The 72,089-nt window shown below is 45.3% G+C and overlaps 2 protein-coding genes and 1 long non-coding RNA gene across 3 annotated transcripts; all 3 read left to right on the top strand.

Annotated features, from left to right (window-relative positions):
• The first annotated feature begins 46,545 nt into the window (after window positions 1–46,545).
• Window positions 46,546–48,751, top strand: LOC123429790 (probable serine/threonine-protein kinase WNK5). The gene is made up of 2 exons (XM_045113782.1): window positions 46,546–47,181; window positions 48,077–48,751. The coding sequence occupies exons 1-2, from the start codon at window positions 46,576–46,578 to the stop codon at window positions 48,461–48,463; spliced, it is 993 nt and encodes a 330-aa protein (XP_044969717.1). The 5' UTR covers window positions 46,546–46,575; the 3' UTR covers window positions 48,464–48,751.
• A 3,142-nt stretch (window positions 48,752–51,893) lies between these two features.
• LOC123429789 lies at window positions 51,894–52,728 on the top strand. Its single transcript, XR_006622747.1, has 2 exons — window positions 51,894–51,953; window positions 52,206–52,728. It is a non-coding gene; the product is annotated as an uncharacterized LOC123429789 (long non-coding RNA).
• Window positions 52,729–62,231: 9,503 nt separating this feature from the next.
• Window positions 62,232–64,702, top strand: LOC123425876 (chloroplast stem-loop binding protein of 41 kDa b, chloroplastic-like). The gene is made up of 8 exons (XM_045109624.1): window positions 62,232–62,333; window positions 62,425–62,515; window positions 63,284–63,338; window positions 63,425–63,485; window positions 63,574–63,795; window positions 63,892–64,008; window positions 64,123–64,212; window positions 64,302–64,702. Exons 1-8 carry the CDS (start codon window positions 62,232–62,234, stop codon window positions 64,476–64,478), a joined length of 915 nt encoding a protein of 304 aa, XP_044965559.1. The 3' UTR covers window positions 64,479–64,702.
• Window positions 64,703–72,089: the final 7,387 nt, after the last annotated feature.

Here is a 72,089-nt window from a genome sequence, read left to right as displayed (position 1 = left end):
ACCCTCGTGACGTCCGTGATCTCATCCGGGACTCCGAACAACATTCGGTAACCAACCATATAACTCAAATACGCATAAAACAACGTCGAACCTTAAGTGTGCAGACCCTGCGGGTTCGAGAACTATGTAGACATGACCCGAGAGACTCCTCGGTCAATATCCAATAGCGGGACCTGGATGCCCATATTGGATCCTACATAATCTACGAAGATCTTATCGTTTGAACCTCAGTGCCAAGGATTCATATAATCCCGTATGTCATTCCCTTTGTCCTTCGGTATGTTACTTGCCCGAGATTCGATCGTCAGTATCCGCATACCTATTTCAATCTCGTTTACAGACAAGTCTCTTTACTCGTTCCGTAATACAAGATCCCGCAACTTACACTAAGTCACATTGCTTGCAAGGCTTGTGTGTCATGTTGTATTACCGAGTGGGCCCGGAGATACCTCTCCGTCACACGGAGTGACAAATCCCAGTCTTGATCCATACTAACTCAACGAACACCTTCAGAGATACCTGTAGAGCATCTTTATAGTCACCCAGTTACGTTGCGACGTTTGATACACACAAAGTATTCCTCCGGTGTTAGTGAGTTATATGATCTCATGGTCACAGGAACAAATACTTGACACGCAGAAAACAGTAGCAACAAAATGACACAATCAACATGCTACGTCTATTAGTTTGGGTCTAGTCCATCACGTGATTCTCCTAATGACGTGATCCAGTTATCAAGCAACAACACCTTGTTCATAATCAGAAGACACTGACTATCTTTGATCAACTGGCTAGCCAACTAGAGGCTTGCTAGGGACAGTGTTTTGTCTATGTATCCACACATGTAAATGAGTCTTCATTCAATACAATTATAGCATGGATAATAAACGATTATCTTGATACAGGAATTATAATAATAATTATATTTATTATTACCTCTAGGGCATAATTCCAACACTATCCAAGTAAGTGTCACAAACTCATCTATTGCATTTACCTTTTTTGCGAGTTGCCTCTCGTTTTCCTCCCCCCCCCAGTTCACCTTTGCCGTTTTCATTTGCCTTTTGCCGTTTTCATTTGCCGTTTTCATTTTCCTTTCTCCTTTGCCGTTTTCTTTTGCCTTTTGCCGTTCTCTTTTGCCCGTTTCACTCGCTTACTTCCTGCTCGTTTGTGTGTGGGATAGTCCATCAATGGCCAGACCCACCACTCCAAACGATACCCCTGAGAACGAAGTTCTCAATTTCAAGCAGAATGAGGAATAAAATTTAAAGGACGCTTGGTACAGGATTTGCAATGCTCAAAGTAGATCTACTCGTAAGAAATCCACTACCGTTCTTCTTCGCAGTTTTTATGTTGGAATCTCTCCTTGGAATAGGTATATTCTTGATACCATTGTAGGCGGGAATTTTTTGGGGAGCCATACTGTTGACTCCTATGGAGCTATCATGAATTTGGTAGGCTCACCCCCGCTCATGGTTAATGGAACTACCTTGACCTTGGAACACGTGATGTAAAGGCTTGACGGCATTGAAAACAAAATTGCCACAACTGAACTTATTGAGGATTTGGATAGAAAGATCCACAATCAAATTACTCAGTACAGATCCAAAGTGGGAATGGTTTTGAAAAATTTAAGGGAGAAGGAACCTATAGTTAATGATTCCTCTAGAATTGGCAAACTAGAAGATGTCATAACCAACTTGGGTTCCGCTTTTGCCGCTGTGCAAAATACTCCAAATCTCACTCTCAAAAAGACCGTCAAGTCTGTTTTTGTTCCTAAAGCTAGTGGTGAGTCATCCAATAAAGATGAAGATCTTAAGATGATAAATGATCACACTACTTATGGTTTGAGCACCAAAGATGACTATACGTGATTCCATCACCTTATGCCTAGCTAAGGGCGTTAAACAATAGCGCTTGTTGGGAGGCAACCCAACGAATCTATCCTTTTTCTTTCTGTTTTGTGTTTGCCACACTTTCATAATTATTTTATGATTGTGTTTTTTGTGTTTCTTTTTGCGTTTGTGCCAAGTGAAACCGTTATGATTAGTCTTGGGGATGATCGTTTGATCATGCTGGAAAAGACAGAAACTTTCTGCTCACGAAAAGAATTTTCGTTTTTTTTCTGTGAGAGCTTTTGAGTTGATTCATTTTGCTGCTGATTTCTACGCAAATTCTTCAGACTGTCGTAATTTTTCAGAATTTTTGAAGTACCAGAAGTATACGAAGTATACAGATTGCTACAGACTGGTCTGCTGTTAACAAATTCTGTTTTTGTTGAGTTGGTTGCTTATTTTGATGAAACTATGGATAGTATCGGGGGGGGGGGGGTATTAGCCATGGAAGATTGAAAATACAGTAACCCAACATCAACATAAGTAGAATTTAAGTTTGCTACAGTACCTAAGGAAGTGGTGATTCACTTTCTTATACTAATGATATCACGAGTTTCTGTTTAAGTTTCGTGTTGTGAAGTTTTCAAGTTTTGGGTGAAGTTCTTATGGACAAAGAGATAAAGAGTGGCAAGAGCTCAAGCTTGGGGATGCCCAAGGCACCCCAAGTTGATTCAAGGATGCTGAAAAAGCCTAAGCTTGGGGATGCCCTGGGAAGGCATCCCCTCTTTCGTCTTCAATCCATTGGTAACGTTACTTGGGGCTATATTTTTATTCACCACATGTTATGTGTTTTGCTTGGAGCGTCTTGTATCGTAGGAGTCTTTTATTTTTGTTGTGTCACAATCTTCCTTGCTGCACACCTAGAGAGAGAGACATGCACTCACCGTGATTTTGTCGAGCTTCACTTATATCCTTTGGTTAGGCAATTCAGCTCACATGTGTTTCACTTATATCTTTTGAGCTAGTTGATTTTGCTCTATGTGCTTCACTTCTATCTTTTGGAGCACGACAGTGCGTGGCGTGGTAGTTTATCTATGCTATGAAAGTAGTCTCAAAAGGGGTAGTTATCCAAAGGGATATGAAAACTTCCACCTTCATGTGCATTGAGTAGTTAGAGAAGTTTGATTCATCTAAATTAGTTTTGAGTTGTGGTTGTGGTAATATTGAAGTTATACTAGTAAGGTGTTGTGGATATAGAAATACTTGTGTTGAAGTTAGTGATTCCCGTAGCATGCACGTATGGTGAACCGCTATGTGATGAAGTCTGAGCATGATTAGTTTATTGATTGTCATCCTTTGTGTAGCGGTCGGGATCGCGCGATGGTTTATACCTACCAACCCTTCCCCTAGGAGTATGCGTTGAATGCTTTGTTTCGATTACTACTATAACTTTTGCAACAAGTATATGAGTTCTTCATGACTAATGTTGAGTCCTCGGTTAAGATGCACTTTCACTTTCCACCATCACTATCTTCTTTAGTGCCGTGCAACTTTCGCCGGTGCATAAAACCCACCATTAGCCTCCCTCAAAACAGCCACCGTATCTACCTACTATGGCTTTTTCAAAGCCATTCCGAGATATATTGCCATGCCACTACCACCATGACATGTGCCACAGCTTCTACATTGCCATTGCATGATCATAAGATAGCTAGCATGATGTTTCCATTGATGTCTATGCCATGCTAGATCATTGTCACGGTACACTACCGAAGGCATTTCATATAGAGTCATCACTGCTCCAAGTTTTGAGTTGTAAGTGTGATGATCATCATTGATGGAGCATTGTCCCATGTGAGGAAATAAAAGAGGCCAGCTAAGCCCATTTACAAAAAGAGGCCAAATATGCCAACCAAAAAAAACAAAAAAAAGAGGCCAAAGAGCCCACCAAAAAAATGAGAGAAAAAGAGAGAAGGGACATTGCTACTATCTTTCCACAGTTGTGCTTATTAAGCACCATGATCCTCATGATTGAGAGTCTCTCGTTTTGTCACCACCATATAGCTAGTGGGAAATTTTCATTATATAACTTGGCTTGTATATTCCAATGATGGGCTTCCTCAAAATTGCCTTAGGTCTTCGTGACCAAGCAAGTTGGATGCACACCCACTAGTTTTCTTTAAGAGCTTTCACATACTCTTAGATCTAGCAAGGATGATAGAGCATAGCCAGACTATATGATTTTGTAGGGATAACTTTCTTTTGGCCTTGTTATTTTGAAAGTTCATGATTACCTTGTTAGTTTTCTTGAAGTATTATTGTCTCCACGTCAATAGCAAACTATTGTTTTGAATCTAACGGATCTGAACATTCATGTCACATAAGAGGAGTTACAAAGGACATCTATGCTACGTAGCATGAAAGCATCAAAAATTCATTCTTTATCACTTGCCTACTCGAGGTCGAGCACGAGTTAAGCTTGGGGATGCTTGATACGTCTCAAACGTATCTATAATTTTTGATGGTTTCATGCTGTTATCTTGTCAACTTTGGATGTTTTATATACCTTTTATATCTTTTTTTGGGACTAACTTATTAATTCAGTGCCAAGTGCCAGTTCCTGTTTTTTCTGTGTTTTTGACTCTTTTCAGATCTGATTTTGGAACGGAGTCCAAACGGAATAAAATCCCTGAAATAATTTTTTCCAGAACAGAAGAAGATCAAGGGACTTGAGGGCCAAGGCAAGAGGCCCACAGGGAGCCCACAAGCCTTGTAGTCGCGGCCAGGGGGCCCCACGGCTAACAGGCTTGTGGCCTCCCTAACGCTCCCCTGCCCTAGCTCTTTGGCCTATATATTCCCTAAAATCCCAAAAAAAATCAGGGCGTCCATGAAACCACTTTTCCGCCGCCACAAGCTTCCGTTTCCGCGAGATCTCATCTGTAGACCCTTCCCGGTGCCCTGCCGGAGGGGATTTTGGAGCTGGAGGGCTTCTACATCAACATCATTGCCTTTCCAATGACTCGTGAGTAGTCTACTTCAGACCTACGGGTCCGTAGTTAGTATCTAGATGGATTCTTCTCTCTCTTGGATCTTCAATACAAAGTTCTCCATGATCTTCATGGAGATCTATCCGATGTAATCCTCTTTGGCGGTGTGTTTGTCGAGACCCGATGAATTGTGGATTTGTGATCAGATTATCTATGAATTATATTTGAGTCTTTGCTGATTTCTTATATGCATGATTTGATATCCTTGTAAGTCTCTCCGAGTCTTGGGTTTTGTTTGGCCAACTAGATCTATGATTCTTGCAATGGGAGAAGTGCTTGGTTTTGGGTTCATACCGTGCGGTGACCTTTCCCAGTGACAGAAGGGGCAACAAGGCACGCATCATGTTGTTGCCATCAAGGGTAACAAGATGGGCTTTCATCATAGATTTGAGATTGTCCATCTACATCATGTCATCTTGCTTAAGGCGTTACTCTGTTCTTATGAACTCAATACACTAGATGCATGCTGGATAGCGGTCGACGTGTGTAGTAATAGTAGTAGATGCCGAAAGTATCGGTCTACTTGTTTTGGACGTGATGCCTATAGATATGATCATTGCCATAGATAATGTCATGACTTTGCGTGGTTCTATCAATTGCTCGACAGTAATTCGTTCACCCATGTCTACTTTCTTTTATGAGAGAAGCCACTAGTGAACACTACGGCCCCCGGGTCTATTCACAATTATCATCTCAGCTTTTACTTTGCTTTGTTTACTTTTTGCTTTCAGTTCTCACTTTGCAAACAATCTATAAGGGATTGACAACCCCTTCATAGCGTTGGGTGCAAGCTCTTTGTGTTTGTGCAGGTACTTGTGGCTTGACACGATCCTCCTACTGGATTGATACCTTGGTTCTCAAACTGAGGGAAATACTTACCGCTGCTGTGCTACATCACCCTTTCTTCTTCAAGGGAACACCAACGCAAGGCTCCAACGCCGCGGGGGAATCCTTTGCATATTTTCCAAGGAAATCCCTATAGGCGTAGCCAGCAGCAAAGCACAATTCTCAAATGTAAAAGGCTTCAGTTTCACACAGGAACAAATTCTTCAGTGATGCTCAATCACTTGGTTTTTGGTTTGTGGTTTGGTGTTTGGGGTATTTCCTCACTTGAGGATTTACTCTTGAAGACTCTAAGGAATTTGGGTTGCTCTAAATGACAAGTGTCAGTTTCTCTCGGAGCAGCCAACCCGCTAGTGGTTGTGGGGGGTGGCTATTTATAGCGTGGGAGCATCCTGACATGATTTGACATAAATGCCCTTAACTATTGTGACCGTTGGTGTGGATAAGATCGGTGAGGTGGCGCGTGCCGCGGCAACGGTCGGAACTTTCAACTGTGAAAGTCCTCATGTCTCTCATATTCCTCACTTGAGGCTTTTGTAGGTTTAGGCTTGGGTTGAGCATCATGACGAAATTCATTCCGTAGTATTACCTCGACCCCCTTTAACAGTACGGTGTTCCTAAGACTCAAAAGTAAAGAAAACGAAACATAAAGAGTAAGTCTTCACATTTCGAATTCTTCATGCAATTTTTCTTCAGGACACACCGAATTCCTCATCTTCAATATCTTCACGAGGAATATCAATTTCATCACAATTTCTTCGCGATCAAAGTCTTCAAGCTTAGACCAATTTCTTCAGCCGAAGACTTACATTTTTAGGGGTCGATATTCATCATATAACTCAAACTCCTCAGCGACTTATAGAGCCTGTGTACACTTATAACCACATTAGTTACTTAACCTATAAGTCTTCAAACCACCAAAATCACTAAGGGCACTAGATGCACTTACAGTTGTCCATGCGGCCCAACCGAACAATGGCTTTTATTTGGCTTGTAATCCCAGTTGTAACCTTTTTATAGGGGGAAAGCTCGTTGTGAGCAACTACGACCACATTCCATTTATCTCACTCGCTTCCTATCCGTGGCACACCGTGATAATTATGAGCCAAATACGCTCGCATATAAGCGAGCCAAACACCATGTTTTAGGGCACTTCCAACTCACTCCCGCTCATCCCCACATGAGAAGGCACAACGTCGAAGACACTAGTGTTTGCCGCCAGCCACCATCTTCGTCTCGTCCACTGCTGATGACCAGAAACACCGACGTCATCTAAGAATGTTGTCATAATGATGGCTTCTTTTTTTTTGAAAAAACATCATGAACTTTATTAATTTGAAATAATTGTTACATCGTCTATAAGAATAGGCACAATACTTTCCAAAGGCTCATCAATCCACTCCCTCGTACCAAAACTTTTTGCTAGTCTAGCCAGCTCATGAGCTACCTGGTTCGCTTCTCTATTACAATGCTCAAAACTAGTAAAAGAAAATCCACAAGCCATAAAAAAAATCCTCGAAGATTGCTGCCGCCCCTCCTGCAGAGTACCCTCCGTTGTTTATTGTTTCAGTTACGTCCAAATTATGAGAATTGATAATAAGCCGATTGCATCCTCCTTTTGGTGCCAAAAAATGGCCAACCAAGTGCTAACACTTCCACAGCTAGGGCATCCACACAACACTCATTCTTCCAGATTGCTCGTAACATGAATTTTTCTTTGTCATCCATTATAACAACACCCATTGTGCCCCTTATCTGACCGTGATCAAAAGAAGCATCCATATTTAATTTAGCAAACCCCTTTCGAGGTCTACTCCATCCTCCACTCTTCTCCGCCTTTGGTAAGTGGGTGTTTATGTAGTTTGCAGTTATAGCCCATATCCCCATCAAGGTTTGGGATGAATCTTCCGACTTCCCCTCATGAACAAGCTTCCTTCTAGTCCACCGTAGCTATCATGTGGTAATAGCGACCATCTACCTTCCATTTTGTTAACCCAACATAGATAGATCTTGATCACACATACTAGTAATGCTTTAAGAGTTGCCTCTCTCGAACGGTCCATCAGGCTAGCTTTTTTAATCATTTCATATAGCCCCATGCTTTCCCACACCTTTTTTTTCTTTTGATATAAAAACAACATATGTTTAGTATCCTCTGGCTCATTCGCACACGCTATGCAGACCGACGAAGTTTTTATGTGTCTATTAACGAGTGTAACCCGACACGGAAGAGTTCCGTAGAGCGTACGCCAGATATTTTTTTAACCTTTGTCGGACAAGCTAATTTCCAAATCTTGCCCCAACTAGGATTGAACTTCTTCACATGCCGTTTGGATATTCCAGTTTCCACCCTGTTGTTTATTCCATTCCTCCATATAAACTCGTCATGCTGTGAACAAACCATTCTTAGTATAGCTCCAAGCAATAAAGTCCTGCATATTGTTCATAGGGAGTGGAATTGCGAGGACTCTTCGAGCGTTGATTGGCCACTATATTTGTCTAACCAAATCCTCATCCTAAAAATTTATAATTGGATCTATAAGGCCAGCCACTTTTGTCAATAGGTTCCCCTTCCTAGGTGAAATAATTCTTCTATTCACACAATTTGGGATCCATGCATCTCTCCATATATCAATATTACCTCTGGTTCCAACACTTCATATGTAACCATTTCCAAGAGATTCCACCCCGCCATACTACTTTGCCAAATGAAAGAAGCACCCTTTTCTAAGCTTGCACTCATCAAATCACCCCAAAAAAAAATACTTAACTTCTCTTTTTAGGGGAAACTAGCGGATAGTGCGCTACATGGATTCGTAAACTATTTGTTTTTCTTTTGGAATTTTTGATAAACCGTCCCAAGATTTGATTTACTATAAAGTAGTCCAATATACATTAAAAAAGCAGGCAATGCACTGTATATTAAAGGAAAAACATACACTCCGTGCGGTCATGCTGCGCCAGATGTACTGATCTATACTTGATTTTTATTAAGACTTTGTAATCCATTAGAGGACTTGATTCGCGGCAAAGTTGTTCGGTCTAACTGTACAGACAACACACCATTCAGATAAAGTGCACTTCCTGGTAAACAAATTTTCTGAAGATAAATTTTCTTTATTAAGAGTCTTGTCTGCATTGTTCTTTCTTGAAGTGTCATCGTCTTTTGCTTATCCGTTTCTAGTTAGTATTCTTTGGTCTTGCTCCACCCTTGTGTTGTTGAATAACTCGTGGACAATGCCTTGACTGCATCATGATTGTGCAAAGTTAACGAAGATCAGCTTGAACCACATTTTTCTTCTGAAAGCTATTTGATCACAAAACTTGTAATGCCAACTTAACTTCAGAAAGAACTTGGCAAGATAGAGCCTTCTCTGAATTGCAGAAGTCAACGTGTTTGATTACTAAGAGAGAACCTATAGATCTCATGCCAACAACAATAAGCATTTAAGCTACTTATAACTTGATTTTTCATGACAACCGAACATATGTTAAATCATATTTAAAATATTATGCAGAGTTATGAAAGCATAAAAGCATCAGAATTTTCTACTGAAGACACCATGTGGGTGCACCAAAAAATACGTCAAAAAGTGAAAGGAAAAAAGATGAAGTAAATAAATTTGGAAAGGGACCTACATGAAGTAATTATTCTCTTGCACATATCAAGTTATTTTTAAGAAAGCATAAGAAAGTGCATAAATAGGGAAGTACATACAGCAAAACTGAACACTTCAACGTTTTACAGATAACGCAATTAGAGTTGAATTAACTGAACTGATACTAATAGTAAAGCATGTAAAGCAAAATTGCACACTTCCACATTTTACACATACTGCCATTAGAGTTGAATTAACTGAACTGAATGTGCTTTTCGTATGAGGAAAAATACTAAGCATTCAACTGTACAACCTCATAGCCAATTAAATGATGCATATAACTATTGCATGCTAGGGAATGGGAAAACAATTCTTATAGATAATTTATAAGCATCCAATAGTTGGTGGAAGAAAATGAATTACTACAGTCAAAATCCATGAAAACAAAGCAAGTAAAAGGAAATGAAACAAAAAACGCTTCACACAAAATATAGATATGTACAAACTGCTAGGATAAAGAAAGTAAAGCAAGGAATGCCTTGGAGAGGGAACTGTTTACACATGAAAGAAGTGAGCTATCATGCTTGTTGGAAATATGCCCTAGAGGAAATAATAAATTGGTTATTATTATATTTCCTTGTTCATAATAATCGTTTATTATCCATGCTAGAATTGTATTGATTGGAAACTCAAATACATGTGTGGATACATAGACAACACACTGTCCCTAGTGAGCCTCTAGTTGACTAGCTCGTTGATAGAAGATGGTCAAGGATTTTCTGGCCATAGACAAGTGCTATCACTTGATAACGGGACCACATCATTGGGAGAATGATGTGATGGACAAACTATAAACGTAGCATATGATCGTGTCACTTTATTGCTACTGTTTTTCTGCATGTCAATGTATCTGTTCCTATGACCATGAGATCATGCAACTCCCGGACACCGGAGGAATACCTTGTGTGTATTAAACATCACAATGTAACTGGGTGACTATAAAGGTGCTCTACAGGTATCTCCAAAGGTGTCTGTTGGGTTGGCATGGATCAAGACTGGGATTTGTCACTCCGTGTGACAGAGAGGTATCTCGGGGTCCACTCGGTAATACAACATCACTACAAGCCTTGCAAGCAATGTGACTAAGGAGTTAGTTATGGGATCTTGTATTACGGAACGAGTAAATAGACTTGTCGGTAACGATATTGAACTAGGTATGGAGATACCAACGATAGAATCTCGGGCAAGTAACATACCAAAGGACAAAGGGAACAACATACGGGATTAACTAAATCCTTGACATAGAGGTTCAACCGACAAAGGTATTCGTAGAATACGTGGGAGACAATATGGACATCCAGGTCTCGCTATTGGTTATTGACAGGGGAGTGTCTCAGGTCATGTCTGCATAGTTCTCGAACCCGTAGGGTCTGCACACTTAAGGTTCGGTGACTTTTCGATATAGTTGAGTTATATGTGTTGGTGACCGAAGGTTGTTTGGAGTCCTGGATGAGATCCAGGAAGTCACGAGGAGCTCCGGAATGGTCCGGGGGTAAAGATTGATATATAAGAAGTCCTGTTTTGGTCACCGGAAAAGTTTTGGGCTCATCGGTAGTGTACCGGGAGTGCCGGGAGGGTACCGGAGACCGCCGGGAGGGGTGTGACGACCCAAAAGGGTTCATTGGCTGTAAGAGGATGTAGACCAGCCCTTGGTGGGCTGGACAGAGCCTCCCCTAAAGGCCCATGCAGCTGGAATAAAGAAAAAGGCAAAAAGATCAAAAGGTGGAAAGAGTTTCCAATTAGGAAGGTGTCCTAATAGGATTCCACCTCCCACAAGGGAGGTGGAATCCTCCTTGGTTCGGCCGAAGCCCTAGGGTCTTCCCTTGGAGGCCAAGCCTCCCTCGTCTCTCCTCTTACATATACTAGAGGTTTAGGGCTTTTTGAGACACAACTTTGCCATGTGCTGCCCTCTCCTCTAGTTCGTAGTTCTTCCTCTAGATCGGATTTCGGCGGTGCTTAGGCGAAGCCCTGCAGGAATAGATCACCACCACCACCGAAGCGCCGTCACACTGTCGGGGAACTCATCTACATCCCCATCTCGCTTTCTGGATCAAGAAGGCGGAGATCGTCATCGAGCTGTATGTGTGCGGAACGCGGAGGTGTCGTCCGTTCGGCACTTTATCTCGACAGATCGTGAGACGGTTCGTGGGACGGATCATGGGACGGTTCGTTGGACGGATCGTGAAGATGTACCACTACATCAACCGCGTTTATTAACGCTTCCGCTTAGCGATCTACAAGGGTATGTGGATCCGATCTCCCTCTCGTAGATGATCATCACCATGATAGGTCTTCGTGTGCGTAGCAATTTTTTTGTTTCCCATGCAACGTTACTCAACAGTGGTATCATGAGCTAGGTTCATGCGTAGATGATATCTCGAGTAGAACACAAAAGAGTTTGTGGTCGTTGATGTTCAAATTTCTGCCCTCCTTAGTCTTTTCTTGATTTGATGGTATTGTTGGATTGAAGCGGCCCGGACCAACTTTACTCATACGCTTACAAGAGACCGGTTTCATCGACTAACATGCAACTTGTTGTATAAAGATGACTGGCGGGTGTCTAGTTCTTCAACTTTAGTTGAATCGGATTTGATCGAGGCGGTCCTTGGAGAAGGTTAAATAGAAAATTGCATATCACCGTTGTGGCTTTGCGTAAGTAAGATGCAATCATACTAGATACCCATAGCAGCCACGTAAAACATGAAACAACAAATCAGAGGACGTCTAACTTGTTTTTGAAGGGTATGCATGTGATGTGATATGGCCAAAGACATGATATGATATATTGGATGTATGAGATGATCATGTTGTAATAGTTAAATATCGACTTGCACGTCGATGCTACGGCAACCGGCACGAGCCATAGGGTTGTCTTCAAACTAACATTTGTGCTTGCAGATGCGTTTACTATATTGCTAGGTAGTAGCTTTAGTAGTAATAGCATAGATAGCACGACAACCTCGATGGCAGCACAATGATGGAGATCATGGTGTGGCGCCGGTGATGATGAAGATCATGCCGGTGCTTTGGTGATGGAGATCAAGAAGCACAAGATCATGGCCATATCATGTCACTTATGATTTGCATGTGATGTTAATCCTTTTATGCACCTTATTTTGCTTGGAACGACGGTAACATTATAAGGTGATCCCTCACTAAAATTTCAAGATAAAGTTGTGTTCTCCCCGACTGTGCACCGTTGCGACAGTTCATCGTTTCGAGACACCACGTGATGATCGGGTGTGATACACTCAACGTTCACATACAACGGGTGCAAAACAGTTGCACACGCGGAACACTCGGGTTAAACTTGACGAGCCTAGCATGTACAGACATGGCCACGGAACACAAGAGACCGAAAGGTCGAGCATTAATCATATAATTGATATGATCAACATGGAGATGTTCACCGTTGAAGCTAAACTCAACTCACGTGATCATCAGACTTGAGTTAGTGGATTTGGATCATGCGCCACTCGAATGACTAGAGGGATGTATATTTTGAGTGGGAGTTCTTAATTAATATGATTAATTGAACTAATTATCATGAACATAGTCAAAAAGGTCTTTGTAAATTATGTTGTAGCTTGCAATGTAGCTCTACTATTTTAGATATGTTCCTAGAGAAAATTTAGTTGAAAGTTGATAGTAGCAATTATGCGGACTGGGTCCGTAAACTGAGGATTGTCCTCATTGCTGCACATAAGCCTTATGTCCTTAATGCACCGCTCGGTGTGCTGAACCTCGAGCATCGTCTGTGGATGTTGCGAACATCTGACATACACATTTTTGATGACTACGTGATAGTTCAGTGTGTAATGCTTAACAACTTAGAATTGAGGCGCCAAAGACATTTGAACGTCACGGAACATACGAGATGTTCCAAGAGATGAAATTGGGATTTCATGCTCGTGCCCTTGTTGAGAGGTATGAGACCTTTAACAAGATTCTTTGTCTACAAAGTAAGGGAGAAAAGCTCAATCGTTGAGCATGTGCTCAGATTGTCTAAGTGCTACAATCGCTTGAATTGAGTGGGAGTTAATCTTCCAGATGAGATAGTGATGGTTCTTCAAAGTCATTGCCACCAAGCTACTAGAGCTTCCTGATGAACTATAACATATCAAGGATACATATGATGATCCTTGAGCTATTCGCAATGTTTGACACTGCGAAAGTAGAAATCAAATAGGAGCATCAATTGTTGATGGTTAGTAAAAGCACTAGTCTCAAGAAGGGCAAGGGAAAGAAGGGATACTTCATGAAATGGAAAACCAGTTGCTTCTCTAGTGAAAAACCCAAGGTTGAACCCAAACCCGAGACTAAGTGCTTCTGTTATGAGGGGAACGGACACCGAGTCGGAACTACCCTAGATACTTGGTAGATGAGAAGGCTAGCAAAGTCGACAAAAGTATATTGGATATACCTCATATTGATGTGTACCTTACTATTACTCCTAGTAGCACCATGGTATTAGATACCGGTTAAGTTGCTAAGTGTTAGTAACTCGAAATTATAGCTACGGATTAAATGGATACTGGCAAGGGTAAGGTGACGATGTGTGTTGGAAGTAATTCTAAGGTTGATGTGATCAGACATCGCACGCTCCCTCTACCATCGAGATTAGTGTTAAACCTAAATAATTGTTATTTGGTGTTTGCGTTCAGCATGAACAAGATTAGATCATGTTTATTGCAATACGATTATTCATTTAAAGAGAATAATGGTTATTCTATTTGCTTGAATAAATAGCTTAAATGGTTTATTGAATCTCGATCGTAGTGCTACACATGTTCATAATATTGATGCCAAAAGATACAAAGTAGTAATGATAGTACCACTTACTTGTGGCACTGCCGCTTGAGTCATGTTGGTATTAAACGCATGAAGAAACTCCATGCAGATGGATCGTTTGGACTCACTTGATTTTAAATCACTTGAGACATGCAAATCATACCACGTGGGCAAGATGACTGAAGGCATCATTTTCTAGTGAGATGGAACTAGAAAGTAACTTACTCGAAGTAATGCATTTGGATGTATGCAGTCCAATGAGTGCTGAGGCACGCAGTGGACATCGTTATGTTCTTACTTCACAAATGATTTGAGTCGATACTAGTGTATTTGCTTGATGAGACACACGTCTGAATTATTGAAAGGTTCAAGTAGTTTCAGAGTGAAGTTGAAGATTGTCGTGACAAGAAGGTAACATGTCTACGATATGATCATAGAGATGAATACCTGAGTTGCGTGTTTGGTACACAATTAAGACAAATGTGAAAATCGTTTCACATCTCATGCCACCTAGAACACCATAGTGTGATGGTGTGTCCGAACGTCATAGCCGCGCCCTATTTGATATGGTGCATGCTATGATGTCTCTTATCGAATTATCACTATCGTTTGTGGGCTATGCATTAGAGACAACCGCATTCACTTTAAATAGGGCACCACGTATTTCCGCTAAGATGACATCATATGAACTATGGTTTGGAGAAACCTAAGCTGTCATTTCTTAAAAGTTTGGGGCTGCGATGCTTGTGTGAAAAAGTTTCATCATGATAAGCTCGAACCCAAAGTGGATAAATGCATCTTCATAGGACACCAAAAACAGTCGGGTATACCTCCTATCTCAGATCCGGAAGCAAAGTGTTCGTTTCTGGAAACGGGTCCTTTCTTGAGGAAAAGTTTCTCTCGAAAGAATTGAGTGGGAGGGTGGTGGAACTTGATGTGGTTATTGAACCGTCACTTCAACCGGAGTATAGCAGGGCGCAGGAAGTTGTTCCTGTGGCGCCTACTATTGGGGAACGTCGCATGGGAAACAAAAATTTTCTTACGCGCATGAAGACCTATCATGGTGATGTCCATCTACGAGAGGGGATTTCCGATCTACGTACCCTTGTAGATCGCACAGCAGAAGCGTTAGTGAACATGGTTGATGTAGTGGAACGTCCTCACGTCCCTCGATCCGCCCCGCGAACCGTCCCATGAACCGTCCCGCGATCCGTCCCATGATCTAGTGACGAACGGATGGCACCTCCGCGTTCAGCACACGTACAGCTCGACGATGATCTCGGCCTTCTTGATCCAGCAAGAGAGACGGAGAGGTAGATGAGTTCTCCGGCAGCGTGACGGCGCTCCGAAGGTTGGTGGTGATCTAATCTCAGCAGGGCTCCGCCCGAGCTCCGCAGAAACACGATCTAGAGGTCAAACCGTGGAGGTATGTGGTCGGGCTGCCGTGCCAAAAGTTGTCTCAAATCAGCCCTAATAGATCCATATATATAGGAGGAGGGGAGGGGAAGCTTTCCTTGAGGCTCAAGGAGCCCCAAGGGCTGCGCCACCAAGGGAGGAGGAGTCCTCCTCCAATCCTAGTCCAACTAGGATTGGAAGGTGGAGTCCTTCTCTCCTTTCCCACCTCCTTTTTTTCTTTTCTCTTTGATTTTCTATCTATGGCGCATAGGGCCTTCTTGGTCTGTCACACCAGCCCACCAAGGGCTGGTGCGCCACCCCCAAGGCCTATGGGCTTCCCCGGGGTGAGCTGCCCCCCCCCCCCCGGTGAACACCCAGAACCCATTCGTCATTCCCGGTACATTCCCGGTAACTCCGAAAACCTTCCGGTAATCAAATGAGGTCATCCTATATATCAATCTTCGTTTCCGGACCATTCCGGAAACCCTCGTGATGTCCGTGATCGCATCCGGGACTCAGAACAACATTTGGTAACCAACCATATAACTCAAATACGCATAAAACAACGTCGAACCTTAAGTGTGCAGACCCTGCGGGTTCGAGAATTATGTAGACATGACCGGAGTGACTCCTCGGTCAATATCCAATAGCGGGACCTGGATGCCCATGTTGGATCCCACATATTCTACGAAGATCTTATCGTTTGAACCTCAGTGCCAGGGATTCATATAATCCCGTATGTCATTCCCTTTATCCTTCGATATGTTAATTGCCCGAGATTCGATCGTCAGTATCCGCATACCTATTTCAATCTCATTTACCGACAAGTCTCTTTACTCATTCCGTAATACAAGATCCTGCAACTTACACTAAGTTGCATTGCTTGCAAGGCTTGTGTGTGATGTTGTATTACCGAGTGGGCCCCAAGATACCTCTCCGTCACACGGAGTGACAAATCCCAGTCTCGATCCATACTAACTCAACGAACACCTTCGGAGATACCTGTAGAGCATATTTATAGTCACCCAGTTACGTTGCGACATTTGATACACACAAAGCATTCCTCCGGTGTCAGTGAGTTATATGATCTCATGGTCATAGGAACAAATACTTGACACGCAGAAAACAGTAGCAACAAAATGACACGATCAACATGCTATGTCTATTAGTTTGGGTCTAGTCCATCACGTGATTCTCCTAATGACGTGATCCAGTTATCAAGCAACAACACCTTGTTCATAATCAGAAGACACTGACTATCTTTGATCAACTGGCTAGCCAACTAGAGGCTTGCTAGGGACAGTGTTTTGTCTATGTATCCACACATGTAAATGAGTCTTCATTCAATACAATTATAGCATGGATAATAAACGATTATCTTGATACAGGAATTATAATAATAACTATATTTATTATTGCCTCTAGGGCATAATTCCAACAGTCTCCCACTTGCACTAGAGTCAATAATCTAGCCCTCACATCATCATGTGAATTACATTGTAATAAATCTAACACCCATACAGTTCTGGTGTTGATCATGCTTTGGCCATGGAAGAGGTTTAGTCAGCGGGTCTGCTACATTCAGATCCGTGTGCACTTTGCATATATTTACGTCCTCCCCTTCGACGTAGTTGCGGATGAGGTTGAAGCATCGTTTGATGTGTCTGGTCTTCTTGTGAATCCGTGGTTCCTTTGCTAAGGCAATGGCACCCGTGTTGTCACAGAACAAGGTTATTGGATTCAGTGCGCTTGGCACCACTCCAAGATCCGTCATGAACTGCTTCATCCACACACCCTCCTTAGCCGCCTCCGAGGCAGCCATGTACTCCGCTTCACATGTAGAATCAGCTACGATGCTTTGCTTGGAACTGCACCAGCTTAGCGCACCCCCATTAAGAATAAATATGTATCCGGTCTGCGACTTAGAGTCGTCCGGATCTGTGTCAAAGCTTGCATCGACGTAACCCTTTACGGCGAGCTCTTCGTCACCTCCATACACGAGAAACATCTCCTTAGTCCTTTTCAGGTACCTCAGGATATTCTTGACCGCCGTCCAGTGATCCACTCCTGGATTACTCTGGTACCTGCCTGCCATACTTATGGCCAGGCTAACGTCCGGTCTAGTGCACAGCATTGCATACATGATAGATCCTATGGCTGAAGCATAGTGGACGGTGCTCATATGCTCTCTATCTTTATCAGTTGCTGGGCACCGAGTCTTACTCAATGTCGTACATTGTAAAACTGGCAATAACCCTTTCTTGGACTGTTCCATTTTGAACCTCTTCAAAACTTTATCAAGGTATGTGCTTTGTGAAAGTCCTATCAGGCGTTTTGATCCATCGCTGTAGATCTTAATGCCTAGAATGTAAGCAGCTTCTCCTAGATCCTTCATAGAGAAACTTTTATTCAAGTAATCCTTTATGCTCTCGAAAAACTCTACGTTGTTTCCAATCAGTAATATGTCATCCACATATAATATTAGAAACGCCACAGAGCTCCCACTCACTTTCTTGTAAATACAAGATTCTCCAACCACTTGTATAAACCCAAATGCTTTGATCACCTCATCAAAGCGTTTATTCCAACTCCGAGATGCTTGCACCAGTCCATAAATAGATCGCTGGAGCTTGCATACCTTGTTAGCATTTTTAGGATAGACAAAACCTTCGGGTTGCATCATATACAACTCTTCCTTAAGGAAACCGTTAAGTAATGCCATTTTGACATCCATCTGCCAGATTTCATAATCGAAAAATGCAGCTATTGCTAACATGATTCTGACAGACTTAAGCATCGCTACGGGTGAGAATGTCTCTCGTAGTCAACTCCTTGAACTTGTGAAAAACCCTTTGCCACAAGTCGAGCTTTGTAAACGGTCACATTGCCGTCAGCGTCCGTCTTCTTCTTAAAGATCCATTTGTTCTGAATAGCCTTGCGGCCCTCAGGTAGTACTTCCAAAGTCCACACTTTGTTTTCATACATGGATCCTATCTCGGACTTCATGGCCTCCAGCCATTTGTTGGAATCTGGGCCCACCATTTCTTCTTCATAATTTGCAGGTTCATTGTTGTCTAACAACATGATTGACAAAACGGGATTACCGTACCATTGTGGAGCAGCACGTGGTCTCGTCGACCTGCATGGTTCGATAGGAACTTGAACCGGAGTTTCATGATCATCATCATTAACTTCCTCCTCAACCGGCGACGCAACGACACGGGTTTCCCCTTGCCCTGCGCCACCATCCAGAGGGATGAGAGGTTCGACAACCTCATCAAGTTCTATCTTCCTCCCACTCAATTCTCTCGAGAGAAACTCCTTCTTGAGAAAAGCTCCGTTTTTAGCAACAAACACTTTGCCCTCGGATTTGAGATAGAAGGTGTACCCAACTGTCTCTTTTGGGTAACCTATGAAGATGCACTTTTTCGCTTTGGGTTCCAGCTTTTCAGGCTGAAGCTTTTTGACCTAAGCATCACATCCCCAAACTTTAAGAAACGACAACTTTGGCCTTTTGCCATACCACAATTCGTATGGTGTCGTCTCAACGGATTTTGATGGTGCCCTATTTAAAGTGAACGCAGCTGTTTCTAATGCATAACCCCAAAACGATAACGGCAAATCGGTAAGAGACATCATAGATCGCACCATCTCTAATAAAGTACGATTACGACGTTCGGACACACCATTACGCTGTGGTGTTCCAGGCGGTGTCAACTGTGAAACAATTCCACATTGTCTTCACCCCCACGATCAGACCGTAGGAACTTGATCTTCTTGTTACGATGATTTTCAACTTCACTCTGAAATTTCTTGAACTTTTCAAATGTTTCAGACTTGTGCTTCATTAAGTAGACATAACCATATCTACTCAAATCGTCAGTGAAGGTGAGAAAATAACGATATCCGCCGCGTGCCTCCATGCTCATCGGACCGCACACATCGATATGTATGATTTCCAACAAGTCACTAGCACGCTCCATTGTTCCGGAGAATAGAGTTTTAGTCATCTTGCCCATGAGGCATGGTTCGCACGTGTCAAGTGAATCAAAGTCAAGTGACTCCAAAAGTCCATCGGTATGGAGTTTCTTCATGCGCTTTACACCAATATGACCTAAGCGGCAGTGCCACAAAAATATGGCGCTATCATTGTTAACTCTAACTCTTTTGGTCTCAATGTTATGTATATGTGTATTATCACTATCAAGATTCAATATGAACAATCCTCTCACACTGGGTGCATGACCATAAAAGTTGTTACTCATAGAAATAGAACAACCATTATTCTCTGACTTAAAAGAGTAACCGTCTCGCAATAAACAAGATACAAATATAATGTTCATGCACAACGCAGGCACTAAATAACAATTATTCAAGTTCATAACTAATCCTGATGGTAACTGAAGTAAAACTGTGCCGACGGCGATTGCATCAACGTTGGAACCATTTCCTACGCGCATCGTCACTTCATCTTTCGCCAGCCTTCACCTATTCCGCAGTTCGTGTTTCGAGTTGCAAATATGAGCAACAGAATAGGTATCGAATACCGAGGCACTACTACAAGAGCCGGTTAAGTATACATCAATAACATGTATATCAAATATACCTGATTTTTCTTTGGCCGCCTTCTTATCAGCCAGATACTTGGGGCAGTTGCGCTTCCAGTGACCCATACCCTTGCAATAGTAGCACTCAGTTTCAGGCTTAGGTCCAGCTTTGGGTTTCTTCGTCGGATTGGCAACAGGCTTGCCGCTCTTCTTTGAATTACCCTTCTTCCCTTTGCCGTTTCTCTTGAAACTAGTGGTCTTATTCACCATCAACACTTGATGCTCTTTACGGAGTTCAGACTCTGCGACTTTCAGCATCGCAAACAACTCACCGGGTGACTTGTTCATCCCTTGCATGTTGTAGTTCAACACAAATCCCTTATAGCTTGGCGGCAGTGATTGAAGAATTTTGTCAGTGATAGCCTCTTGCGGGAGTTCAATCCCCAGCTCAGCTAGACGGTTTGAGTACCCAGACATATTGAGCACATGTTCACTGACAGACAAATTCTCCTCCATCTTGCAAGCATAGAATTTATCGGAGGTCTCATACCTCTCGATCCGGGCGTTCTTCTGAAAGATAAACTTCAACTCCTGGAACATCTCATATGCTCCATGACGCTCAAAGCGACGTTGAAGTCCCGGCTCTAAGCCATACAAGACTGCACATTGAACTACTGAGTAGTCCTCCTTACGTGTTAACCAAGCGTTCTTAACATCTTGGTCAGCCGTAGCGGGTGGTTCATCTCCTAGCGCAGCATTAAGGACATAATCCTTCTTCCTAGCCTGTAGGATTAACTTAAGATTACGAGCCGAGTCTACAAAGTTGCTTCCATCATCTTTCAACTTAGCTTTCTCTAGGAACGTATTAAAATTTAGGGTGACTGTCGCGTGAGCCATGATCTACAACACAAATATATTCAAAGTGGACTTACACTATGTTCAAGATAATTAGAGTTTAACTTAATCAAATTACTTGCTAAACTCCCACTCAAAAAATACATCTCTCTAGTCATTTGAGTGGTTCATGACCCACTTACACTAGCTCAAGTCCGATCATCACGTGAGTTGAGTATAGTTTCATTGGTAAGCATCCCTATGCTAATCATATCAACTATATGATTCATGATCGACCTTTCGGTCTCATGTGTTCCGAGGCCATGTCTGCACATGCTAGGCTCGTCAAGCTTAACCCGAGTGTTCCGCGTGTGCAACTGTTTTGCACCCCTTGTATGTGAACGTTGAGTCTATCACACCCGATCATCATGTGGTGTCTCGAAACGACAAACTGTAGCAACGGTGCACAGTCGGGGAGAACACAATTTCGTCTTGAAATTTTAGTGAGAGATCACCTCATAATGCTACCGTCGTTCTAAGCAAAATAAGGTGCATAAAAGGATTAACATCACATGCAATTCATAAGTTACATGATATGGCCATCATCACGTGCTCCTTGATCTCCATCACCAAAGCACCGGCACGATCTTCTTGTCACCGGCGCCACACCATGATCTCCATCAACGTGTCGCCATCGGGGTTGTCGTGCTACTCATGCTATTACTACTAAAGCTACATCCTAGCAAAATAGTAAACTCATCTGCAAGCACAAACGTTAGTTTAAAGACAACCCCATGGCTCCTGCCGGTTGCCGTACCATCGACGTGCAAGTCGATATTATCTATTACAACATGATCATCCCATACATCCAATATATCACATCACATCAATGGCCATATCACATCACAAGCATACCCTGCAAAAACAAGTTAGACGTCCTCTAATTTTGTTGTTGCGTGTTTTACGTGGTGACCATGGGTATCTAGTAGGATCGCATCTTACTTACGCAAACACCACAACGGAGATATATGAATTGCTATTTAACCTTATACAAGGACCTCCTCGGTCAAATCCGATTCAACTAAAGTTGGAGAAACCGACACTTGCCAGTCATCTTTGAGCAACGGAGTTACTCGTAACGATGAAACCAGTCTCTCGTAAGCGTACGAGTAATGTCGGTCCAAGCCGCTTCAATCCAACAATACCGTGGAATCAAGAAAAGACTAAGGAGGGCAGCAAAACGCACATCACCTCCCACAAAAACTTTTGTGTTGTACTCGAGAAGACATCTACGCATGAACCTAGCTCATGATGCCACTGTTGGGGAACGTCGCATGGGAAACAAAAATTTTCCTACGCGCACGAAGACCTATCATGGTGATGTCCATCTACGAGAGGGGATGAGTGATCTACGTACCCTTGTAGATCGCACAGCAGAAGCGTTAGTGAACGCGGTTGATGTAGTGGAACGTCCTAACGTCCCTCGATCCGCCCCGCGAACCGTCCCACGAACCGTCCCGCGAACCGTCCCACGAACCATCCCGCGATCCATCCCACGATCTAGTGCCGAACGGACGGCACCTCCGCGTTCAGCACACGTACAGGTCGACGATGATCTCGGCCTTCTTGATCCAGCAAGAGAGATGGAGAGGTAGATGAGTTCTCCGGGAGCGTGACGGCGCTCCGGAGGTTGGTGGTGATCTAATCTCAGCAGGGCTCCGCCCGAGCTCCGCAGAAACGCGATCTAGAGGTAAAACCGTGGAGGTATGTGGTCGGGCTGCCGTGGCAAAAGTTGTCTCAAATCAGCCCTAATAGCTCCATATATATAGGAGGAGGGGAGGGGAGGCTTGCTTTGAGGCTCAAGGAGCCCCAAGGGCTGCGCCACCAAGGGAGGAGGAGTCCTCCTCCAATCCTAGTCCAACTAGGATTGGAAGGTGGAGCCCTTCTCTCCTTTCCCACCTCCTTTTTTTCCTTTCTCTTTGATTTTCTATCTATGGCGCATAGGGCCTTCTTGGGCTGTCCCACCAGCCCACCAAGGGCTGGTGCGCCACCCCCAAGGCCTATGGGCTTCCCCGGGGTGGGCTGCCCCCCCGGTGAACACCCGGAACCCATTCGTCATTCCCCGTACATTCCCGGTAACTCCGAAAACCTTCCGGTAATCAAATGAGGTCATCCTATATATCAATCTTCGTTTCCGGACCATTCCAGAAACCCTCGTGACGTCCGTGATCTCATCCGGGACTACGAACAACATTTGGTAACCAACCATATAACTCAAATACACATAAAACAACGTCGAACCTTAAGTGTGCAGACCCTGCGGGTTCGAGAACTATGTAGACATGACCTGAGTGACTCCTCGGTCAATATCCAATAGCGGGACCTGGATGCCCATATTGGATCCCACATATTCTACGAAGATCTTATCGTTTGAACCTCAGTGCCAGGGATTCATATAATCCCGTATGTCATTCCCTTTGTCCTTCGGTATGTTACTTGCCCGAGATTCGATCGTCAGTATCCACATACCTATTTCAATCTCGTTTACCGGCAAGTCTCTTTACTCGTTCCGTAATACAAGATCCCGCAACTTACACTAAGTTGCATTGCTTGCAAGGCTTGTGTGTGATGTTGTATTACCGAGTGGGCCCCAAGATACCTCTCCGTCACACGGAGTGACAAATCCCAGTCTCGATCCATACTAACTCAACGTACACCTTCGGAGATACCTGTAGAGCATCTTTATAGTCACCCAGTTACGTTGCGACATTTGATACACATAAAGCATTCCTCCGGTGTCAGTGAGTTATATGATCTCATGGTCATAGGAACAAATACTTGACACGCAGAAAACAGTAGCAACAAAATGACACGATCAACATGCTATGTCTATTAGTTTGGGTCTAGTCCATCACGTGATTCTCCTAATGACCTGATCCAGTTATCAAGCAACAACACCTTGTACATAGTCAGAAGACCCTGACTATCTTTGATCAACTGGCTAGCCAACTAGAGGCTTGCTAGGGAGAGTGTTTTGTCTATGTATCCACACATGTATATAAGTCTTCATTCAATACAATTATAGCATGGATAATAAACGATTATCTTGATATAGGAATTATAATAATAACTATATTTATTATTGCCTCTAGGGCATAATTCCAACACCTACGCCAATTGAAGTGGAAACTGATGATAGTGATCATTAAGCTTCGGATCAAGTTACTACAAACCTCGTAGGTCGACAAGGTCACGTACTGCTACAGAGTGGTACGGTAACCCTGTCTTGGAGGTCATGTTGTTGAACAACAATGAACCTACGAGCTATGGAGAAGCGATGGTGGGCCTGGATTCCGACAAATGGATGGAGGCCATGAAATCCGGGAGAGGATCCATGTATGAAAACAAAGTGTAGACTTTGGAAGAACTACTTGATGGTCGTAAGACTGTTAAGTACAAATGGATCTTTTAAAGGAAGGCAGACGATGATGGTGAGAGTCACTATTTAGAAAGCTCGACTTGTTGCGAAGAAGTTTCCGACAAGTTCAAAGAGTTGACTATGATGAGACTTTCTCACTCGTAATGATGCTAAGAGTGTGTTGGAATTATGTTAGCACTTGCTGCATTATTTATGAAATATAGCACATAGGATGTCAAAACATTGTTTTCTCGACGGTTTCCTTGAGTAAAGCTTGTATGTGATACAACGAGAATGTTTTGTCGATCCCAAGGATGCTGACAAGTATGCAAGCTCCAACGATCCTTCTATGGACTGGTGCAAGCATCTCGGAGTTGGAATATACACTTTGATGAGATGATCAAAGCTTTTGGGTTTATACAAGGTTTATGAGAAACTTGTATTTCCAAAGGAGTGAGTGGGAGCACTATAGAATTTCTGATAAGTATATGTTGATGACATATTGTTGATCGGAAGTAATGTAGAATTTCTGGAAAGCATAAAGGGTTGTTTGAAAGGAGTTTTTCAAAGGAAGACCTGGATTGAGCTACTTCAACATTGAGCATCAAGATCTATAGTGATAGATCAAGACGCTTGACAAAAACTTTCAATGACAAAGTTTTTGAAAGAGTTCAAAATAGATCAGCGAAGAAGGAGTTCTTGGCTGTGTTGTAAGGTGTAAATTTGTGTAAGACTCAAAGCCTGACCATGGTAGGAAAAAGAGAAAGGACGAAGGTAGTCCCCTATGCATTAGCCATAGGCTCTAAAGTATGCTATGCTGTGTACCGCACCTGATGTGTGCCTTGCCATGAATTTGTCAAGGGGTACGAAAGAGTGATCCAGGATTGAATCACTAAACAACGGTCAAAGTTATCCTTAGTGACTAGTGGACTAAGGATTTTTTTTCTCGATGATGGAGGTAATTAAGGAATTCGTCGTAAAGAGTTACGTCGGTGCAAGCTTTGACACTAATCCGAATATCTGTGAGTAGTAAACCGGGTTCGTATAGTGGAGCAGTGATTTGGAATAGTTCCAAATGGTGCGTGGTAGCAGCATCTAGGATGAAATAGAGATTTGTAAAGCACACACGGATCTGAAAAGTTCAGGCCCATTGACTAAAAACCTCTCTCACAAGCAAGATATGATCAAACCCCATAACTCTATGGGTGTTGGGTTCATTACAATCACATAGTGATGTGAACTAGATTATTGACTCTAGTGCAAGTGGGAGACCGTTGGAAATATGACCTAGAGGCAATAATAAATTGTTTATTATTATATTTCCTTGTTCATAATAATCATTTATTATCCATGCTAGAATTGTATTGATTGGGAACTCAAATACATGTGTGGATACATAGACAACACACTGTCCCTAGTGAGCCTCTAGCTGACTAGCTCGTTGATCAAAGATGGTCAAGGTTTCCTAGCCATAGACAAGTGTTGTCACTTGATAACGGGATCACATCATTGGGAGAATGATGTGATGGACAAGACCTAAACTATAAACGCAACATATGATCGTGTCCGTTTATTGCTACTGTTTTCTGCATGTCAATGTATCTGCTCCTCTGATCATGAGATCATGCAACTCCCGGACACTGGAGGAATACCTTGTGTGTATAAAACGTCGCAACGTAACTGGGTGACTATAAAGGTGCTCTACAGGTATCTCTAAAGGTGTCTATTGGGTTGACATGGATCAAGACTGGGATTTGTCACTCCGTGTGACGGAGAGGTATCTCGGGGCCCACTCGGTAATACAACATCACTACAAGCCTTGCAAGCAATGTGACTAAGGAGTTAGTTACAGGATCTTGTATTACGGAACGAGTAAAGAGACTTGCCAGTAATGAGATTGAACTAGGTATGGAGATACCGATGATCGAATCTCGGGCAAGTAACATACCGAAGGACAAAGGGAACAACATACGGAATTAACTAAATCCTTGACATAGAGGTTCAACCGATAGAGATCTTTGTAGAATATGTGGGAGCCAATATGTACATCCAGGTCCCGCTATTGGTTATTAACCGGAGAGTGTCTCAGGTCATGTCTGCATAGTTCTCGAACGAGCAGGGTCTGCACACTTAAGGTTCGGTGACGTTTTGGTATAGTTGAGTTATATGTGTTGGTGACCAAAGGTTGTTCAGAGTCCCGTATGAGATCCAGGATGTCACGAGGAGCTCCATAATGGTTTGGAGGTAAAGATTGATATATAGGAAGTCCTGTATTGGTCGCCGGAAAAGTTTCGGGCTCATCGGTAGTGTACTGGGAGTGCATGGAGGGTACCGGAGACCACCGGGAGGGGTGTGACGACCCAAAAGGGTTCATGGGCTGTAAGAGGAGGTATACCAGCCCTTGGTGGGCTGGCCAAAGCCTCCCCTAAAGGCCCATGCGTCTGGAATAAAGAAACAAGGCAAAAGATCAAAAGGTGGAAAGAGTTTCCAATTAGGAAGGTGCCTAATAGCATTCCACCTCCCACAAGAGAGGTGGAATCCTCCTCCTTGGTTCAGCCGAAGCCCTAGGGGCTTCCCTTGGAGGCCAAGCATCCTCCCTATCTCCTCCTATATATACTAGAGGTTTAGGGCTTTTTGAGACACAACTTTGCCACGTGCTGCCCTCTCCTCTAGTTCGTAGTTGTTCCTCTAGATCGGATTTCTGCGGTGCTTAGGCGAAGCCCTGCAGGAATAGAGCATCACCACCACCGGAGTGCTGTCACGCTGCCGGGGAATTCATCTACATCCCCGTCTCTCTTGCTGGATTAAGAAGGCGGAGATCGTCATCGAGCTGTACGTGTGCGGAACGTGGAGGTGCCGTCCGTTCGGCACTTGATCGGGATAGATCATGAGACGGTTCGTGGGACGGTTCGTGCGACAGATCATGAAGACGTACCACTACATCAACCGCGTTTATTAACGCTTCTGCTTAGCGATCTACAAGGGTATGTGGATCCGATCTCTCTCTCGTAGATGATCATCACCATGATAGGTCTTCGTGTGCGTAAGAAATTTTTTGTTTCCCATGCAACGGTCCTCAACAATGCTGTCAACTCAGATGCATGACTAAACATTACACCAGGAATGAAAATTAGGTAAACTTCTTGATCTTGCCTAGTGGTAAATGCGTGGCCATATTTTTCTTACAAAAAGTTTTAAAATTTAGATTAGAATAGATAGACCAAATAAATCATTGTTTACCTTTCGCATAACTTACCTGGTGATAGCAAGTACAAATACTCCTGCAAAAGCTTTTACACCATCTTAGCATGTTAATGCATGTATTTTTATATGTTACTCAAATATGACCATGATCTCTTATGGAACCAAAGACCATTTAGTTAGTAGAGTAATGTCTAAACACGGGAAGCATGATGTGAGTTGTCCATGTGCCTGATACGATGTACACTTGGGCACCAAGAGTTCAGGTTGAATGAAAGTTGAATACCGAATTAACTCATTGTTGATGTGTCAAGTAGAAGTAACATGATTATTTGTATTTCTATGAAATGAACATTCCAGTCACAAACTACAATTAAGGATTGCTAAATTTGCATGTGCCAACATGTGTCTTCGAGTACTACTATCTTACAATCTCACCTATTTTGCTTTTATGTTTTTATCTTTGATGAAGGGCAAACCATATGGATATGAGAGAAGAGAATGTTGGTTAGATTACATTTTGTGACTCCTAAACACCATGACCATAATATCTCAATAGTAATAAGTGCTCTTTTGTATAACTTATCTTTCTTAGACATTCTCTTTTCGAAATCCCGAACCCATCAATCTGAAACAAAAGACAATAGTCAAGTACATATATAGCATCATACAAGGTACTGATTTGATTGGTCTGATATTAATTTGCAAATAAGAAAGAGATCATCCAATTATATAAATAACATCATAAAAGATATCCAAGTAAATGCCATAAGCATATTGCCATCTAGATGTGGCACCCCGATGCAACGAATTGGATACCAGTGTTTCCAACCCAGAGATCATGTCTTCTGGAAACACTTAACAACTTGGCACAGAACAGAACTGACTTTACTGATAGCATAATGTTACAAGAGCATATCTTACAATGATAGCGAGGCCAAAGGCACCCTTGGTGCAGCACAATATCTACATTATTTATGAGACATAGCGGGACCTCGAAACTACTAAGTACTTCTACGACGTAGCGGAATATAGGGGCAACTCCATACACATGGACACAGCTGTGGACACTTCGTAGTACACATCATCATGACCTCCGACCTCGGCTTCTCCTGCATCTGGCATGATACGCCAGGTGAGTACTTTGAATGTACTCGCAAGCTCATAATAACCAGGCAATGTAGCAAACAATAGCATGGCAACAAATTAAGAATAATACCACTTGACTTTATAGCAGCCACTTACTCACGTCCGGGGTTGTCTCCTAACCAGCGGAGTGCTCATCAAGCATCTCCACTCAACTGGAGAGTTCTTCCATCATTACTAACATCCACACGGGTGACCATCTACCGAGGTCTGGTCGGGCCGTCCATTACCGTGGACACGGCTATCGAATAGTTTTTACACTCTGTAGAGGTTGCACACTTTACCCACACTCTGGAGCATTGGCCTCGTGATCCCATTCGGGTGGACCAGCATTGCTCCAACGCAACTTTCCTGACCCGTGACTCTCTCATCATATCCCCGGCAACCACTCCCTTCCGGAGTCCTGCCCTCGGTGGCCCTGTGTCCTCATGACACCTGCCACCGTCGTGGCCAAACAAACTGTCCCAAACGGGGACGGGCCCAACTCAACTTAACTGGGCTCACAGAGTTATCACCGCCCACCGGGCCAAGGTGGCACGCATGCATAACTCTCCCTCTTTGGGGCATATCGGTGAGAGATCACGTGGACAGCCCAAGTCACGGCCTTCCCATACCGGCAAGAGGTGGTTGTACGATTATGCCCGGTCAGGTGACTCATGATCATCCACCATATCATAGCAACCATAGTAACTCATAATCATGAGCATATATCTCTATATGATCATTTATTAAATCGTTATTTTCTTAGCAAGTTAAGCAAGTTTAATGCATGAGGATGTGAGCTATGCTATGCAAAACTACATCTAATGGATATGATGGCTTGCCTTGATCAGTGGGGTTGTTCAAACACTCCTAGTCTTCAAAGTTTCCTTCTGAAAATGTATTTGAAATAGCAAAAGAAAAGGGAAAAGCATTAAATACCTTTTTAATAACCATAAATTCTATGAGTGTGGGAAAAAATACCAAAATTTACCAGATTGTAAAGAATTTCAATACAAACCTAATGCAAAAAGAATCAACTGATTTGGACTTGTAGATAAAAAGATTTAAATGATCAAAGTTTCTGTTAAAAACTGAAATAAATAAAAGAAAAGAAAACCTCGGAGGGCATGTCGAAGGCGTAAAGTGGAGGGGCGCCTCCACTTAACACTTCGGCCGTAGGCCACAACCCCTGGCAGGTGGGGCCTGCCCTTTTTAAAACAGAGAGAGGGAAGGGGAACAGAGGAGGGCGGCTCACCGACGACGCTCACCGGCGATAGGGACGGCAGCCAGGTTGGGAGATGACGGGAATGGAACGGGCGCTCGACGGCGATCCTCCCTATACCCGTAGCTCTTCCGGAGGTGGACGGACGGCGTCGCCCCTCTTTCTCCGACGGGTGAAGGCTACAGTGGTCGTCGATGGCGACGGTTCCGGCAAGGATTCAACTCTCCGACGGCTCGAGGAGCACGAGAGGGACCCAAGGAACACACTGGTGGCCTTGGATTGGACTAGAAAGGGGTAGAGGAGGCTGGCAACATAGAGGATTTGGCGGTGGAGCAACTCGCCGGAGCTGAGGAGACGAGCTCCCGACTCTTGCTGGGGGGCTCTAGGGCTAATCCATAGGTGGAGGAGAGGGGTGGGAGTTAGGAGGGGTTTGGGCGGCACCTTAAATAGGCTAGAAACGAGCGTTACCGAGCTCTCGCGAAGCGGCGAGGCGCGGGCTTGCCACTGGAGCAAGGATGGCGAGCTGGCTATCGCGGCGCGGTGGTCAGGTGATGGAGGAGGTCAGGGGAGTGATGGGACAGGTCCGGAGCCATTGATGGTGTGCAGACGACCACAGTAGCCGAAGCCCACTGTGTTGCCCATGGCGGAGCTTGGCCGGGAGCGCCAGCGGCCTTCCCTGGCAAACCAGAGGGTTCGGGAGGTGCCACGCGGCTACCAGGGACCTCGTCGGCGCTTCAGACAAGGGGGGCAGCGATTGACGGCTCGGGGTGGCTCGGCTGTCACTGGAGCTGCGCATAGCGCGCTCTGTGGCATGCCAACACCGTGATCACCACGGTTGCGGCCACCCTGGTGCCACGCAAGCCTTGAGACCTTGTCTATTGCGTCGACCAGCCTTCCATCAGTCTCCATCCACTTCATGCTTGAGCATACAAGCTCTGCTGCAACCAGGAAAATCATCAACAGGTTCTGCCAGTAGACTTTGGGTTGATCTAGGGCTCAACAGGGTTGGGATAAGACCAAACTAAGATGTCTAATGGAATCAGCATAGAAAAGACTCTAAACTGGCAAACTTTGGCAAGGTTTGAAGATCAAATGAATATAGTTCCTTTGTAAACCACCTTTCTGGTCCAGAACACAAATGAGCTCCTAGCACTCAATTGCAAGCTTTGCTACCAGTGTCATTTGGTGGGGAAGTGTCATTTGGTAGTGCATACATGCCCAATAATTTGCAGCTCCATTTTGCACTCCTAGCTAGCACTTCCTTCACAAAGGTCCTATTTTAGCAGAAACTTAGCAGAGTGTTTTTGCTCAACATTTGTACTGGACCATGGGATGTTTTTACATATTGGAACCATATATGATCCCTAGTAACTACAGGAATTTATTGGGAATTTTTCAAAATAGGAATCATAGGGTTGCTTCACAAAGGGATGATTCTGGTCAGATAGTAAATAATTATTCTGGCCATAATTCTCCATTGCACAAAGAAATATTTTTGCATATTTTGAAATCATATAGCATTGAGAAAATGTTGCAAAATTTTTGGGTCTTAATGCTCCACCAAGCTATAGGTTGCTTCACAACCCATAGTGATGGCATAATTTCGAAAATAGAAAAAGAGAATTATTTAATGAAAGAAAACATTGCAAATAAATCTCAGAAGGGTTTTGTCATGAAGCAAGTGGTTTTGGGTTGTTTGAGACAAGAATTCGAAGATTTCATAATCCCTCTTGCTTTGAAAATCCACCAAATTGCAAGTGCTTTTCAAAATATTTTGAAAAGAAAAGGTTTGAAAAATCAGGGTGTTACAAACCTACCCCCCTTAGGATGAATCTCATCCTCGAGATTCGGTTGCTCAGGGAACAAGTATGGATATGCCGATCTCAAGAAATCTTCCCTTTCCCATGTAGATTCTTCCTTAGTATGGTGTTCCCATAGTACTTTATAAAACTTAAGCACCTTTCTTCTGGTAGTTCTTTCCATCTCATCCAAGATTCTGACGGGTTTCTCCTCATAGGTCAGATCCTTAGCCAATTCTAGCTCACTCATATCTGCCTGCTTAATTGGAGGTGCAATACACTTCCTTAGCTGTGAGATATGGAAGATATCATGCACATCTGACAATTCGGGTGGTAGCTCTAACTGATAGGCGACTCTGCCTCTTCTCACCATCACTGGAAAAGGACCGATATATCTCGGTGCGAGCTTTCCCCGTGTGCGAAATCTTCTCACTCCTTTCATGGGGGTTACTCGGAGATAGGCGTATTCTCCTGGTTCAAAGGTCACTTGTCGGTGCTTTGGATCATAGTAGCTTTTCTGGCGGGACTTGGCTGCTTGGAGGCGTTCCTGAATATCTTTGACCTATTTCTCGGCTTCTAGCATCAAGTCGGTTCCAAATATGCGACTGTCCCCTGTCTGTGACCAATTCAACGGGGTTCGACACTTCCTGCCATACAATGCTTCAAAGGGTGACATCTTCAGGCTTGTCTGATAGCTATTGTTGTTGAAAAATTCTGCATAGGGTAGGCTATCTTCCCATTTGGGCCCATGGGTGAGGGCACATGACCGAAGCATGTCCTCTAGTATTTGATTCACTCTTTCTGTCTGTCCATCCGTCTGAGGGTGGTATGCGGTGCCGTGTTTTAGATGGTGCCCAAGGCCTGGTGAAGTCGTAGCCAAAATGCCGAAGTGAATAGAGAGCCTCTATCTGAGGTGATTGACTTGGGTACCCCATGTAGGCTTACTATCTAGGACATGTATAGCTGTGCTAGTTGGTTGGCATTGAAAATGGTTTTTACTGGAATAAAGTGAGCTACTTTTGTGAGCATATCCATGATGACCGAGATAGCATCATTGCCTCTTATTGACTTGGGTAGCCCGACAATGAAATCCATGCATATGCCGTCCCACTTCCATTGGGGAACCGGTAAAGGTTGCAGTAACCCCGCGGGCTTTTGGTGTTCCGCCTTAACCTTGTTGCACATATTACAGCAGGCGGTATAATATGCTATATCCTTTCGCATCCCTGACCACCAAAATATCTTTCTCAGATCTTGGTACATCTTCGTACCTCCTGGATGAATAGAATATGCGGAATCATGCGCTTCTCTGAGTATTTGCTGCCTCAGGCTGTTTTGGTCGGGGACGCATATCCGTTTTTTGAACCATAGGATGCCCTGGTCATCTACTCGGAAAGATTTGTCCTTCCCTTTTGGCAGAGACTCCTTGATCTTCTTGATTCCCTCGACTAATTCTTGAGCTTTCTTTATTTCGTCTATGAGGGTGGGGGTAATTTCCAGGGTCTCCGGGGAAATTGGACCACATAATATCATGTTGAGACTAATGAACTCTTCTCGTAGTCTTGGATGCATATATTCTAGTAATGCATTTACCGTGATTGGCTTTCGACTAAGAGCGTCTGCAACCACATTGGCTTTCCTCGGATGATAGTTGATTCCCAGGTCATAGTCCTTGACGAGTTCAAGCCATCGTCGTTGCCTGAGGTTCAGCTCGGGTTGGGTGAAAATATACTTAAGACTTTTGTGGTCCGTATATATCTCACATCGTTGCCCAATGAGGTAATGCCTCCAAATTTTTAAGGCATGAACCACAGCTGCTAGCTCCAAGTCATGAGTGGGGTAGTTCTCTTCATGTGGTCGTAGCTGTCGGGATGCGTATGCTACAACCTTCCCTTCTTGCATCAGCACGCAGCCAATTCCTCGTCGGGAAGCGTCACAATAAATGTCGAAACTCTTGTGAATATCCGGGAGGATTAGCACAAGTGCGGTCGTTAGTCTTGTCTTTAATTCCAGGAAACTGCTTTTGCATGCTGTCGTCCATACGATTCTCTGGTTTTTCTTGAGAAATTCCGTCAATGGTTTGGCTATCTTGGAAAAGCCTTCTATGAACCGTCGGTAGTACCTGCCAATCCCAGGAAGCTACGAACTTCGGTCACCGAGACTGGCGTTTTCCAATTTAGCACTGATGTTACTTTACTAGGGTCGACAACCACACCTTGTTCTGACAGAATGTGTCCCAAAAATCCCACTTCCTTCAGCCAGAACTCGCATTTACTGAACTTAGCATATAGTTGATGGGATCTCAGTCTTTCCAGGACATCACGGAGGTGACGCTTGTGATCCTCCTCGTCTTTAGAATAGATTAGTATGTCATCAATGAAAACTACCACGAATTTGTCTAGGAAATCCGTGAAGACCTTGTTCATTATACTCATGAAATAGGATGGAGCATTTGTCAGACCGAATGGCATGACCGTGAACTCATATAGGCCATATCGGGTAGTGAACGCAGTCTTGGGTATATCTTCCTTTCTGATTTTGAGTTGATGATACCCAGTCCTGAGGCTAATCTTGGAGAACACTCGTGCTCCACTCAACTGGTCGAATAGGTCATCGATGCGAGGTAGTGGGTACTTGTTTTTAATGGTGACCTCATTTAGCTGGCGATAGTCTATGCACATTCGCAAGCTTCCATCCTTCTTCTTGACGAACTGTACTGGTGATCCCCATGGGGAGATGCTTGGGCGAATGTACCCTTTCTGCAGTAATTTGTCCAACTGTTTCTTCAGCTCTGCCAATTCTGGTCTTGGCATACGGTAGTATTTCTTGTAAATTGGAGCGGTACCGGGAACTAATTCGATTGCGAACTCCAACTCCCGGTCCGGTGGCATTCCTGGCAATTCCTTGGGAAGTACATCTGGAAATTCACATACCACTGGAATCAAGTTCATATCCATGACATCTGCTTGGTATGCCATTCTGTTCCTTGTCTTCATGTTGTTGGCGATAAACTGGACTGTTTTACCGGCCGTATTAACCAGCGTCACAGTTCTGGTGGCACAATTGATGCACACTCGATGGGGTGTCAACCAATCCATCCCTAGTATTACATCTAATCCCGAGGATTCGATGGCAAGTAGTGTAGCTGGAAAGGTAACTCCTTGTATCCGTATTTCCGGGTCACGGTATACGAGATTTGTTCTGAGCATGGAGCTAGGGGATTGTACCACCATGATTTTATCCAACAATGAAGGGGAAAATTGGTGTATGGCGGCAAAACTCCTTGAAATAAATGAGTGGGAAGCCCCGGAATCAAATAAAACTATGGCTGGTATGTTGTTAACAGAGAACATACCGATGACGACTTCTGGAGCTTCGCATGCTTCTTCGGCTGAGAAATGGTAGACGCGTCCTTGAGTAACCTTAGAGTTAGAGCGGCGTCCAATAGTGTTGTTCTGGGGTTTGATGTCGGAGGATGGCTTTCCGCCATTGGTGGGGCACTGCTTTGCATAGTGTCCACTTTGGCCGCAAGTAAAACATGTGTTGTTGCGGCGACAATCCTCTAGCACTGGCTGCTTGCCGAAGGCCTTGTTCTGGCTCACTGTCTTGGTAGTGTTGTTACTGTTGTTCCAAGTGGGCTTGTAGACAGTGGTGTTTGGCTGCCAGGTACGCGCTTTTGTGCAATCTGCTCCTTGTTGTTCTCCTTGGGTTCAAACTTCCTCTTGCGGTCCTCGTATCCGGTCTTAAGCTCTCGCTCGGCTATGAATGCTTTGTTTACCAGTGTTTGGAAGTCTGGAAAGTCCAGCATACAAAGCTCACAACGGAGGGCATGGTTAAGACCGCCTAGGAAGCAATCAACCTTCCTTTCCTCAGTGGATACATCATGGGCCGAGTATCGTGCCAGATTGTTAAACTTGTTCAGATACTCGGCTACCATCATGTTTCCTTGTGTAAGGGCAAGGAATTATCTTTGCTTCACCTTCATAATACCTGTGGGAATATGATATTTGTGGAATGCTTCCTTGAATCTTTCCCATGTAATCTCTTCTCCACAGGGCCACGTTATCTTAGTATTATCCCACCATATAACTGTTGGCCCTTCCAGGTAGTGAGTCGCAAAGGGTACCTTGTCGGCTTCCTCACAACGGGCTATTTCTAGCTTCTTCTCCATAGTCCTTATCCAATCGTCGGCTTCAATCGGATCCGCGGCTTGACCAAAATTTGGAGGCTTGGTACGTTGAAAATCCGACAACCTCGATCGTTCTCCGTTGTGGTTGTTGTGGCCTACCATAGCTTGCATGCTTTTCAGGAATTCCATGAGATCCTGATTCCTCTTTTCCTCAAGCATTCTCATAATCTTCTCAGTACTTGGTGTCTAGGGTGGTGGAGGTGGTAGATCTTCTGGTGGTTGGCATGCCTGCCTGGCAGACCGACGGATGGGGGTTCCATCGTTGCCTTGGCTACAACTTCCTTTCATCCTAAATTATTGTTCCCATTGCAAGGTACCGAATCGATGAGCAACATCCATAAGGGAAAAGCATGGTCATAAAACCCAAATAAATCCTTATGAAAGGCAGATAAGCAAAGAACATAATTATACAATGCACATTCACATCACCATTGGCGAGCTAGTAGGGGAACATATCATGATTAGACTGCTCACACGGCAGTTGACATATGCAAAGATGCATGCTCAACAATTCCAACCTCGTCTCTAGTGGTGCGGATGGCACGAACACTAGAAGACCTCCGACTCCTCGTCGTATGATCCTGAGTCAGAGTCTGAACTGATGATATTGACCTCAATCTCCAGAGCAAAGGCTACGCGGCGACGCTGATGAGACGGTCCTGCTTCCGAGGGAGCATGACGCCTCAGCATCGGGGCAACAGGAGTAGCAAGGAGTGAGTCCCACTCAAAATGAGTCTCACGACGACTGCCAGACGAAGTGCCTGGCGGTGCTGAAGAACTGCCTGGGATTTCACATCCAGGTGGTGGTGGAACTGGTGGTGCATCTGGGGGTGGAACAGAAGACTGGGGTGGGGTGGCACTGCAGTCGCAATGACAAGTGCCGCCCGAAGACGGGATAGCTCGTTTGCCAGGGACACGATCGTACGGTAGCTGGCGCTCACATAGCGTGACAGCACAGCAGTCGCACGGTCACATGCCGGGTCTACGGGAGCAAAAATGACTCGCACTGTCGAAGGCGACAAGGTGGGGTAATGGAAGAAACCTGGATGAGTCTGCATCGCCACGTTGTGGTAGCGCAAGTCAGTGAGAGCTTCCACCGCAGCAAACTGGATTGCCATCTCTGGAGTAGAAGCCGTCCCGCTGTTAGTAGAGCAAGAATAGCTGCCAATATCTGAGCTCACAGCGAGGTATGCTTGAGCATGGAACTCGTACACGGACTCGGCAAGCTACTCCCGAAACACCTAGTACACTGGTTCCTCGCCGTGCGGGTACAGTCGAAACCAGACGTTCCGCAGCATTGCTGGGAAGGAGGATGGTGCAGGCTCATACTGGAAATGATATGGAACAGGTGCCATCTACACTCACAAAGCCAAAGGTTAGTAACACAATGAATCATGATGCATGCCATGCAACAATCAAATTCATCATTCAAATGCAACAAGCAAATGCATGCTCATGACCCTATGCTACTCGTTGTGCTAACGCGGTTACGAGGGTGTCCTACAGTCAGCGTGGCTCTGATACCAAGCGTTGTGGCACCCCGATTCAACGAATTGGATTACTAGTGTTTCCAACCCAGAGATCATGTCTTCTGGAAACACTTAACAACTTGGCAAAGAACAGAAATGAATTTATTGATAGCATAATGTTACAAGAGCATATCTTACAATGATAGCGAGGCCAAAGGCACCGTTGGTGCAGCACAATATCTACATTATTTATGAGACATAGCGGGGCCTCGAAACTACTAAGTACTTCTACGACGTAGCGAAATACAGCAACAACTCCATACACAGGGACACTGTTGTGGACACTTCCTAGTACGCATCATCATGGCCTCTGTCCTCGGCTTCTCCTGCATCTGGCATGATACGCCAGGTGAGTACTTTGAATGTACTCGCAAGCTCATAATAACCAGGCAATGCAGCAAACAATAGCATGGCAACAAATTAAGAATAATACCACTTGACTTTATAGCAGCCACTTACTCACGTCCGGGGTTGTCTCCCAACCACCGGAGTGCTCATCAAGCATCTCCACTCAACTGGAGAGTTCTTCCATCATTACTAACATCCACACGGGTGACCATCTACTGAGGTCTGGTCGGGCCGTCCATTACCGTGGACACGGCTATTCGAATAGTTTTTACACTCTACAAAGGTTGCACACTTTACCCACACTATGAAGCACTGACCTCGTGATCCCATTCGGGTGGACCAGCATTGCTCCAACGCAACTTGCCTGACCCGTGACTCTCTCATCATATCCCTGGCAACCACTCCCTTCCGGAGTCCTGCCCTGGGTGGCCCTGTGTCCTCATGACACCTGTGTCCTCATGACACCTGCCACCGTCGTGGCCAAACAAACTGTCCCAAACGGGGACATGCCCAAATCAACTTAACTGGGCTCACAGAGTTATCACCGCCCACCGGGCCAAGGTGGCACGCGTGCATAACTCTCGCTCTTTGGGGCATATCGGTGAGGGATCACGTGGCCAGCCCAAGTCACGGCCTTCCCATACCGGCAAGCGGTGGTTGTACGATTATGCCCGGTCAGGTGACTCATGATCATCCGCCATATAATAGCAACCATAGTAACTCATAATCATGAGCATATATCTCTATTTGATCATTTATTAAATCATTATTTTCTTAGCAAATTAAGCAAGTTTAATGCATGATGATGTGAGCTATGCTATGCAAAACTACATCTCATGGATATGATGGCTTGCCTTGATCAGTGGGGTTGTTCAAACACTCCTGGTCTTCAAAGTTTCCCTCTGAAAATGTATTTGAAATAGCAAAACAAAAGGGAAAAGCATTAAATACCTTTTTATTAACCAGAAATTCTATGAGTGTGGGAAAAATACCAAAATTTACCAGATTGTAAAGAATTTCAATACAAACCTAATGCAAAAAGAATCAAGTGATTTGGACTTGTAGATAAAAAGATTTAAATGATCAAAGTTTCTGTTAAAAACTGAAATAAATAAAAGAAAAGAAAACCTGGGGGCACGTCGAAGGCGTAAAGTGGAGGGGCGCCTCCACTTAATGCTTCGGCCGCAGGCCACAGCCCCTGGCATGTGGGGCCTGCCCTTTTTAAAACAGAGAGAGGGAAGGGGAACAGAGGAGGGCGACTCACCGGCGACGCTCACCGGCGATAGGGACGGCGGCGAGGCTGGGCGATGACGGGAATGGAACGGGCGCTCGACGGCGATCCTCCCTGTACCCGTAGCTCCTCTGGAGGTGGACGGACGGCGTCGCCCCTCTTTCTCCGGCGGGTGAAGGCTACGGTGGTCATCGACGACGACTGTTCCGGCAGGGATTCAATTGTCCGACGGCTCGAGGAGCACCAGAGGGACCCAAGGAACACACTGGTGGCCTTGGATTGGACTGGGAAGGGGTGGAGGAGGCTGGCAACATAGAGGATTTGGCGGCGGAGCAAGTCGCCGGAGCTGAGGGAGACGAGCTCCCGACTCTTGCTGGGGGGCTCTAGGGCTAATCCATAGGTGGAGGAGAGGGGTGGGAGCTAGGAGGGGTTCGGGCAGCGCCTTAAATAGGCCAGCGACGAGCGCTGCCGAGCTCTCCCTAAGCGGCGAGGCGCGGGCTTGCCACTGGAGCAAGGACGACGAGCTGGCTGTCGCGGCGCGGTGGTGAGATGATGGAGGAGGTCAGGGGAGCGACGGGATGGGTCCGGAGCCATTAATGGCGTGCGGACGACCACAGTGGCCGAAGCCCACTGTGTTGCCCGTGGCGGAGCTTGGCCGGGAGCACCGGCGGCCTTCCCCGACGAACCAGAGGGTTCGGGAGGTGCCACGCGGCTACCAGGGACCTCGTCGACGCTTCAGACAAGGGGAGGGGCAGCGATTGATGGCTCGGGGTGGCTCGGCTGTCACTGGAGCTGCATAGAGCGCGCTCTGTGGCATGCTAACACCGTAATCACCACGGTTGCGGCCACCCTGATGCCACGCAAGCCTTGAGACCTTGTCTATTGCGTCGACCAGCCTTCCATCAGTCACCATCCACTGCTTGCTTGAGCATACAAGTTCTGCTGCGACCAGGAAAATCATCAACATGTTTTGCCAGCAGACTTTTGGTTGATCTAGGGCTCAACGGGGTTGGGATAAGACCAAACAGATGTCTAATGGAATCAGCATAGAAAAGACTCTAAACTAGCAAACTTTGGCAAGGTTTGAAGATCAAATGAATATAGTTCCTTTATAACCATCTTTCTGGTCCAGAACACAAATGAGCTCCTAGCACTCAATTGCAAGCTTTGCTACCAGTGTCATTTGGTGGGGAAGTGTCATTTGGTAGTGCATACATGCCCAAAAAATTGCAGCTCCATTGTGCACTCCTAGCTAGCACTTCCTTCACAAAGGTCATGTTTTAGCAGAAACTTAGCAGAGTGTTTTTGCTCAACATTTGTACTGGACCATGGGATGGTTTTACATATTGGAACAATATATGATCCCTAGTAACTACAGGAATTTATTGGGAATTTTTGAAAATAGGAATCATAGGGTTGCTTCACAAAGGGATGATTCTGGTTAGATAATAAATAATTATTCTGGCCATAGTTCTCCATTGCACAAAGAAATATTTTTGCATATTTTGAAATCATATAGCATTGAGAAAATGTTGCAAAAAATTTGGGTCTTAAAGCTCCCCCAAGCTATAGGTTGCTTCACAACCCATAGTGATGGCATAATTTCCAAAACAGAAAAAGAGAATTATTTAATGAAAGAAAACATTGCAAATAAATCTCAGAAGGGTTTTATCATGAAGCAAATGGTTTTGGGTTGTTGAGACAAGAACTCACAGATTTCATAATCCCTCTTGCTTTGAAAATCCACCAAATTGCAAGTGCTTTTCAAAATATTTTGAAAAGAAAAGGTTGGAAAAATCAGGGTGTTACACTTGATTAATTATGCCATGAACAATGTGAGAACCTATAAAAAGGCTTCCCTGCACTGAACTGATTGCTCCAGCCACATGTCCACAAAATCATGCATCCATAAAACAAAAAATGTGTAAATACATCATCCCTTGTCTGGAGTTAATGTGATGTTGGCTGCATAGTGAACAAAGCACACACCTTTATCCATGTTGTTTATACGTTCGCTCAGTTTGGTCAACTGACCGAACACATTGCAGGCGACCTGAATAGCGATGTCGGAGGAGGTGAACACTACGGCTGGACCGGGGCGGAGACTGCTGGTAGACACGCAAACGCATCAGCTAGCACACACATGACACAATTGTTGGAAATATGCCATAGAGGCAATGATAAAACAGTTATTATTATATTTCCTGTTTCAAGATAATCGTTTATTATCCATGCTATAATTGTATTGAATGAAAACATAGATACATATGTGGATACATAGACAAAACAAAGTCCCTAGCAAGCCTCTAGTTGGCTAGCCAGTTGATCAAGGATGGTCAAGGTTTTCTGACCATATGCAAGTGTTGTCTCTTGATAACTAGATCACATCATTGGGAGAATCATGTGATGGACTAGACCCAAACTATAAACATAGAATGTCATCGTGTTATTTTGTTCCTACTGTTTTCTGCGTGTCAAGTATCTATTCCTATGACCATGAGATCATATAACTCACTGACACCGGAGGAATACCTTGTGTGTATCAAACGTCACAACGTAACTGGGTGACTATAAAGGTACTCTACAGGTATCTCCGAAGGTGTCCGTTGAGTTAGTATGGATCAAGACTGGGATTTGTCACTCCGTGTGACGGAGAGGTATCTCGGGGCCCACTCGGTAATACAACGTCACAAATAAGCCTTGCAAGCAAAGTGACTAAGTGTAAGTCATGGGATCTTGTATTACGGAACGGGTAAAGAGACTTGCCGGTAACGAGATTGAAATAGGTATACGGATACCGACGATCGAATCTCAGGCAAGTAACATACCGAAGGACAAAGGGAATGACATACGGGATTATATGAATCCTTGACACTGAGGTTCAACCGATAAGATCTTCGGAGAATATGTAGGATCCAATATGGGCATCTAGGTCCCGCTATTGGATATTGACCGAGGAGTGTCTCGGGTCATGTCTACATAGTTCTCGAACCCGCGGGGTCTGCACACTTAAGGTTCGATGATGTTTTAGTATAGTTGAGTTATATGTGTGGTTACCGAATGTTGTTCGGAGTCCCGGATGACATCACGGACGTCACGAGGGTTTCCGGAATGGTCCGGAAACGAATATTGATATATAGGATGGTTTCATTTGGTCACGGAAAGTTTCGGGCATTACCGGCAGTGTACCGGGAGTGACGAATGGGTTCCGGGTATTCACCGGGAAGGGCCAACCCACCCGGGAGTGAGCCAATGACCCTAGGGCGGCGCACCAGCCCAATAGGTCCATGGCGCCACAAGTGGAAAAACACCAAAGGAAAGAAAAAAAAGGAAAGAGGGAGGTGGGAAGGAACGAGTGGACTCCTTCCCCCAAACCGAATTGGGGTGGGAGTCCACCTCCTCCCTTCGGCCGGCGCACCAAGGGGCTCTTTGAGCCCCAAGGCTAGCCCCTCCCCTCCTATATATATATTGCTGGTTTAGGGCTTTTTGAGACACAACTTTGCCACATGCAACTCAAACCTATACCACGAATTATTACCTCTAGATCGGATTTCTGCGGAGCTCGGGCGGATACCTGCAGGAGTAGATCATCACCACCACCGGAGCGCCGTCACGCTGCCGGAGAACTCATCTACTTCTCCGTCTCTTTTGCTGGATCAAGAAGGCCGAGACCGTCATCGAGTTGTACGTGTGCTGAACGCGGAGGTGCCGTCTGTTCGGCGCTAGATCGGAACGGATCGTGGGACGACGGTGATTTGAATCACGAAGTTGTACCACTACATCAACCGCGTTTCTTAACGCTTCCCACGTAGCGCTCTACAAGGGTACGTAGATCTAATCTCCTCTCGTAGATGGACATCACCATGATAGGTCTTCGTGTGCGTACGAAATTATTTGTTTCCCATGCAACGTTCCCCAACAGCAACTGCGGCAGGAGAAAATAGACTGCACATGCACGTGACATATCGCAGGGCCAAGAGAGAGCGGAGGACGCAGCCGCCGTGCGATCGCCGTCCTACAATTAACGCAAAGGGCAGCACCAGCGAGATTGGGCACCTCGTTGCGTTGGCTTCTAGGGCGCAACGATTGGCCATCGTCTCGCTCGAGACGGCTGTGGGTGGATCTCGATGAAAGGAAGAAAGAGGAGTGAACAAAAAAAAGGAATTTGTTCCATGAATGCCTGTTGTGTTCGCTGCGCTCGTGGAGACATGGACGTTTACGTACACTTGCAATTGGTAGAGGAGAGGAAGGCAAGGAGAAGAACGAACAGAAGGCAGCTTGCCCGAACGGCAACCACCCTTAGACTCAGGGAGAAAATTGGCTATTTGCCATTTTCAATATGGGGCTTCGCAAAAATGCCACTCTCAAGATTGGCTTCGTAAAAATGCCACTCAGTTCACGTGCAGTTTGATTAACATGCCATTTCCCTTTTCCCCATTATTTTTTCTATTTCTTTTTCATTTTTGGTACTTGAAAGGACCAAAGTGCCCTTGTATCTTTCAACCTTATCTCATGATTTTGTGGGCTGGTTGGATGTGGGATTGCTCCGGTTAGCTCGTCCTTGTCGACATGTCACTGATGCATGTCCGAGCCACAGCAGCTCGTCGCCTTAGCTTGACAACGGCCGTGTGAGCAACCACATGTTGCCACCGTTGCTCGCCCACACCTACGCTCGCCACCGCAACTCACTCACACCTGCGCTCGCCACTGCAGCTCGCCTTGAGCCTGCCCGTGTGAGCATCCGCATGTCGTCGCCGGTACTCGCCCACGCCCGCTCGCACCGACGCAGCTCACTCTCGGCTTTACGGATGCCTATGCGACAGTGCGAGCCACTGCAGATCACCGTCGGTACTCGTGCAGTCTACACGTGCCGGCGCAGCCTCGCGGATGCCTGCGCCGAGCCACCGCAGCTTGCCTCCGGTGCTCGCCCTCCCCTTCGCACGTTGGCGCAGCTCGCTCCAAGAAGCAAGACACGCGAGGGCCGTGCTGAACAGCAGCTCCGGTGGCGTGATGGAAGCACCGGCTGAAGGAGGAGATGGATGCGTGAGCATGTTCTGAAGATGGAGATGCAAGAAGATTATGCCAAGCACATGTAGATAACATCAAGGGCAGTTTAGTCTTTTCCAATGCCTATAAATGGGAAAGGAAAAAGGTAAATCAATAAATGGGGCTGAATGGTATGTTAATCAAACTGTACATGGGCTAAGTGGCATTTTTACAAAGTCAATCTTGACAGTGGCATTTTTGCGAAGCCTCATATTAAAAATGGCAAATAGTCAATTTTCTCAGACTCAGGCCATCACCGACAATACGCACTGGAAAAAAAAGACACATTGTGCAACTGCTCACGTGATGTTTTAGAGGAAGAAGCTGGAGAAACTGCCTGCGACAGGGAAGCGCTAATGGCGGGAAACTGCCCTCCTTCTTCCCGCACCCCTCAACGAAGCCATGGAGCTTGACACGTTTGAGTCTGAAGCGGCAGCGGCGGCCATGGTTTTTTTTTCTGCCATAAGGTCATCTTTCGCAAGCGTGGAAGCAATAGGGAGAGGTGTGGTTCGTGTAGCAAGGGCTTCATTTGATCGGGTCGAGCTGGGCTTTTGTAAGCCCATACGACGATGGAGGATTTCACCTGCGTTTTTCAGAAAGTATGGGAGTCAGAACACGTGGAGACTCGAGAGTATGTGGCAGCACACAACCCCGGTCAAACCTACTCAATTGACGTACATAAATCAAACGTGAGAAAAGTTGGACAAGATAAAGATAGATACGGTTCTATTACACGCGTCGTGCTAACAAGAACGGTAAAAACCTATACCTAATAATAAAGCGGCTATTGCTTCCGTCGGAAAATCCACCGTGGCATTTTTATAAAAAAGCCCCTGTAATTTTTATTATTCAACCCGTGCTTCATCATTATCTGCAACGCAAAAGGAAAAACGATTCGCTGCAAAAATTGTACCCGTACGCATCGCCTCCTCCCGTCGACCCTGGCCACCCTAGCCTGTGCCCAGGCCGCCACCACACCACTCGCCGCCGTGGCCGACCTCAACCATCACCGCTGCCGATCTCAACCCACCCGGCTCCGCGGCCGTACCTCTCCCCGCTCACTGCCCCTGTTGCGGCGCTCGAGCGCATTGCATCGACCCTGGTACACCCTGGCATGTGCCCAGGCCGCTGCCACACCACTCGCCGCCGCGGCCGACCTCAACCACCACTTCTGTCGATCTCAACCCACCCGCCTCCGCGGCCATACCTCTGCCCGCTTGCTGCCCACGTTTCGGCGCTCGAGCACAACTTCTGGATCAAATCAACGCGACAGCTACAGTGACTGGGGATGATGCGTTTGCTCGATGCAGAACGGCGGCGGCGCGTGGATAAGGCGCGTCGGAGCGAAGTACTTGCAGGTGGAGGAGGGCCTCCATGGCTCACACGGGGAACTCCGAGGTTATGGCACGGCAACGACGACTCCTTATGGCCAGATAGAGGCGCCTAACCCTTGCTCCCCTCATCGTATCCCCTCCTCCGACAGGAACTCATCATCTGATGAGATCCCCTCCCCATGCCTCCAACCGTGTGCCAAGCACCGGCAAGAAATTTTGTTTTATAGGGATTTGTTTGCTGATGAATGAATGTATTGAATGTAAGATTGCATTGTTGTAGAGACAGAGAATGGAACACCACCTTTAGTTTGTCATCTGATCCAACATTCTCTACCCCATGAGTGAAATAAGATAACGGTCCATTGATCAATTCACGTAGCCTCTTTGCTTTGCTTTGCTTGTTCCGCTCAATTTCTCATCATGGTAAAATTAACAATAGACGGGTTGATTTCTCAACAAAACAGGATAGGACTGACTACATTAGTTAGTTAGCTTATTATTTTAATAAATTAAAATAATTATAAAAAGATTAAAAGCGTGTGATTTTTTTTTCTCCCGTTGCAACGCACGGGCCCTTTTGCTAGTAAATATAAAAAGCCTAAGGTAAATCGAACCCTTGCAAACGTAGCATTCTTAATATAAATTCCTTTTCTCCTTTTCGAAGGGATCACAGTAGCGGGGCCGGTTGGACCCGTGGTCTAACATGGCAACACACCATATGGGCCAGTTACACCTACCTCGGTTGGCCCTTCCAAACCAATTGGTTAAAAACTGTTAGCCAGATAAGTAAAAGAGAAAAATCAAACGCTACTAAAGAAGGTCAAACCGACGAACTACGTGGGCGCGTGACAATCGGTTTAACAAGTCCGGATCAACGCAGCAACTAGAGTCTACGCGGCGTCGTGAACCAGACGAACCGCCCAGCCGACGGACGCGGCGGCCCCCGATCACACAGCACGCCAACGTGGGTCAGCCCAACAGCCCGTCGGCCCCAAAGCCCGGGCCAAATCCACCCATACATACGCGCACACGTGTAGTACACCGAGCTCGTACCGCAATCGGTTCCTCCCGGTGAAGGCCGCTGCCGCACCGCACAACCCATCTCCCCTATATATAGCGGCCGCCCCGATCGGCCTCAGCTTCGTTCGCTCTCGCCTCCCGCCCGCCCTCGCAATTCGCATGCCCCCAAACCCGACGCCGCCGCGCCGCGCGCAGCAGCACCACCACCACCCACACTCCGTCACCGCCGGCGGCGGCAGGAGGAGCATCGGCACCGGCGGCGGCCAGGAGGCGGCCATGTCGGCGGCGTCCGACGAGGAGGCGTTCCTGGAGGTGGACCCGACGGGGCGGTTCGGGCGGTACGCGGCCGTGCTGGGGCTGGGCTCCGTGAAGAAGGTGTACCGCGGGTTCGACCAGGAGGAGGGCATCGAGGTGGCGTGGAACCGGGTGCGCCTGCGCGCGCTGGCGGAGCGCGACCCCTCCATGGTCGAGCGCCTCCACGCCGAGGTGCGCCTCCTCCGCTCCCTCCACCACGACCACATCATCGGCTTCCACAAGGTTTGGCTCGACCGCGACGCCGGCGTGCTCAACTTCATCACCGAGGTTTGCAACTCGGGGAGCCTCCGCGAGTACCGCGACAGGCACAAGCACGTCTCCCTCAAGGCGCTCAAGAAGTGGGCGCGCCAGATCCTCGAGGGCCTCGACCACCTCCACACCCACGACCCCTGCATCATCCACCGCGACCTTAATTGCAGCAACGTCTTCATCAACGGCAACACCGGCCAGGTAACACCTCTCATCAATCTAATGCATGGCCTCTCCTCGCACAGTTCTTGAATTCAATATCTGCAATTTCCCAAATTATATATTTAGATAGAAGCAGAACTGCGTTATGCTAGACTCTCGCCTTCTCAAGCACGATGCCCTTTCGCATAGTTTATTTTGTTTATTAACCGTTTCTAAAAAAGATTTTAATTTGATCTTGTTTTAATTAATTAGATTGGAATACTCTCCTAGATACTGCATGTATTCTGTTTCTATTAGATTCTGAATTGGGGATAAACACTACTTTCTCAATAGTACTAGCATAGTCTTGTGCCTAAATAGGCAATTTGGGGGTAGAACTGTAGTACGAGATGTAGCTTAGTGCTAAACATAGTTTTTACTTGCTACCTTCTCAATACTATCCTAGTTTTCTTTTTTGGCCTAAATAGGCAATTTGGGGTAGAACAGTACTAGTACCAAGACGTAGTTTAATGCCTGTTGATCTGAACACCGACCCGTGCATTAGGCCCGCGATTAGCGGCGGACGGGAGCCTTTCCTACCTTTTCCGCTTCTTTTCTGTGACGACCTAGCTGTAGGCCTCTGTAGCTCTCCGTGTCTGTGCGTGAGAGAGATATCTAAAGATACATGCTTTCGAATAAAGGAGAAACACAACTGATGCACGTTGAGAGACGCACTTTGTTTTGCTTTCAAACATACATTGCTCAGTCGCACTCTGATCTGTTACGCTAACTTGTTCAGTTGCTTGCATGTTTGCTGCACTTGCATCCACGATTCTACCCCGATCGAGCGCTAGCTGTTAGCTGTTGCTTTCATGATCCTGTGAGTTTATGTTTCGAGTAGTAATAAGTACAGTAATTTGCGTGAGGCTGACGGCTCCGGGGATTATTGGTGCAGGTGAAGATCGGCGACCTCGGGCTGGCGGCGATCGTGGACAAGGACCACACGGCGCACACGATCCTGGGCACGCCCGAGTTCATGGCGCCGGAGCTCTACTCGGAGACGTACACGGAGTCGGTGGACATCTACTCGTACGGGATGTGCGTGCTGGAGATGGTGACGCGGGAGATGCCCTACCGCGAGTGCGAGAGCGTGGTGCAGATCTACCACAACGTCACCAACGGCGTGCCGCCCAACGCGCTCCGCCGCCTCAAGGACCCGGAGATGCGGGCCTTCATCCTGCGCTGCATCGGCAAGCCGCGGAACCGCCCCTCTACCGCCGACCTCCTGCACGACCCTTTCTTTGACGGCATCGACGACGACACCACCGGCACTCTGAGCTAGCGCGCGGCGTCGACCTCGCTGTACACGTGGCGAGGGTGGATTGGATTGGATGTAGTATTAACTTCTTCGTTGTTGTTAATGGTTAGCTAGTAGAAGCGCCATGTATGCTGAGTCCAAATGGTTGTTTGATTTGTGCTCCAGCAAGCAGGCGAGCAAAATTTGTGAAGTTTATGGTCTGGACGGAATTTGTCTTGGCCCAATCTGTATTCTTGAGTAGTATTATTGTTGCATTCCAGTAGTAGTACTCTAGTACTCTCTTCGTTCTTTAATATAAGGTGTATTAATTTTTCAAAAAGTCAAAAAATGTCTATGTTTAACTAAGTTTATAGCAAAATATATAAACATGTAAAGGACTAAAAATACAAAGTATAAAAATATATTTCATGGTTAAGCTAGTGATAATGATTTGGTATTCTAAACATTAATAATTTTTATCAATAAGCTTGGTCAAAGATAGATAAGTTTGACTTTTTTAAAAATAATACACCTTATGTTTAAAAATAGGGGAGTACATTGAAAAGGAAGGCAAAGCGTCATGGCAATTATAATAGCTGTTCACCTGAATACCAAATTAGGAATTAACCAAGTGTGGGCTCTTCAGAACCTTAACGCATTTTGTTTCTATTTTTACATAGAAGAAGACGCGCGCGGACGCGCTAGATGCTACTAGTACATATTTGCTGAGATCTCCAATCCTGCACCGAGCCCTGTTTCTATGTCAGTAGCATCCGACTCGCGCAAGAAACATTTAAATGAGCCAAGGAGAAACTAGGTGTTTCTGAAATAAGCAACAAGCAAATGCTTGCACCCAACTTGTCTTTACTCTCATTTAAAATGGAAAACTTGTTCAGATTGAATTAGTACTCTACTACTCCACCGTCCAACTTTTTTTGCATTGGGAGTTCACGCAAGATGAGACGCTCTTCATGGCTACAAGTGGTGTATATACAGTACCTAAATCAGCTGGAGACGTCTGGAAAGAAAATAACTTGGACGTAGACGGGAGACCCAACTTATCCACTGGATATGGGCACTTTTTTGGGGTTCCCCGAGCGTCGGGAGCATGATGGTCGATGGGGCAACTGACGCTGCATTGCGCACAGGCTGTCCGGCGACCTCACGCGTCCAAGGCCACAGAAATGAGATGGTGCTGTTGGTGCGTCCGTTTGGTGGTGGATGATGGGGCATCGGCGTCGTAGAAGCTGGGGCATTTAGCCAAGTGCACCCTTGCTGTTCAAACAACATCTCCGGGATCTCGCTTCGATTCTGCATCATGGCTTTGGTGTAACAAATTTCCGTTTGTCCTTTTGAAACGCTGACATTCGGTAAGCGCTTACCAATTTCTTTCTTCTTTCTCTTCTCCTTGTGGCGACGGGCCTGTGTTCCGTGGACGCGGCCTTGTAACCAATTTGATTTTTTTCCCCTAACTTTCACAAACTTTTCAAGAAATTTGTGAGTATTTTTTGAAGAAAAAAATAAAGCATAAGAAAAAAGAATAGAAACTACCTAAAAGAAAGCCTGTAAAACAGGTACTGAAAATAATTAAAAATAAGGCAAGAATTTTATAAAAGGTTGCTAAAACCTGGGAAACCAGGAACCAAAACCAAGCTAAATGGGTCGTCGGTGAAAAAAAGTGTAAAAATTGGAAGGCCTGGAACGACAAAAGATCACGTAATATACTCAGCTCGGACTCGGGTATGGAGAGTACGACACCCTCGTGCCATGATGCGCATCTAACGTAAATGGTTAGAGGAGCAGCGCCAAGAGGACCTCATGCGCCAGAGCATCATAGGATGCTCGCCAACATGTTGATGGGCAACATCCTTTTTATTTTCTGTATTTTTTTGAGGGTTTTTATTTTCTATATATGGTTTCAGGAGGCGTCGCATCCAATTTTTGGTTTCGGGCCGGTTTTCCTTTTTCTGTTGTTCTTTTCTTTCCTTAGGTTTTTAATTTTGTTTTTCTGTTTTTATTCATTTTTTGATTTATTTCCTTTCTTGTTTCAGTTCATAGATATTTTTTAAAAATATGGTATTTCTTCAAACTTTTGAACTTTTAATTGTGAATATTTTTTTTCAAATGAGTGAATATTTTCCAAATTCATGAACATTTTTGAATTCGTTAACATGTTTGAATCCCAAATGTTTTTTGAAATTCAAGAACATGTTTTAAAATTCATGGTCATTTTGAACGAATTCATAGCAAAAACTAAATTTGTTCACAAAATTTAAACCAATGAACATTTTTCAAATTCGTGCAAAAATCTAAAAATATGAAGTAAAAAATTTGCTTGCTCTCGCTCTAGAAGTTTTCGTTCGCGGGGCCATGCGTGTAAGAATTTGGACTCGCATCGAGCGACAAATATTAGGACCCAATCTGCAAAGCTTGTTCGACTTGCGAAGTTATCACCATGAAAGGTATAGCTTGAAAAATATTTACTGATTCAATTAAAACAAATTCCTTAAAAATTCAATTAAAATAAATAAATTATAACTCGAGCCAATTCCTGCACACTATCTCTACTATTAAAGCAGGATCGAACGTCGTGATGGTTCAACCAGCTAGATGGTTCGACCTCCCATCCCACCCATCGATCGCATGCAGTAAAAAAAATCGCTAGATCCTGCCGCAGAACGAGTCCACCTTTCCCACCCCTTGTCGCTAGAAAAAAACTGCCACTTTCCCACCCCACCTCTCCCCACCCCTCGTTCCCGATCTCGTCTCTCTCCTTTCAAAAATCATCCCAAATGGCCGCCGCCGCCTCCTTCCTCGCCGCTCCCTCCCCGCTCGCCCGCCGGCCGCGCCCGCGCCATTCCCTCCGCCACCTCGCGCGCGCCGCGGCCGCCAGGCCGTCGACCGGCCCCCTCGCGCCCCCGCCTTGCCGAGCCAGCGGCCGCCAGGCCGCCGACTGGCCCCCTCGCGCCCCGCCTCGCCGAGCCCGCGGAGGCCGCTCCGGGACCTGGCGCTGCGCGACCTGGCGGCGGGCCGCGGGGCCCCTTGTCGTCGCGCTCACCTCCGCCGCGCTGATCCTCAGGGACATCGGGCGCGCATCCGCGTTCGTCATCGCCACGCCGTGGAAGCTGCAGGCCGACGAGCTCGCCACCGTGCGCCTCTTCAAGGACAACACCCCCTCCGTCGTCTACATCACCAACCTCGTCGTCCACATGGCTGATTGCCTCGGCTAGTAAGCTCTTTACCTTTCTCTTCCTTTCCGTCTTAATGTACGGTTCTCTTATTGTTCTGTTTGTTTACTAGCTAATATACAACTTGAACTTGATCTTGATTTCATGGTTATGACCCTGCACTTTTATTGTTGATACATATTATTCCACTATTTTCTTGGTTATATTGTTCTTCTATTTCATGACTCCATGTGATTTCTTCATGGTTTGTGCCAAGTATAGAACATTTTTTTCTCTCAATAATTTTCCAAACACAATGCTGGTTCATATGCCTAGCACCTGCTAACAAAATCTCAGTTATCTGCAAGGTATATCTAATCATTTTGTTTTCCATGATAAAGAAAAGGTATGACCATGGGCTTCTAATATTTCTCTATACATTTGACATTTTGACAGTTCCTCAAAAAAAGTAAATCCATCATTGCTAACATTTAGGAGAAATTATATTTTTCAGTTCCGTAACTATTGTCAGAGTTTTGCACGATTTGTATAAGAAATCTGATAGACTTGTTGTGTTTGTTATGCCCTTCTATACATGGTATTATTATTGTGGTGGATAGGCCAGTCATTGGAGTTGGAGCGTGGTAGATGGGTTGGAGCAGAGCATGGTAGATGGATTGGAGAACAGACCAGGTCATGCAGACAGCTCTAACGGCACATTAGAGTTAACTTTATATTTCTGGCTAACTTGGAGGCTTGGCTGCTTCCCCATCAGTTCACTACTTCTAATTGTTCGAGTGCAGCTGTACTCGAGACAAACACAATCCAGTAAGGTAGTTTGTTCAAATAGATCTCAGATGTTGAATGAAGATTATAAGATGTAGGTTAAATTGAAGGAAATAAGAGAGACTTGCACGTGTACTTATCAGGTTGAATTGGGTTTTGAAAAAATCTCTGAAAGTGAAAACCGTGATATTGATATGTCTGTGATTGATAGTTCATGCGGTGCTGTACAATGCAAGAAGGCGTTGACCGTCTTATATATGTATTGCTGCTCTCTGCCAGAAACCAAATAAATAACACTTCTATGTTGCTGCTCACTGATCGATGCTAAATATATGGCTTGTTCTTGAGGATTGTTTTCACTTTTTGATTCATATGGAATTTGAGGATAAGGATGACACTGGTTTGTTTCTTTCACTAAAATTCTGTCCACCATTAGCTTACCGGCAATACTCTAGATACATGTGAACATGCGAATACATGCTCTTTATGGTTCCATGTTCTTATGTAATAACACTTGATGTGTTTCATCTTCCAACAGTTCAGACACGAGCCTTATGCAACTTCATACAAGTTGCTGACAAGAGCTAGAGGGTTAGGTTTGATATTATTATTTGTTGTATGACTATTTATTCTCATTATGACACACCTTATTTATCTTTTATTGAGTTGCTACATAGTGTCTCTATATTACTTGAAACATAATTATACTGCATACATTTAGTGGATACTATTGTTTGAGTAAAAACAAAATTCAAACTTCTAATTACATACTAGATTTAGATTGTTTCCTTAAAAACCAAGAGTTCTTTTTTTGATGCCTGATTGGCTTTCATTTAGTAAGGGGTGTAGTACAAGGTGTTTCTCAAAAATACAGGGTAGTACAGCTGCATACGTACTGTATGCAGGAAAGAGGAAACACACAGTGGACAAGAACCGAAGCATCTCTAATATGGCTCCCCTGGTCTTTTATATCTGCTGGTTAAAAGTTAAAACCCAAGATATCTTTTGAGGTTCGGAGTAGTTGTTTACTAGAGCAGACTCCAAGAACATTCTGATCACGGGGGGCACCAGGTTCGTTGGTCTCTTCTTGTCCAGGAAACTTGTCCAGGAGGGACACCAGGTCAGTATGTGCATACATTTCTGATAGTACAAAGAATGGCTCCTTAGGCTAAATATGACCTGCATGTTGGAAATATGCCCTAGAGGCAATAACAAATTAGTTATTATTATATTTCTTAGTTCATGATAATCGTTTATTATCCATGCTATAATTGTATTGATTGGAAACACAATACTTGTGTGGATGCATAGACAAAACACTGTCCCTAGTAAGGCTCTAGTTGACTAGCTCGTTGATCAAAGATGGTCAAGGTTTCCTGACCATAGGCAAGTGTTGTCACTTGATAACGGGATCACGTCATTAGGAGAATCACGTGATGGACTAGACCCAAACAAATAGACGTAGCATGTTGATCGTGTCATTTTGTTGCTACTGTTTTCTGCGTGTCAAGTATTTATTCCTATGACCATGAGATTATATAACTCACTGACACCGGAGGAATGCTTTGTGTGTATCAAACGTCGCAACGTAACTGGGTGACTATAAAGATGCTCTATAGGTATCTCCGAAGGTGTTAGTTGAGTTAGTATGGATCAAGACTGGGATTTGTCACTCCGTGTGACGGAGAGGTATCTCGGGGCCCACTCGGTAATACAACATCACACACAAGCCTTGCAAGCAATGTAACTTAGTGTAAGTTGCGGGATCTTGTCAAGAGACTTGCCGGTAAACGAGATTGAAATAGGTATGCGGATACTGACGATCGAATCTCGGGCAAGTAACATACCGAAGGACAAAGGGAATGACATCCGGGATTATATGAATCCTTGGCACCGAGGTTCAAACGATAAGATATTCGTAGAATATGTAGGATCCAATATGGGCATCCAGGTCCCGCTATTGGATATTGACCGAGGAGTCTCTCGGGTCATGTCTACATAGTTCTCGAACCCGCAGGGTCTGCACACTTAAGGTTCGACGTTGTTTTATGTGTATTGGAGTTATATGGTTGGTTACCGAATGTTGTTCGGAGTCCCGGATGAGATCACGGACGTCACGAGGGTTTCCGGAATGGTCCGGAAACGAAGATTGATATATAGGATGACCTCATTTGATTACCGGAAGGTTTTCGGAGTTACCGGGAATGTACCGGGAATGACGAATGGGTTCCGGGAGTTCACCGGGGGGGGGGGGGGGGGGCAACCCACCCCGGGGAAGCCCATAGGCCTTGAGGGTGGCACACCAGCCCTTAGTGGGCTGGTGGGACAGCCCAAAAGGGCCCTATGCGCCAAGAAGGAAAAATCAAGAGAAAAGAAAAAAAAGGAGGAGGTGGGAAGGAAGGGAAGGACTCCCTCCCACCAAACCAAGTCCAACTCGGTTTGGGGGGGGGGGAGTCCTCCCCCCTTGGACTCGGCCGCCCCCTTGGGGCTCCTTGAGCCCCAAGGCAAGGTCCCCTCCCTCCCACCTATATATACGGAGGTTTTAGGGCTGATTTGAGACGACTTTTCCACGGCAGCCCGAACACATACCTCCACGGTTTTTCCTCTAGATCGCGTTTCTGCGGAACTCGGGCGGAGCCCTGCTGAGACAAGGTCATCACCAACCTCCAGAGCGCCGTCACGCTGCCGGAGAACTCTTCTACCTCTCTGTCTCTCTTGCTGGATCAAGAAGGCCGAGATCATCGTCGAGCTGTACGTGTGCTGAACGCGGAGGTGCCGTCCGTTCGGTACTAGATCGTGGGACTGATCGCGGGATTGTTCGCGGGGTGGATCGAGGAACGTGAGGACGTTCCACTACATCAACCGCGTTCACTAACGCTTCTGCTGTACGATCTACAAGGGTACGTAGATCACTCATCCCCTCTCGTAGATGGACATCACCATGATAGGTCTTCGTGCGCGTAGGAAATTTTTTGTTTCCCATGCGACGTTCCCCAACAGTGGCATCATGAGCTAGGTTCATGCGTAGATGTCTTCTCGAGTACAACACAAAAGTTTTTGTGGGAGGTGATGTGCGTTTTGCTGCCCTCCTTAGTCTTTTCTTGATTCCACGGTATTGTTGGATTGAAGCGGCTTGGACCGACATTACTCGTACGCTTACGAGAGACTGGTTTCATCGTTACGAGTAACTCCGTTGCTCAAAGATGACTGGCAAGTGTCGGTTTCTCCAACTTTAGTTGAATTGGATTTGACCGAGGAGGTCCTTGTATAAGGTTAAATAGCAATTCATATATCTCCGTTGTGGTGTTTGCGTAAGTAAGATGCGATCCTACTAGATACCCATGGTCACCACGTAAAACACGCAACAACAAAATTAGAGGACGTCTAACTTGTTTTTGCAGGGTATGCTTGTGATGTGATATGGCCATTGATGTGATGTGATATATTGGATGTATGGGATGATCATGTTGTAATAGATAATATCGACTTGCACGTCGATGGTACGGCAACCGGCAGGAGCCATGGGGTTGTCTTTAAACTAACGTTTGTGCTTGCAGATGCGTTTACTATTTTGCTAGGATGTAGCTTTAGTAGTAATAGCATGATAGTAGCACGACAACCCCGATGGCGACACGTTGATGAAGATCATGATGATGGAGATCATGGCGTGACGCCGGTGACAAGAAGATCGTGCCGGTGCTTTGGTGATGGAGATCAAGAAGCACGTGATGATGGCCATATCATGTCACTTATGAATTGCATGTGATGTTAATCCTTTTATGCACCTTATTTTGCTTAGAACGACGGTAGCATTATGAGGTGATCCCTCACTAAAATTTCAAGACGAAATTGTGTTCTCCCCGACTGTGCACCGTTGCTACAGTTCGTCGTTTCGAGACACCACGTGATGATCTGGTGTGATAGACTCAACGTTCACATACAACGGGTGCAAAACAGTTGCGCACGCGGAACACTCGGGTTAAGCTTGACGAGCCTAGCATGTGCAGACATGGCCTCGGAACACATGAGACCGAAAGGTCGAGCATGAATCGTATAGTTGATATGATTAGCATAGAGATGCTTACCACTGAAACTATTCTCGACTCACGTGATGATCGGACTTGAGATAGCGGATTTGGATCATGTACCACTCAAATGACTAGAGAGATGTACTTTTTGAGTGGGAGTTCTTAAGTAATATGATTAATTGAACTAATTGTCATGAACATAGTCTAATGGTCTTTGCGAATTACGATGTAGCTTGCGCTATAGCTCTACTGTTTTTATATGTTCCTAGAGAAAATTTAGTTGAAAATTGATAGTAGCAAACTTTGCAGACTGAGTCTGTAAAACCGAGGATTGTCCTCATTGCTACGCAAAAGGCTTATGTCCTTAATGCACCACTCGGTGTGCTGCACCTCGAGCGTCGTCTGTGGATGCTATGAACATCCGACATACACGTTTCTGATGACTACACGATAGTTCAGTGCAAAATACTTAATGGCTTAGAAGCAAGGCGCCGAAAACGTTGTAAAACGTCACGGAACATAAGTGATGTTCTAAAGAGATGAAATTGTGATTTCATGCTTGTGCCCTTGTTAAGAGGTACGAGACCTCCAACAAGATTCTTTGTCCACAAAGTAAAGGAGAAAAGCTCAATCGTTGAGCGTGTGCTCAGATTGTCTGAGTACGACAATCACTTGAATCAAGTGGGAGTTAATCTTCCAGATGAGATAGTGATGCTTCTCCAAAGTCACTGCCACCAAGCTGTGAGAGCTTCGTGATGAACTATAACACATCAATGATAGATACAATGATCCTTGAGCGATTCGCGATGTTTTGACACTGCGAAAGTAGAAATCAAGAAGGAGCGTCAATAGTTGATGGTTTGTAAAACCACTAAGTTTCAAGAAAGGCAAGGGCTAGAAGGGATACTTCGTGAAACGGCAAAACAGTTGCTGCACTAATGAAGAGACCCAAGATTAAAACCCAAACCCGAGACTAAGTGCTTCTGTAATGAGGGGAACAGTCACTGAGGCGGAGCAACTCTAGATACTTGGTAGATAAGAAGGCTGGCAAAAGTCGAAAGAAGTGTATATGATATACATGATGTAGATGTGTACTTTACTAGTACTCCTAGTAGCACGAGGATATTGGATACCGGTTCGGTTGCTAAGTGATTAGTAACACGAAATGAAAGCTATGACATAAACGGAGACTAGCTAAAGGCAAGGTGACGATACGTGTTGGAAGTGTTTCCAAGGTTTATATGATCAAACGTCGCACGCTCCCTCTACCATCGGGATTGGTGTTAAACCTAAATAATTGTTATTTGGTGCTTGCGTTAAGCATGAACATGATTGGATCGTGTTTATTGCAATACGATTATTCATTTAAAGAGAATAATGGTTACTCTATTTTCTTGAATAATCACCTTCAATAGTTTATTGAATCTCGATCGTAGTGTTACACATGTTCATGATATTGGTGCCAAAAGATACGAGTTGATGATGATAGTACCACTTACTTGTGGCACTGCCGCTTGAGTCATGTTAGTATAAATTGCATGAAGAGGCTCCATGCTGATGGATCTTTGTACTCACCTGATTTCGAATCACTAGTGACATGCATATCATACCACATGAGCAAGGCCTTGTTTTCATTGAGATGAAATAAGATAGTAACTTGTTGGAAGTGATACATTTTGATGTATGCAGTCCAATGGGTGCTGAGGCATGCAGTGGATATCATTATGTTCTTACTTCACTGACAACTTGAGTAGATGCAGGAGTATTTACTTAATGTATCACAAGTCTGAAATATTGAAAAGTTCAATTCCATTTCAGAGTGAAGTTCGTCATAACAAGAGGATAAACTGTCTACGATATGATCATAGAAATGAATATCTGAGTTACGAGTTTTGGTACGCAGTTAAGACAATGTGGAAATTGTTTCACAGTTCATGCCACCTGGAACATCATAGTGTGATGATGTGTCTGAACGTCATAGCCATGCACTATTTGGTATGGTGCATGCTATGATGTCTCTTATCGAATTACCACTATCGTTTATGGGTTATGCATTAGAGACAACCGCATTCACTTTAAATAGGGCACCACGTATTTCCGTTGAGATGACACAGTATAGACTGAGGTTTAGAGAAATCTAAACTGTCGTTTCTTGAAAGTTTGGGGCTTCGACACTTATGTGAAAAAGTTTCAGTCTGATAAGCTCGAACCCAAAGCGGATAAATGCATCTTCATAGGATATCCAAAACAGTTGGGTACATCTCCTATCTCAGATCCGAAAGCAAAGTGTTTGTTTCTAGAAACGGATCCTTTCTCGAGGAAAGGTTTCTCTCGAAAGAATTGAGTGGGAGGGTGGTAAAACTTGATGAGGTTATTGAACCATCACTTCGACCAGTGTGTAGCAGGGCGCAGGAAGTTGTTCCTGTGGCGCCTACACCAATTGAAGTGGAAGCTGATGATGGTGATCATCGAGCATCGGATCAAGTTACTACAAGCCTCGTAGGTTGACAAGGTTGCGTACTACTACAGAATGGTACGGTAACACTGTCTTGGAGGTCATGTTGTTAAGCAACAGTGAACCTACGAGTTATGGAGAAAGCAATGGTGGGCCCGGATTCCGACAAATGGCTGGAAGCCATGAAATCCGAGGGAGGATCCATGTATGAAAACAAAGTGTAGACTTTGGAAGAACTACTTGATGGTTAGAGGACTATTGAGTAAAGATGGATCTTTAAAAGGAAGACATGCGATGATAGTGATAAGTCACTATTAAGAAAAGCTCGACTTGTCGCAAAGATGTTTTTCCACAAGATCAAACAGTTGACTATGATGAGACTTTCTCACTCGTAGCGATGCTAAAGGTATGTTAGAATTATGTTAGTTGTTGATGCATTATTTATGAAATATTGCACGTAGGACGTCAAAACATTGTTTTCTCGATGGTTTCCTTGAGCAAACATTGTATGTGATACAACCAGAAGGTTTTGTCGATCCTAAAGATACTAGGAAGTATGCAAGCTCCAGTGATCCTTCAATGGACTGGTGCAAGCATCTCGGAGTTGGAATATACACTTTGATGAGATGATCAAAGATTTTGGGTTTGTACAAGGTTTATGAGAAACTTGTATTTCCAAAGAAGTGAGTGGGAGCACTATAGAATTTCTGATAAGTATATGTGGTTGACATATTGTGGATCAGAAGTAATGTAGAATTTCTGTAAAGCATACAAGGTTGTTTGAAAGGAGTTTTCAAAGGAATACCTGGATTGAGCTACTTGAACGTTGAGCATCAAAGATCTATGGAGATAGATCAAAAGCGCTTAATGGAAGTTTCAACAAGTTGCATGCCTTGACAAGTTTTTGAAGGAGTTCAAAATAGATCAGCAAAGAAGGAGTTCTTGGTTGCGTTGTAAGGTGTGAATTTGAGTAAGACTCGAAACCCGACCACGGCAGAATAAAGAGAATAGACGAAGGTCGTCTTCTATGCCTTAGCCGTAGAATCTGAAGTATGCCATGCTGTGTACCACACCTGATGTGTGCCTTGACTCAAAGTCTTTTGAGAGGTACAGATAGTGATCCATGATTGAATCACTAGCAGCAGTCAAAATTTATCCTTAGTAACTAATGTACTAAGGAATTTTTCTCGATTATGGAGGTGGTTAAAGAGTTCGTCGTAAAGGGTTGCGTCGATGCAAGCTTTGACACTAATCCGAATAACTATGAGTAGTGAAACGGATTCGTATAGTAGAGTAGATATTTGGAGCATTTCCGAATAGCACGTAGTAGCAGCATCTATAAGATGACATAAAGATTTGTAAAGAACACACGGATCTGAAAGTTTCAGAACCGTTGACTAAAACCTCTCTCACGAGCAAGACATGATCAGACCCCATAACTATATGGGTGTTGGATTCGTTGGAATCACATGGTGATGTGAACTAGATTATTGACTCTAGTGCAAGTGGGAGACTGTTGGAAATATGCCCTAGAGGCAATAATAAATTAGTTATTATTATATTTCTTAGTTCATGATAATCGTTTATTATCCATGCTATAATTGTATTGATTGGAAACACAATACTTGTGTGGATACATAGACAAAACACTGTCCCTAGTAAGCCTCTAGTTGACTAGCTCGTTGATCAAAGATGGTCAAGGTTTCCTGGCCATAGGAAAGTGTTGTCACTTGATAACGGGATCACGTCATTAGGAGAATCACGTGATGGACTAGACCCAAACAAATAGACGTAGCATGTTGATCGTGTCATTTTGTTGCTACTGTTTTCTGCGTGTCAAGTATTTATTCCTATGACCATGAGATCATATAACTCACTGACACCGGAGGAATGCTTTGTGTGTATCAAACGTCGCAACGTAACTGGGTGACTATAAAGATGCTCTATAGGTATCTCCGAAGGTGTTAGTTGAGTTAGTATGGATCAAGACTGGGATTTGTCACTCCGTGTGACGGAGAGGTATCTCGGGGCCCACTCGGTAATACAACATCACACACAAGCCTTGCAAGCAATGTAACTTAGTGTAAGTTGCGGGATCTTGTCAAGAGACTTGCCGGTAAACGAGATTGAAATAGGTATGCGGATACTGACGATCGAATCTCGGGCAAGTAACATACCGAAGGACAAAGGGAATGACATCCGGGATTATATGAATCCTTGGCACCGAGGTTCAAACGATAAGATATTCGTAGAATATGTAGGATCCAATATGGGCATCCAGGTCCCGCTATTGGATATTGACCGAGGAGTCTCTCGGGTCATGTCTACATAGTTCTCGAACCCGCAGGGTCTGCACACTTAAGGTTCGACGTTGTTTTATGCGTATTGGAGTTATATGGTTGGTTACCGAATGTTGTTCGGAGTCCCGGATGAGATCACGGACGTCACGAGGGTTTCCGGAATGGTCCGGAAACGAAGATTGATATATAGGATGACCTCATTTGATTACCGGAAGGTTTTCGGAGTTACCGGGAATGTACCGGGAATGAGGAATGGGTTCCGGGAGTTCACCGGGGGGGGGGGGGGGGCAACCCACCCCGGGGAAGCCCATAGGCCTTGAGGGTGGCACACCAGCCCTTTGTGGGCTGGTGGGACAGCCCAAAAGGGCCCTATGCGCCAAGAAGGAAAAATCAAGAGAAAAGAAAAAAAAGGAGGAGGTGGGAAGGAAGGGAAGGACTCCCTCCCACCAAACCAAGTCCAACTCGGTTTGGGGGGGGAGTCCTCCCCCCTTGGACTCGGCCGACCCCCTTGTGGCTCCTTGAGCCCCAAGGCAAGGTCCCCTCCCTCCCACCTATATATACGGAGGTTTTAGGGCTGATTTGAGACGACTTTTCCACGGCAGCCCGAACACATACCTCCACGGTTTTTCCTCTAGATCGCGTTTCTGCGGAACTCGGGCGGAGCCCTGCTGAGACAAGGTCATCACCAACCTCCGGAGCGCCGTCACGCTGCCGGAGAACTCTTCTACCTCTCCGTCTCTCTTGCTGGATCAAGAAGGCCGAGATCATCGTCGAGCTGTATGTGTGCTGAACGCGGAGGTGCCGTCCGTTCGGTACTAGATCGTGGGACTGATCGCGGGATTGTTCGCGGGGCGGATCGAGGGACGTGAGGACGTTCCACTACATCAACCGCGTTCACTAACGCTTCTGCTGTACGATCTACAAGGGTACGTAGATCACTCATCCCCTCTCGTAGATGGACATCACCATGATAGGTCTTCGTGCGCGTAGGAAATTTTTTGTTTCCCATGCGACGTTCCCCAACACTGCAATGTTTTGATAGTACCGGCACATCGATTTTATGAGTCCACTAAAAAGATGAATTTATTTCAGGTCACATTGTTCACCAGAGGAAAGGCACCCATAACCCAACAGTTGCCAGGTGAATCAGATGCAGAGTATGCAGAGTTCTCTTCCAAGGCATGCCGTTTCCTACCATCCTGTCCTTGCTTCACTTGTTCACCTTTATTTGCATATCACTCATGATATTTAGGATGGTTTTTTCGTATAGGTGCTGCATTTGAAAGGTGATAGGAAAGACTTTGATTTCGTTAAGACAAGCCTTTCTGCTAAGGGCTTTAATGTTGTCTATGATATTAATGGTAAGCCAGACAGCTACAATAGGAGTACTCTCTTTCTTTACAAATGCAGCAGCACCGTATTTTATTGATTAAGCAAGGAAGTTAAATTACATGGAGTAGTTACAAGCATTTAAGGATCAGCAGTCTAGAAGAAGATTCAAGGGTGCTCCCGGTCTATCTTTCGGAACTCGGAGCTTTGCAACATAGGGGTCTGCGATGGTGTAATTGGATCGACAATCTGTTATCCTCGGCGAGCACTGAAAACTTGGTTAACGGTTCCTTCCCGGGGTATCCCCTCCGGCCTATCCTTTTCATGCTCATCGTGGATTTTCTTTGCTCGCCGGTTCAATCTTGCTTGGTCTGAACTCTGAAGGCATCCTTGTTCCCTTTGGTTCGTGGATGGTTAAGCATAGAACTTTGGTCTATGCCGATGATGCCATGATTTTTATCCACCCTGATATTGAAGATGTTAGTGTGGTCAACAGTCTCCTAGATCCCTTTGGCTGGGCAACTGGTCCTTCAACCATCATTGCCAAGAGCAGTATTTTGCTTATTACATGCGACCACGTTGACCTGAATGCTATCAGGCTCTAATATACTAAGTAGATATTTCTGGTAGACCACACAAATGTTTGTTCATAACTACGAACCAGATGTAAATAAGAGTGTCAATTAGTATCACAACACCTGAAGATTGCTTCTGAAATGCAAAATGGCACTTCCCCAGCTGAAACTTTCATCTCTGATATCTCCCAAATGTTGTAACTCTTTTGTGTCATGGTGTTTCAGGACGCGAGGCCACTGAAGTATCCCCCATACTAGAAGCGTTGCCAAACCTGGAACAATAAGCTGGTTACTTTTTCGGATGCAAAACAAGATATTTGCAAATTCAGTGCCCTGAACTATCTAGCATTCTGGTACTATTTTCAGGTTTATCTATTGCTCATCGGCAGGAGTCTACCTTAAGTCAGACCTGCTCCCACACTTTGAGGTATATTTCCATACCACTCACATGGATGTCAACATGAAGTCGTCACTATTACTGACTCGTGGCAAGCATATGCCCATCCAACCGGTAGACCGACGCTGTGGACCCAAAAAGCCGGCATAAGGGAAAGCTGGAGACACAGAGCCTGCTGGAGATGAGCGGCATGAACTGGACGTCCATCAGACCGGTCTACATCTACGGCCCTCTCAACTACAACCCCGTGGAGGAGTGGTTCTTCCACCGGCTCAAGGCTGGTCGCCCGATCCCCATCCCTAACGCTGGGAACCAGATCACCCAGCTCGGCCATGTCAAGGTCTGTGCATTGACATGCATGCGGTGAATTGCTGCTATCGGGTTGTATGTCGTAGAAGCCATCTTCTGTACTATCTTGTGCTTGGTTTTGCAACAGGATTTGGCGACGGCCTTCATCAAGGTCCTCGGCAACCCCAAGGCGAGCAAGCAGGTGTACAACATCTCCGGCAGCAAGTATGTCACCTTCGACGGGCTAGCATGGGCATGCGCAAAGGTCATATATATGAACAAGCTGTTCCTCGTGTGCAAACAACTCCATGTCCGTGGGTAATTCACTTAGATTCTAACTATACATCATTTTTCGGTTGGTGTTTGATATGCAATGCAGGCTGGAGGGTTCCCTGAGCCGGAGATCATCCACTACAACCCCAAGGACTTCGATTTCGGCAAGAAGAAGGCCTTCCCCTTCAGAGACCAGGTATTCCTTGATTTCTTCTACGTCTTGCTCTGGAAAAGTACAACCATTACAGTGTCGCTGACCGACACTGCATGATGCAACGATGGCAGCATTTCTTCGCGTCGGTGGAGAAGGCCAGCAAGGACCTCGGGGTTACGCCGGAGTACGACCTCCTCGACGGCTTGACGGACTCGTACAACCTTGACTTCGACCGGGGGACCTTCAGGAAGGAGGCTGACTTCACCACAGACGACATGATCCTCGGCAAGAAGCTCGTGAGCGTCTGAGGCGTGCATGGACGGGCTCATGGCAGTGCAAAGCGTGTGGCAACAGCGTGTGCGGCGTGCATATGTAGCACAGGGAAGACGATCTCAGTTTTGGGATGTAGGTTGAGGTTCACTCATCCGATGAAATGTACTGCTGACACCTAATTCTCTCCTCGTGTCATTTGCTTTACTTCGGTTCAGTTTATACGTGGTTTTCTTTTTGTAATAATATATCGGTTTTCTAAGATCGGAACTGAATTTGACCACTCAAGATTTTGAAAATCAAATCCGATGGATATAAACATTCCGTTTAAGAGCATCTCTAGCAAACCCGGTATAAGTGATCAAACCCTTTTAATTTTTGCGTTTTACAGTTTTGGTTGAAATAAGTGTTTAGAATAAACCGTAAAAGTGGTCCAATCCGTCAAAAATTTAACGGCCATCAAAAATGCACACCAGAAACCTTTATATTTTAAGGTTGGAAGGCCGAACTGAGGGGGCTCCATATACCGGTCAAACCTCGTCGGAGTAAACACGCCGCCGTGGAGTTTGTTGTAATTCATTCTAAATTCGTTCTAGATATGTTCTCTAGCCATTTTGTTTGTGTCTATGTGAACGCATATATTCCTCTTGTATCCATCTTTGATGGATGCCTATATCATGATGCTTTTAGTTTTCACTAGCTATCCTCAGTTTTTGGAGCATGGTGTAACTTAATTTATTTCTTCACAGGATGGAGGTAGCCTATTGAATTTACCTGCATCTTCATATGGTATCAAGTATACATGAGATTCATTAGTTTTCATGCACAGGAGGCAGAGACAGTCTTCGAGCGGCGGGGCGGAGGCCGCGGTCGGCGCGGACGGCGTGGCGGCGGTCGGGGAGGAAGTCTTGCCGGAGATGGAGGGGGAGAGGTGAGGAGGTTGCGCGAGGGGGACGGGGGCTTAGGGTTTGGAGCAGGGAGGGAGCCGCGAACCATGGGAGCAGGAGGCGTGCGTGAGCGGGCGAGGAGGGCGGCTCCGGTGACGGCCGCGTCGCAGAGGAGGGGCGGCGACGGCGGCAGCACAGGTGAGCTTCAGAGTGGATAGCGGTGGGAGTGTGAGGGTATGAGTGGATATCACGGGAGTGTGAGGGGATGGGGAAGGGGATGAGGTGGTGACCGGTGAGTGAAGATAGAGTGAGGTCGGGCAGAGACTTGGCCAGGGTGATTTTTTTGCCTAAAAAAAGGGGACACGTCTGTATTATACTTTAGCTGAATTTTTACCTACGTCTGTACGTGACACTGAATCGTAAAAATTCAGCTGGCTAATTCATATTCTGAAAATAGAAAGAGGCATGTCATAAGTGAAGTAGTTTGGATTGTAAAATTGGTTTTTGTTGCGACGCTGAAGTATATATTAGAGCATATTAAGCAAGGTATTTAGACAACATGCCAACGCACGGTCATCTATTTGTTCTCCGACGCAGGATGTATACAAAGAAAGCTTGGAGCATGTAGTACAAATAGTAGACATTTTTTATGTCTATTATACATATGATTATGTGTTTTAATTTGTAAGTTTAGTTATCACGAACTTGGTTTGTATCCACTATGTACATGACCGTTTCGTCATGTTTGTTTGTGTCTATGGCATTTTAACGGATGTGCTAATTTTATCAATGTTTTAGTTATTATCTACATTCCAAAACAAGAGTTTGTCCATGCTCATAGATTTTCATTTACCTTTAACATTGTTTTCTTCCTAAAATATATTCAATATAAAAACGAGCGTCTAAAATATCCAAATTCCATGTTATGATTTTATCAAGTGATTTTTTAATATATTATTTCGTATGCCGTGGCAACGCACGGGCATTTAACTAGTAGCTACTAGTGGCTGGGACACGTCCTAGGGGCATCTCTTGAGGCGGGATTTAGCGTACTAATTTAGCTGCCGTATTTGTTAACGTCTATATGCATAGTTTAGTGAAAAGATATGCACTCTAGATGAGCGATAGTGGTATGATAGTGGTTAAAGAAATATAACAAATGCATTGTTGCTTTTAGGTAAAAGAAGCGCACAACAAAATTACGTGGGAGCATGATATTTGCAAAATCTGCTTAACAACAATCCTAAGTTGTGCTTGACAACAACATATGGATGTTGTAATTTTGATCAATGTACATAAAATAATTTGACATACATATCACTACATCTCCCTCTTTGTACGCAAGAGAAAAAGAGAGAAGGGCCACGCCGATGGCGGGCTGCTTGAGAGCGCTCCTATGTTGTGTTATGTTGGCTACTGACATTGGACAATAAAGTTGAGGAGGTTATACATTTTGTTATTATAAATCATAATACGTTTAGGCAACTACATCCCAACAAGTATCACCCCTAAAAAGAGAAACAAGTTTAGTTGATGGTTCTTCTAGAATTCAGAATTTTTGGAGAAGCAGCTATGGCATGAGTCAAATTTTTGAACTAATGAATGGAACTATATGTTGGGTAACGTAGCATAAATTTAAAAAATTTCCTACGCATATTCAGATCTTCCTATGGAGAGACCAGCAACGAGAGAGGGGTGAGTGCATCTTCATACCTTTGAAGATCGCTAAGCGGAAGCGTTACTAGAACGCGGTTGATGGAGTCGTACTCGCGGCGATTCAGATCGTGGTGTGATTCCGATCTAGTGCCGAACTACGACACCTCCGCGTTCAACACACGTGCAGCCTGGTGACGTCTCCCGCACCTTGATCCAGCAAGGAGGAGGGAGAGGTTGGGGAAGATCTCCCGGCAGGGCTTCGCCAAGCACCGGCGGAGAGGAGGAGAAAGAAGAGCAGGGCTGCGTCGAGGGAGAGGGAAAACTGTGTCTCCAAAAGCCCAAAAGTGCCCACTATATATAGGAGGAGGGGAGGGGGGGTGCCACCCCTAGGGTTCCCACCCTAGGTGGTGCGGCAGCCCCCCCAGATGGGAGGTGCGGCGGCCAGGGCAAGGGGGAGGGGTGGCGCACCCCTAGGTGGGCCTTAGGCCCACCAGCGCCTAGGGTTTCCCCCAATCTCAACCTCCTGCACCTTGGTCTGAGTGTGGGGGGCGCACCAGCCACCTAGGGGCTGGTTCCCTCCCGCACTTGACCCATCTAGCCTCCCGGGGTCGTGGCCCCCTTCCGGCGGACCCCCGGGGCCACCTCCGGTGGTCCCGGTACGTTACCGGCGACGCCCAAAACACTTCCGGTGTCCGAAACCATCCGTCCTATATTTCAATCTTTACCTCCGGACCATTCCGGAGCTCCTCGTGACGTCTGGGATCACATCCAGGACTCCAAACAACTTTCTATAACCTCGTATAACAATTCCCTATAACCCTAGCGTCATCGAACCTTAAGTGTGTAGACCCTACGGGTTCGGGAGACATGCAGACATGACCGAGACACCTCTCCGGCCAATAACCATCAGCGGGGTCTGGATACCCATGGTGGCTCCCACTTGCTCCATGATGATCTCATCAGATGAACCACGATGTCAAGGATTCAATCAATCCCGTATACAATTCCCTTTGTCTGTCAGTATAGAACTTGCCCGAGATTCGATCGTCGGTATACCTACACCTTGTTCAATCTCCTTACGGTAAGTCCCTTTACTCGTTCCATAGTACGTCATCGTGTGACTAACTCCTTAGTCACATTGAGCTCATGATGATGTTCTACCGAGTGGACCCAGAGATACCTCTCCATCACACGGAGTGACAAATCCCGATCTCGATTCGTACCAACCCAACAGACACTTTCGGAGATACCCGTAGTGCACCTTTATAGTCACCCAGTTACGTTGTGACGTTTGATACACCCAAAGCACTCCTACGGTATTAGTTGCACAATCTCATGGTCGAAGGAAAAGATACTTGACATTAGAAAAGCTTTAGCATACGAACAATACGATCTAGTGCTACGCTTAGGATTGGGTCTTGTCCATCACATCATTCTCCCAATGATGTGATCCCGTTATCAATGACATCTAATGCCCATGATCAGGAAACCATGATCATCTATTGACTAACGAGCTAGCCAATTAGAGGCTTGCTAGGGACACATTGTGATCTATTTATTCACACATGTATTACTGTTTTCTGTTAATATAATTATAGCATGAACAATAGACGATTATCATGAACAAGGAAATATGATAATAACCATTTTATTATTGCCTCTAGGGCATATTTCCAACAGTCTCCCACTTGCACTAGAGTCAATAATCTAGTTACATTGTGATGTATCGAACACCCATAGCATTATGGTGTTGATCATGTTTTGCTCGTGGAAGAGGTTTAGTCAACGGGTCTGCAACATTCAGATCCGTATGTACTTTACAAATCTCTATCACTCCACTCTGGACATGTTCCTGGATGGAGTTGTAGCGGCGTTTGATGTGCTTCGTCTTCCGGTGAAACCTGGGCTCCTTGGCTATGGCAATGGCCCCAGTGTTATCACAGAAGAGTGTCATTGGACCCGACGCGCTTGGAACCACTCAAAGGTCGGTGATGAGCTCCTTCATCCAAATTCCTTCATGAGCCGCTTCTGAAGCAGCTATGTACTCCGCTTCACATGTAGATGCTGCCACGACTTCTTGCTTGCTGCTGCACCAGCTCACTGCCCCACCATTCAAAACATATACGTATCCGGTCTATGACTTAGAGTCATCCGGATCTGTGTCGAAGCTAGCGTCGACGTAACCCTTTACGACGAGCTCTTCGTCACCTCCATAAACGAGAAACATTTCCTTAGTCCTTTTCAAGTCCTTAAGGATATTCTTGACCGCTGTCCAGTGTTCCATACCGGGATCACTTTGGTACCTCCCTACCAAAGTTATGGCAAGGTTTATATCAGGTCTGGTACACAACATGGCATACATAAGAGAGCCTACGGCTGAAGCATAGGGGACAGAACTCATCTTCTCTCTATCTGCTGCCGTGGTCAGCGACTGAGTCTTACTTAATCTCATACCTTGCAAAACTGGCAAGAACCCTTTCTTTGAGTTTTCCATATTGAACTTCTTCAATATCTTGTCAAGGTATGTACTTTGCGAAAGACCTATGAGGCATCTCGATCTATCTCTATAGATCTTGATGCCTAATATGTATGCAGCTTCTCCAAGGTCCTTCATTGAAAAACGCTTGTTCAAATAGGCCTTTATGCTCTCCAACATCTCTATATTATTCCCCATCAATAATATGTGATCCACATATAGTATGAGGAAAGCTACAGAGCTTCCACTCACTTTCTTGTACAGACAGGCTTCTCCGTAAACATGTATGAACCGAAATGCTTTAATCACCTCATTAAAGCGAATGTTCCAACTCCGAGATGCTTGCACCAGCCCATAGATGGAGCGCTGGAGCTTGCACACTTTGTTAGCACCCTTAGGGTCGACAAAACCTTCTGGTTGCATCATATACAACTCTTCCTTAAGGTTCCCGTTAAGGAACGCTGTTTTGACATCCATTTGCCAAATTTCATAATCTTAAAAGGCGGCAATTGCTAACATGATTCAGACTGATTTCAGCTTCGCTACGGGAGAGAAAGTCTCTTCGTAGTCAATTCCTTGAATTTGTCGAAAACCCTTTGCGACAAGTCGAGCTTTATAAACGGTTACATTACCGTTTGCATCAGTCTTCTTCTTGAAGATCCATTTATTTTCTATGGCTCACCGGTCATCGGGCAAGTCCACCAAAGTCCATACTTTGTTCTCATACATGGATCCTATCTCGGATTTCATAGCGTCAAGCCATTTGTTGGAATCCGGGCCCACCGTTGCTTCTTCATAGTTCGAAGGTTCCCCGTTGTCTAACAACATGATTTCCATTACAGGGTTGCCGTACCATTCTGGTGCGGAGCGTACCCTTGTGGACCTTCGCGGTTCAGTAGCAACTTGATCCAAAGCTTCATGATCATTATCATTAACTTCCTCTTCAGTTGGTGTAGGCGCCACAGGAACAACTTCCCGCGCTGCGCTACTATCCTGTTCGAGAGGGGGTGTAATTACCTCATCAAGTTCTACCTTCCTCCCACTTACTTCTTTCAAGAGAAACTCTTTCTCTAGAAAGGATCCGTTCTTGGCAACAAAGGTTTTACCTTCAGATCTAAGATAGAAGGTATACCCAGTAGTTTCCTTAGGGTATCTGATGGGGTTATAGTCCTAGGGTAGGGTCATAGGCCTGCCCTGTGGGTCCTACCAAAGGACTACCCCTCATAAGGGACAAGACCCTTAGTCAGTTCCGACTGAACTAAGGAGCTCCCATCATCCAGTCGGTAACCGATCCTCGACCGTCCAGTCGGAGATTAGCATTCGGCGTATATCAAACTAACCGACTGGATTCCACTCTGTGCATCGTAACCCCCCTGGAGGGAAACGGTCATACGTTTCCATGTGCCTTTATTAGCATTTAAGACGTACGTTACCTGTAACGTAGGTATTTATTCGCCACTACTCCACCCCTGTGCACCAAACCGTTGTGGAGGGCAGCACACTCTATATGAGCCACCCTCCCCCACTGGTGCAGGGGTTAGCAATTCACTGTATTTTATGTTCCACTCGACAACAAGCTCCCAGAGCATTGAGACGTAGGGCTATTACCTCCACCGCAGAGGGGCCTCAACTCATACAACCTCTCCGTAGCTAAGGCTCTGCCCATCCTTTCGTACCCTACACATCTACTGTCAGGCTTATACCCACGACAGTTGGCGCCCACCGTGGGGCAGGCGTCTAAGCGACTTCCGGCGAGTTTGCGACTACATCGTTTCGTCATGTCGTCCAGTGGAGATTCGAGCATGGGTCACGAGATCCTCTTCGGCGCTCTCTCCTTCATCGTCGACGATTCAGCATGGCTTCGGGACGCTCCTCTTGACATCGAGGTGCTTCCCCGCCGCGGGGCTACGCACTTCCGTGCCGGCGCCCGCGACATTCTTCTTCTCCAGCAGTTGGCTCCGGTGTCGACCTACACCGCCGTCACGCGCCGCAACAAGCGGTCCTGCCGTCCGTAGCTCCAGCATTGGGTGCAACACGCCCAGGCATGCCAGAACGCGTCTTCACAAGTGGCGGTCCTAGAGTCGGTTGTGGTTGCCCCGCCGTCCCAGCGCTCGGACTCGGTTCCGACTGAGTTTCCTTCCGAGTACGCGGGTCGCGGGCCTGCAGCAAAAGTACACATGGACAATTCCCATGAAGATCCCCGTCAAGCTGGCCGGAACGAGCACGTGATCGGCGAAACATCCGGTGCGCGTCGTCCGCCTCGCCGTTCTGCCAGCCGGCACACTCGGCGGAGCAACGTGGAGTTGTTCCGCACACCCATCCTCAATTTGGCTGCGGCTGCCAAGATAGCCAATTCCTTCAGCCGACTGATTCAGAGTCTGGCAGGGGGATCGAGCAAATCCGCGCCCTGTTGCACACGGCGCAGTAGCAAAATTCGGCGGTCTCCCAGTTGCACAATAGGATCCACAACAGCTCTGTTCATGTGAATACGCATCGGTCAGTTCAAAGCCCTGGTTCTCATCAGCGACACAGGGGAGGCAGCCGTTCCATAAATCCCAAGGATCGTCGCCGTTCACACACCCCTCCGCAGGGTGGGCCCTATGGGCCCCGACATCATGATGATCGGCGTT

The sequence above is a fragment of the Hordeum vulgare genome, chromosome 2H (assembly GCF_904849725.1).
Source record: "Hordeum vulgare subsp. vulgare chromosome 2H, MorexV3_pseudomolecules_assembly, whole genome shotgun sequence".
NCBI classification, from domain to species: domain Eukaryota; kingdom Viridiplantae; phylum Streptophyta; class Magnoliopsida; order Poales; family Poaceae; genus Hordeum; species Hordeum vulgare.
The sequence above is the reverse complement of the archived record's forward strand: the minus strand, read 5'-3'. Positions and strand labels throughout refer to the sequence as shown.

Excerpts from the sequence above, each read along its gene's own strand:
- LOC123429790 (XM_045113782.1), top strand. The coding sequence starts at position 46,576 with ATGCCCCCAAACCCGACGCCGCCGCGCCGCGCGCAGCAGCACCACCAC. Across the intron at positions 47,182-48,076 it reads TCAACGGCAACACCGGCCAG|GTGAAGATCGGCGACCTCGG; the intron begins GTAACACCTCTC and ends TTATTGGTGCAG.
- LOC123425876 (XM_045109624.1), top strand. The coding sequence starts at position 62,232 with ATGAATTTATTTCAGGTCACATTGTTCACCAGAGGAAAGGCACCCATA. Across the intron at positions 63,339-63,424 it reads GCGTTGCCAAACCTGGAACA|GTTTATCTATTGCTCATCGG; the intron begins ATAAGCTGGTTA and ends TACTATTTTCAG. Across the intron at positions 64,213-64,301 it reads CCTTCCCCTTCAGAGACCAG|CATTTCTTCGCGTCGGTGGA; the intron begins GTATTCCTTGAT and ends CAACGATGGCAG.